Consider the following 60948-nt stretch of genomic DNA (forward strand, 5'->3'; position numbering starts at 1 on the left):
TTCAATCACCATGCCTAAACTGTTGGCCAATTTGTTGACTATAGAATTATTATTACCATGCATGGATGCCTAGCCCAATGTCATTTCTTTGAACTTTGTGCAGCTATACTGACCTATCTTTTATCTGCATTGTCTTACGACCACTATTTGGCAATTTGTAGACCTTTGCTCTATGCCTCTATTATGAATAGGAAATTCTGTTTCCAGCTTATAGCTGGGACATGGATAAATAATTTGATATTTAATGCCATTCTGGCCAGATGACGCCTGCCAGAAAGAGAAATGATGGCCATTGTGACATCATCATGAGGCTGCCTATCTGAACAAGGGAAACTGACCCTTGTGCCCTGATGATGCCTGCCTTACAGTGGGTGACTCTGTCAATTACTGGCTCATGATTCTTGCCTGCAGGTGAGAAATTGTCTATTATGATTTTATAGTGATTTTGCCTGCCTAAAATGAAAACAATTTATCTTGATTAACAGTTTGGGAGTTTAGCATAGGGGACTCTTAATCTAATTTATTCTACTCAGTTAGGCCCTGTTCAGGATAACCTGGTCCCTGTTGAGTAGGAAAGGCCCCTTGGACCATCTGCTGGGTTCCTGTGAGGATTATTCAAGCTATCTGGTGGATAAGGTTGCTGAGATTAACTCTAGGTGGCAGTTGTGGCCAGGAAGGCCTTTGCACAAATTCATCTGGTGCACCAGTTGCACCCTTTCCTAGATTGGAGGGGTGGGGGCTGTAGACAGTCACTCATGCTCTTCACCTCACAGCTTGACTATTACAATGTGTCTTATGTGGGGCTGCCCTTGAAGACCACCTGGAAGCTTCAACTGGTCCAGAATGCATGAGCGCAGGGAGTTATGGGCATTGTTTCTGCTGGTTTGCTTCTGATGTGATTCAAGGTACTGGCTGTTATCTGTAAATCCCTACATGGCATAGGGCCTGATTGCTTGAGGTGCACCTCTCTCCCACAGTACCTGCCTGGTCGATTTGATCTTACAGGGTTGGTGCACTCCACGTTCCTTCAGCTAAACAATATCACCTATCAGGACCCTGGAAGTGTGCCTTCTGGAATGCGGTTCCCCTCAAGATTCAGATGGCTTCCACCTTGCTATTGTTTCAAAGGGCCTCACCCAGGTTTTAAGTGAGGAAGAGTGAAGCCCCTTTGTTCCTGTCTGGTCTGCTGTTCTCGCCATCTTCTTCTCCGCTCCCCCCCCCCCCGGTTATTATTGTATTTCCCTTGTTTTAATTGCTGTGAGCTGCTGAGAGTTGTTGGGACTCAGGTGGTATACAAATTTGGTAAATAAATAAGAAATAAATGCATGAATGAATAAACAGGTGTAGTGCCATCCAGAAATATTTGGGTATTTTCTATTATTCCTCATTTTTTAAATACTTAGGGTAACTATATAATATCTAACTAGTTCAAGAGACATCTTTCCTTGGAAATGGACATGTGTGACCAATGCAATAAAAGAATAATGATTACAATTGTATGGAGGAGATTCCAACAATAGCGCTAACCAAACACTGGGGTGTAACTATTATGAATTGAAAGACACCCCCACTATATCAGCAGATGGTACAATCATTGGTTATCATTAATGCATAAACATGATGCTGAGGACTCTCAAGATGTATTTCCTGAGAAATATATCACATGGATAAGGTAGTTTTCTAAACTAATAGGCTCCAAATAAGACAGAAATCCCTAGGAGAAATAATCAATATTAAATTGTCTTTTGGGATTAAGTTAAGGGTGACAACATTGAAATGCTTCAGAAAACTAGAAGATCAGCAGCAAATCTCCCTGGATCACTTATTTTAAGAGCTTAGGGATAACCTTTTACAGAAAATTATTTGTATAGTGGGTTATGTACACAGAGTGCCCTCATTTCCTGCAAGAATTTGGAGAAACAGGCAAGCTGATTCCTAGGACGTCTATGAAATTGAGAGTAACTTGTGGCAAGTAAGATCCACCCTGAGAAACTGCTACACATATGGAGAGTCTTTTTAAAGATCATTATATATTTTTTAGATCAATAGAATATAAGATGGGCTCCAATTAATCCATTATGGTATAATCTGGCTCTCTATGATTTGTGAATTTATTCCATGTGTGATTTATGAGTTAGTGCTGTGATCTAAAAGAAGGGGTATAGGACACTGTGATTTGCTATAACAAAAATTGGTTTTTATTTATTTGTTACATACATACATACATACATACATACATACATACATACATACATAGACATACAGAGAGAGACGGAGTCAGAGGAAAAGAGTGTTTCAATGTTTTGGATTTAAACATGTCTTTTTTAAAAATGTATTCTAGAGACTTTCATGGATGAAGGAAATGTCAGATGCGGAAAAAGGAAACCAGACAGCCATTAGAGAATTCATCCTTCTGGGTTTGGAGACTTTCCCAGAGCTGCAGCTTCTTCTGTTCTGGTTCTTCCTGGTGATTTATCTGATGACGATAACTGGAAACCTTCTAATCCTTCTGCTAGTTGTGGTAAACCAGCATCTTCATATCCCAATGTATTTTTTCTTGGCAAATTTGTCTTGGCTGGACGCTTGCTATAGCTCTACCATCTTGCCAAAACTGTTGGCCAATTTGTTGACTGGTGATAGAACTATTACTATATGTGGATGCCTAGCCCAATGTCATTTATTTGGACTTTGTGCAGCTATAGAGACCTATCTTTTATCTGCAATGTCTTATGACCGCTATTTGGCAATTTGCAGACCTTTGCTCTATGCTTCTATTATGAACACAAAATTCTGTTTCCAGCTTATGGCTGCTACATGGATAAATAGTTTGATATTTAATGCCATTCTGATGGCTCTCATGGATCCATTACCTTTCTGTGGCTCTAATGTCATAGACCATTATTTTTGTGACTTTCTTCCACTGGAGAAATTGTCCTGTAGTGACAGAAATCTTCTTGAACCCATTGCTTTCTTCATGACTGTTATTTTCACAATTGCCCCATTTCTACTGACCCTCATCTCTTATATGTGCATTATTGGTACCATCATCAAAATCAAATCCACCTTTGGGAGGCAAAAAGCCTTTTCAACCTGCTCTTCTCATCTCATGGTCGTTTGCCTCTATTATGGCACATTAATCATTGTCTATGTGTTGCCAGACACACCTACTCTGAGACATCTCAGTAAAACCTTCTCCATTTTCTATACAGTGATGCCACCTTTGGTCAATCCCCTCATCTATACTTTAAGAAACAAAGAAGTTCATAAAGCCCTAAGACAACTTTACAGCAAAGTGATAATTCTGGGTTAAAGGAATCCAAAACCATCAGCTGGTCTTTAATTGATTAGCCGGTCACTAGGTGTCAAAGTTGTGTCTCAATAATAGATTTCTCTTCTATTTAGTTGTTAGAGAAGAGGATTCTGAATAGGATCATGGTGGGAATACCTCTAGGTAGCACTCCATACCAGGACTGAAATGTGCTGACCTCCAGCTTTTTCTGCCCATTCTTTGTTTGTACTGCATGAATTTGCATGATGAATATTTTGATTATGGCTACTAGGAAGTAGAAAGTTGTATGCAATCTCATATGTCTTTATTTATATCTGTGTTTTTCAATGTGTTTTCATACAATGATGTACTCTGGATATTTTATATAAGTGTAAGAACTGGTTCAGTATGATTGTTGTGATTTTTAAAAAAATATTCTGTCCAATCATAACATGTTTTTTATCATAATTTTTCTTTTCTTTTTTCTTACATCTGTCATATACATTCTGAAGATAAAGTCGAAGGTGCAAACTTCATATATATTTGGTCCTGAAGAGAATTTCAAACTTAGAACTGTAATAATTTTGAAGCATAATTCACAACCACTTTATCTCAGAAATACAGGCGTATTAATGTGGCTCATAGAGCATTTTAATATAACTGTTAGACAGAAAGATCTTTTTTTTTAAAGTTCAAGTGAACCTCTCCTTCTAGATTTGGTATGAAAGGCCAAGGAGAAAGGGTCGTTCATGCTGAACACAATAACAGAAAAAATAATTTCTCACTTTGTATAACATAACAGATCATGGGCCACATTTACTATAGGATCCTTCTTAGCTTTTCATTTTTTACATCAACATGAGATTGATTTAATTCTTGTTGATTTTTTCCTTAATGTATTTTCAGATAGATAAATAATGCTTTAAAACATCATTGCTAGCACTCAAAATGGGTAATCTTGGAATAATTTGGTCTTATATTGCATTATTCACTCTTTAAAAACAACAGCAGGTACTAACATTATACCTTTGTCTCAGAAAATAAGTTATTATGAATAATATAAACTTTATGTAAAAGAACAAAGCTTAGGGTATAACTGCTTTCAGTTTAAAGATGTATATCATGAAGACTCCTCTTCCATGCTTTATGACAGAATAACTGAATTTATGGGATCCCATTTGATCCTTCCATCCAGTTTGATATAGAATCTTTTGATTTTGGAAACCAAAGATTACCATGCTTATTATGTTTCCATTTCTTCCCGTACTACATGTAGATAGAGTGTTAATCAGAATATTATGGGGTTCCTTGCATGGGTATTCATGGAGATGGAAGAGGGGTCATGATCAAACATGCACAATGAAGTTGTGACTTAGTACTTGCGTCAGACATTGGAATGCAAGTATATACTGAAGGTTATTTGCATGACAAAGTCACAGTGCTCATGTCGTTTTGACATCACAGTTTGTTATACTGCTAGTTCTTTGTTAAAATTTTCTCTGAAATAAAATGCTATTTTAGTACCTCCTTTTTTAGGAATGAAGGCCTTCATAGGTTCCTTTTCATATTGGATTATCCTGTCACCAATCTTATCAATCTTTAATGCAAATTTATTAAATCCATGTTCTAAAATTCAATATTCCATATTAGACTCTGCTCAGTTTCAGTTTTCCTTAATATCAAGAACTGCAGCATTTCATGGTCAATTTTCACCAATGTTCCTGCTAACTCCTCTTCATCAGCTAGATTTTCCCTCCTGATTGATCAAAGATAGTTGATTCTCTTTTCAGCATGTCAGAATTTTCAGAAACTATAAATTTCCTGGATAAGTTGTATTTGTCAGAGTTTATCTCCAATTATACAGACCAGTCAATGGTGTTTTTAACTGCAGAATCTTCTGTATTCATCTTAAATTCTGTTTTGTGAAGGCCCATCAGTACATAGTCTTCCTTTCCCCCCACTTTCCCCTGTTCTTAGGCATTCAAGTTAGGAACACACCTGCTCTCAAATTAGAGACATGTTTTAAGGCCTACTTCTTATGCTCTCCCACTGAACACCATGGTAAAACTTCAGTTGGCTCTCCCTGTTCATTTGCTCAGTTGGCTTACTCCGTGGCTTCTTACTACCTTATATACATTCCTCATGCTCTGCAGTAGTCTCTGCTTACCCTGTAGAAGCAGGCAGTGACTCACAATGGATAATCATCAGCAAGCATGTGTTAGAGTTGTGAGAGATAATCACATACTTACAGCTGCAGCACCGGGGATATCCATGAAAAAAGGACAAAGTCCACTGGATTATTTGGAGAGTAAACCACCATTGGAACAAGCTGAGGACTGCATTTGATGTTAGAATTTACAAACTGTTAAAAACTTGAGGATAAAAGAAAGACTAAAGCAGAAAATAAGAAATAAGTGAAGAGGAATTTGCTTGGTAGAAAAAAAAAATTGTGCAAGCCTTTCCAGGTGAGGCATGGAGAGATTGCCATTAACAACATGCACTGGCACAATTGGAAACTCTCTCTTGGGGAAAATGGTGAGAGTGAAATCTGGGAGTGAGGATGATAGGAAGTAGGGGGTGTGATTGTATGAGATGCTGAGAGAGTGCAATTGCATGAGTGATTGAAGAAGCTTTGTTAGAGCAGTCTAAGAAGTTACAGTAGTTACGAATGATATATTGAAAGGATTTTATTATTTATATTTCAATTCTTTCCCCTATTCTGCTACATTGTCATCCTTGATAGATTGAGAAGAAAGTGGAATCTCAGAGGAAGGGGAGGAATGTTGGAAAGAAAGAACCCATCAAAGTATTAAGGGAGATATTGTGGCAGACAGGATGGAGCACAGTTTGGTAAGGATATGGATATCCTTCTTTCAGTTCTTACTTACACCTATTTTGTCTTTACTGGATATGAGGAATGAACCTTCAGAATACTCTAGATTTCAGCTGATGCTAATAAACATGTAACCTGTCTGTAATAATGCCACCCTCATTTGTGATTTAATCATGGATGATACAGCAGATCTGACATGCCTTACTGAAACCCAGTTGAGTAAAGAGGATTTTGCTTTATGTGTCCATCTGGATATCAGGTGCTTCATCAGCTATAACTCCAGAGTAGAGGTGAGAAAAGTGGTAACTATCATATAGAAGAACTGCTGTTGGATTGGTGAGATGAATTTGCTCAGCAGTTGGAGGATAACATTGCTTGAACGCATGCAGAAATGGGTGCTACCTGAACAGGTCCAGTTGATGTGATGGACGCATCACCTTGCTTAGATATGTGGGATCAGTTTTTGCTTGTGAGTCCTGGGGAAGTGGACAGAGTACTTTGTGCTATAAGCCCACCATCCTGTTGACTGCATCATTGTCCTTCCTGGCTAGATAAATTAACCAAGGTAGTGAGGGGAAACCAGGTGTGTGAGATGGTAAATGTAACTATGGGAAAAGGGTGCTTCTCATTAGGCTTGAGAGATGCTGCTGCACCACTTTAAGAAATCAGCACTCAACCCTCAACCCAGATATTCTGGGTGACTAACACCCAATGCTCAATTTCACCATTTTTTTGGCAAGGTAATAAAGAAGATTGTGGTCAAGAGTCCTGGAGTAAACAAATTATCTGGACCCTTATCAGTCAGAATTCAGTTTGGCTTATGATATCAAAACTGTATTGGTTGCAACTCCTGGTCTTGTTTGACTTGTCAGCAGACTTCACTATTATTGACCATAGTGCCCTTGTGGACAAGCTGCAAAGACAGGAAATCAGGGGCACTTTGCTTCAGTGGTTCTTCTCCTTCCAGAGTAGCCAGTTTCAGTTGGTAGTGTGGGTTGGGAGAAATTGAATCCCTGGTTACTCAATTATGGATTAAAGCAGGGCTCAGTTGTTTCCTTCCTACTATTTAATATCTGCATGGAACCACTGAGTGAGGACACATGTGGATGTTTAACAGTTACATGAAGCCACTGGGTGGGGTCATCAGTATGCTGATGATTCTTAGTTATACTGTACATCTCTGCCCTGAGTGAATCAAATCATGCTGTTGAGGTGGTTTCTCAGTGTCTGGAAGCTGTAGGGGCCTGGATGGGCAAAAAATGGGTTCAATTCAACTTTGGCAACACTGAGTGACTCTGGGTTTTAGAGTCTCCTGTAATCTTGTACAATTAGTGTACAAACTGTAGATGTGCTAAAGCCCTCCTAGCCACGGCTGCCACCTGTTCCTCAGTAACTGAATGTCCAGAAGAATTTCCAAATCATGCAACAGTTCTGTTTGGGAACAGGTGTCAGCCATGGCTAAGACGGCTTTAGCACACCTACAATTTGTGTACCAGTTGTACCTGTTCCTGGACTGGGATGCACTGCTCATTATTATGTATGCCTTGGTCACCACCAAGTAGATTATTGCAATGAGTTCTACATGAGGCTGACCCAGAAGAGCATCTGGAAGTTGCAGATGGTCCCAAATGTTATGGTGTGAGCAGTTATGGACACATCTCAGTTCACACATGTTATGTCTCTATTCCACAAGGTGTCCTGGCTCCCAGTGAATTTCCAGGTGCAATTCAAATGCTGGTTATCACCTATAAAACCTTTCATGGAATAGAGCGTGCTATTTGCAAGACTGCCTTTCTCTGATTGAAATTTATCTGCTTGAAATTGGGCTCTGGGAAGGCTGCATGTAGCCTTGGGAAGGCCTCATGAGGATTTGGGAAAGCCACACATGGCCAGCAACTGCTTCATGAAGGTCAGGCCCGGCATGCCTCATGAGCAGTGGGAGGAAGAAGACGGAAAAGGTCAGCTGGGGGTGGCAGGGGCAGCAGGGGTGGTGGAGTGCAGGGTGGTGGGGGTGGCAGGGGCAGCAGAGGCCAGGGTGGCCAAAAGGGCAGAGATGGGGGAGATAGGTGGTTGGGGGAGTTGAAGTGGACCCTGAAGCTTAAATGCAGATGGACTGCCAAGCACCCGAATGTTGATCACATGACTGTGGGGGGCACTGCAATGGCCATAACTTTGAGGACTGGTTATAAATACCATTTGTTCAGCACTATCATAACTGTGGTCACTGAACGAATGGTTGTTAAGTGAGGACTACCTGTACAGTGGTACCTCTACATACGAATGCCCCTACTTACAAAATTTTTGAGATACGACCAGCTCCCGCCCCAAAAATTTACCTCGATGTGCGAACTCCACCTTGAGGTACGGCCATTTTTCCACCCTGACACGTGGTCCGCAGCCATTTTTCCGTCCTGACATGTGGTCTGCGGCCATTTTTCTGCCCCTGACATGTGGTCCGTGGGCGTTTTTCTGCCCTCCCACGCGGCGCGTGGGCGTTTTGCCGCCCCACTGCGCCCCTGGCATGCAACGCGTGGGTGCTTTTTTGCCCCTGACGCGTGGCGCGCGGGCATTTTGCTGCCCTGCCGTGCGGTGCGCGGGTGCTTTTCCACCCCTGATGCGCGGTGCGCGGGCGTTTTGCCGCCCTGCCATGTGGTGTGCGGGCGTTCTGCCGCCCCGCCGTGCGGCACGCAGGCGCTTTTCCGCCCCGCCGTGCGGTGCGCGGGCGTTTTGCTGCCCTGCCGTGCGCGGGCATTTTGCCGCCCCGCCGCATGGCGTGCGGGCGCTTTTCCGCCCCTGATGCGTGGTCCGCGGATGCCAGAACGGATTAGCGGTAATTACATTGAACCTTATGGGAAAATTTGCTTCGGGGTGCGACCAAATTCGGCGGGCGAAACGGATTAACCGTATTTACATTGAACCTTATGGGAAAATTTACCTCGACTTGCGACCAACTTGACTTGCGATCAGAGTCACAGAACGGATTAAGTTCGTAAGTAGAGGTACCACTGTATTTCCACTCTCTCCAAAATGAACACAGCTTTGGTAGAGCTAAAGAAAACCCCATGAAAAATTATCAGAAGGTGACCTTGGATGCATGGAGAATGGCTGATTTACACTAAGGAGAAGATAAGATAAACGGACTTGAAGAATGTAGTAAAGAATTAGACTTCATAATTTAATTTAATTCCATTCAATTTAATATGGGCACCCACTCTGGAAGACTCTGAGTGGCTTACAAAATCCACTAAAAAAAACAGTTAAAGCCCACAAAAAAAGGCAGCCTGGACTAAAATGACTAAAACAACAAACAATACAAACAATACAAAAAACAATACGTCAGGAGCTCGACCAATAAATCACTCCCATGTTAACCCCAGGCCTGGGAACAGAGCCAGGTTTTAAGGACTTTTGGGATCCCAGGAGAGTACGTACCATCCGAATCTCTGGGGAGGTGCTGTTGCAGAGGGTGGGGGGTCCACTACAGAGAAGGCACTCTTGCTGGGTCCTGCAGAATGGCAGCATTTGAAAATAGTTAAAGACTATTTGGATAGATAAATAATAAAATAGAAAACAAGATATTTAATATTTAATAGGCATAGGCAAGGCTGGGGATGGGGAATTAAGAGTTCAGTACTGCATTCACACATCCCATTTTAGATTGAAAAGAGGACTATTAAATCCTTTGTGAGCACTGGTCACTTTCACTTTAAGAGGGTCTGGGAGGATGATATTGGGGTGGGGAGTAGATGGGAATTAGGGGGATGGGATGAAGAAGGGACAGTGCAGATAAAAGGTAGGATTAAGTTAAACGATTTCTCTATAATTTACTCCAATTTATTGAACCATCTGCTTGCTCAAAAGATGGATACATGTTTTGTAGTGTTGTTGGAATGTTTTATTTATGGAAGTGAATGTACATTGGAGAAATATAAAGTTAAAATGATTGAACCATGCAAAATAGTAACTTTAAATGTTAGGGAAATGGGAGATTTAAATATTGATGTAGGAATACTAATGCAAATACAGGGACTTACTGATATTGGGGAAACTTTTCTTTGTTTTTCAAGGAAAGGGGAAGGGGAAGGGGAAGGGGAAGGGGAAGGGGAAGGGGAAGGGGAAGGGGAAGGAAAGGAAAGGAAAGGAAAGGAAAGGAGGCACTAAGTTTTAGATTGGGGCTTAGATTACAATGTAAAAGGGTGACTTTTCAATCATATCTTATTGTTGCTGATTGATGACACAACATTTCAGTGAAGATTCCAAGGAGAAATAAGGAAGTTTCTCATTTGTAGAAAATTCTGAATGATAAATAAGAAAATTCCAAGAGAATGATAAGAAATTTTTTTTAAAACGTATTACCTAGCTCTCATGGCCTGGTAGCACAAAATATTTTTCTTTTCTGGGCAGGCATACTTATTTAGGTAAATTAACGGTTGCAGTTCTTGTCTTTTCCCTGGGAGAGGGGTGACTAATGAACAAATGAAGACTGTCTGCAAAGAGGTTGGAAAAAGTCAAGATGCTGGCTGTAACGGTTCAATTGGTTGAGCCTTCTCCCCCCAGAGGTTAGATTGGCTCCATCCCTCTTGATGTTCCGGAAGTTTCTCAAGACCCTATTATGTCACTAGGCCTGGGGGTCCCAAGAATTGGTGATATGCTTAGATGGCTCCAGTACTAAGGTGGATGTACTCATTCTCTCCATGCCTGGGGTTTATATATTCTAATTTGAATAATATTTAATTTTAATACTGATTTTTTATATTTTTATATGATTGTTTTATATATGCATTGTTTTAGATGATTATTGTACACTCTCCCAGAGTCACTTCCAGTGAGATGGATGGCCATATAAATTTGATAGATAGATAGATAGATAGATAGATAGATAGATAGATAGATAGATAGATAGATAAATAGACAGACAGACAGACAGACAGACAGACAGATAGACAGACAGACAGACAGACAGACAGACAGACAGACAGACAGACAGATAGATAGATAGATAGATAGATAGATAGATAGATAGATAGATAGATAGATAAATAGAAGCCCTGTACAATTTTTTAGTCTGTCATGTAACACAAAAAGAAGCAGGGCTACTGTCTTGAATTTTTTCACCTATCATAGATAACCTAGAACAAACAGCCTTCATCTTCATCTTCACCATCCAATATCCAGAATTATGTCAGAAGATACAATAGTTTATTGTTATTATCCCTGCATGAGTGACCCAATAGACTCTTGTGATGAATTCCTTGAAAAAGATTTCAAATGGCTTGACAAGTTAGTGAGCTCTACACAAGGAGCCATCCAAGGAGCCAATATTAATATGGGATCTCCTCTGGGATTCATAATCCTGTTGCAAGAGAATACTAGAAAATCACTAGCAAATCTCCCAAGATTAATTATTTTAAATGTTTATGGAAGGTATTTTAGAACCTGTCTCATAGCAGAAAATGTTTAAAATTTGTCCAGAGTACAATTTCTTCAGCAACCATTTTGAGAAATAGTGGTACTATTAGAACATCTATAACCATGACAGTTATTTCTTGCAGGTAAATTCTAATTTCAGGTACTATTATATAGTTTGGAAGGATTCTTTCATGGCATTCTTTTGCATAAAACATTGATGATTTCACAGATTGTACTAAGCTGTAACGTGTTTTCATTTTGGTTCAACATAATCTGGGAGGGGCCATTTTGTGGTGAGTAAATCATGATTTATGTATGAGCCCAGCCATTCTGATTTATTCAACAATCCATTTTAAAATAAAGCATGCATTTGAGTCATTCATAAATCCAGACCAGATATTAATTTAAAGAGTTTGGGACAGAAACTAAATTTTTCTCTTTAGCTCATTTTTGAAAGCCTATACATATTATGGTCTTGTCCTTTGGGAAAAGTAACCTTCTTGAAACTTGCAAAGGGAGATCTCTCACAGATGATCCTGGAATGCTATGTATTATGAACCCTTGGTTCTCTTGAATTAATACAATAATGTAATTTGCAGAACGAGTTGATTAAAGAGTGAATAAAGTAAATCATTTCTTCTTCATACAAGATTAGAGTCTCATCTTGTTTGATTCCTGCAAAAAGTTGGACCATTGCTTATGGTGATTATCACACATAGACAAGACAGTTAACATAAGACTGAGTACTTGTCAACTTTTTAGTTAAATATATAAAACAATACCTATTAATTACTATCATTATTACTTTTTAGTCCCTACAGGCAAGATTTTTGGAAGTGGTTTGCCATTGCCTACTTCTTAGAGCTGAGGGAGAGTGACTGGCACAAGGTCACCCAGATGGCTTTGTATCTAAGGTGGGACTAGAAGTCACAATCTCCTGGTTTCTAGGCTGGTGCCTTAACCACTACAACAAACATGCCTTAGACTTCTCTGAGGAGCTTCCAAAATGTTTTCTTTTATGTCATTTTTAGGATAAGTCACAGCCAATTTGTTGCTATCCTGTTTCATGAGTTACAAGTACAGGAGGTCAGACTTAGGTAAGAGGTCATTATGGAATGCAAGAGTTCTAGAAGAACAGGCAAGCTTACTTCAGAAGCTGAAGTTCCATGCAGACAAATCCAACATCCAGGAATTAGCCTTAACCACTGCACCAAACTGAATCTCATTAATTTGTATGGTAAATCTTAAATTTGTCTTGGTTAGGAAGAATTGCTGCAGGAAAAAACAACATTTTATCAAGATTAAACTTTATTTCCAATGATTCAAGTTGTTAATGAAAATAAGATAGTAAATGACTGGCATAGACAAGTTACGTCATATGTGGTCTAACAAATGACCAAGCAATAAATACAAGGATTTGCAAAGTTCAAAAGAATAAAGTGGCCTAAAGACTTCAAATTTCAATTTTACTATTATACCAACTGCTTAACATGGACTTCAGAATGGATTATATCTTTATAGTCCTATTACCTTTAGAGAATGGGTGGATCTTCCACAGGGGCTGCATAGATACATTTGGGTTGATATACACAGAGATAAACCATTTTTAAGAGATTATCTGATATTAAACAATTTATTGAATATCTGGGATAAATATAGGAAAGAATGTTGAGACTTCTCCCCTCTTGTTTCCTTGCTGAATGTCTACTTTTATGATGAAGAAAGAACTAAGTAATTTGCTAAAGAGAGACGATAATTTGTTTAGATTACAAGAGTTTATTATTAACAGGAGAAAATTAAGATCTTTTGAGTCTTTTGGTACACAGTGCTTTCTCACACTCATTTGGTTACAATATTCTCAGATATACAGCACAGCAACAAGAGAACTGAGGAAACGAGGGAATATTGATAAATTTGTCTGAATTTGAAAATCTTATAATTTACTGTATAATACCAAACATCTACTGGGTACAATTTATAAACTATTAGTGAAATATGATTCAGAAATCTGAACAGGTCAGATGGATGCAAAACCTGAATAGAGTTTTAGAGATGGAACAGCGGAAATTTCAGTGGAAAAAACTTAAGTTCACCCTGAACATTATATTTAGAGAGACTTGGTATAAGATGTTTTATCTCTGGTATGTTACTCCAGTCATGACTACTGAAATGAACAACTGTTCTCCCAAAAGCTGGGAATGCAACCAACAGATTGGGTCTTTCTTCCATATGTGGTGGCAACGTTGCAAAGCTCAGCAGTACTGGAAATGAATTCATCATAGGATGGAACAAATTTTAAAAGTTGTATTTCCATTTCAACCTGAGATATTTTTATTAAACTTCATCAAACCACATATTCCTTTAAAATATACTGAACAGCATCATGTATGATCACAGCTGCAAGAATTTTACATGCTTTTTATTTTCCTCTTAATTGATTTCAATTGTGCTAACCAAATGTTTTTTATAGTTCAATAGAGACATGTCTTGAGTAGAAATTGGATATGAAATGTCTTATAGTATCCTAAGTTGTTAATGGTGTATTAGAATATGTTCGCCATCTAATATTTTAGATCTGCTGGTTTTTAGGGATTAATGAATCATCCATCCATAATTTATTGTTTATATTCTTTTTCTTTTTCCTTTCCTCACTATGTTTTCTATACTCCTTTCAATGTGTATTTGTATCAGCATTATTTCTTCTTCTTTTCTTGAAATCGTAATGATAATAATAAAATAAATAGTTGATGAAAACTGATGATTCTAAAAATAATTTGGATGGTTGACATGCCAGGTTTTTTTTAAGTGTACCAACTGTTACATATTTTAACTGGTGCACTATAAAATATATAAGAAAATGTTATCTCACTCTTGCCACATTTTATAGCATATGTAACTTTGCTGCATTCTTTTTCTATGTATGTATGTAATAAGTAGAATTAAGTAAAATGGGAATGTGTGGTTCAGTGTCTTAGTCAGACTGGTAATGTAGAAGATCTTAGGCATGTTAAGTCCAGGATCTTCTTTCCTTAGGCAGTTTATCGCTCAAGAATTTTATCTTCTGGTTGATTTTAAACCACCTTTAATAAGACTAAATAAATGAGATACATTTTGAAAAAACAGAATGGGATGTGAGGTATGGAAAGACAACCAAATGCACAGACCTTTTCTACCTACTGAAGGCAATAACCATAACCAATATTTAGATGTAAATTTTTAGGAACAGGATCCCAATGTTGTAGAATTAGTTATTTTGCCTTGGAATCATAGCTAAACACATTTTAGAAAACAATAGAGGATTGAAAGAAGATATATTTTGGAGGGGCATGAGAAAGGGTAAAGATTAAGCCCCTGAGCTATCCTGCAAAGGTCTCATGATTTATATATATCATCTCTTCTACAAAACAGGTAAGATAAAAATGGGCCATTCTGTTTTTAGCTATATTATTCTAGCTAAATCTATTCTTCCTGGTATATGATTGGACATTAGTTATCCATGTTCTCCAGATATTTTAGACATACTGTAGTGAGAGAGAGAAAATGAGTGCTTCAGAAATTTGCATTTGAAATTGTCTCCTTTTTCTTATATATTCTAGATTTGATGTGACATTTCATGATGCCAGATACAGAAAAAGGAAATCAGACAGGAATTACAGAATTCATCCTTCTGGGTTTTGGGACTTTCCCTAAGGGGCAGCTTCTTCTTTTCTGGTTTTTCTTGGTGATTTATCTGATGACACTAACTGGAAACCTCCTCATCTTTCTGCTAGTTGTGGCTGATCAGCACCTTCACACCCCAATGTACTTCTTCCTGGGACATTTGTCTTCTCTGGATGCTTGCTATAGCTCTACCATCTTGCCAAAGCTGTTGGCTAGCCTGCTGACTAGTGAGAGAACCATTACCATGCATGGATGCCTAGCCCAATATTATTTCTTTGGGCTTTGTGCAGGTACAGAAACCTATCTTTTGGCTGCCATGTCTTATGACCGCTATTTGGCAATTTGTAAGCCTTTGCTCTATGCTTCTGCTATGAATAGGAAATTCTGTTTCCAGCTTATTGCTGGGACATGTGTAAATAGTTTAACATTTAATATAATGCTAGTGGGTCTCCTGGCTCAGTTATCCTTCTGTGGCCCTAATATCATAGACCATTATTTTTGTGACTTCCATCCGCTGAAGAAACTGTCCTGTAGTGATACGAGTCTCCTTGAAATCTTCATGTTTTTCCTAAGCTTTATTTTTGCAATTCCTCCCTTTCTGTTGACCCTCATCTCTTATATCTGCATCATTGGCACCATCATCAAAATCAAATCTACCACTGGAAGGCAAAAAGCTTTTTCAACCTGCTCCTCTCATCTCATGGTAGTTTGTCTCTATTATGGCACATTAATCATTGTCTATATGTTGCCAGATTCCCCCACTCTGAGACATCTCAATAAAATATTCTCCATTTTCTACACAGTGATGACACCTTTGGTCAATCCCCTCATCTATACTTTGAGAAACAAAGAAATTCATAAAGCCCTAAGACGAATTTTTAATAAAATGGTAATTTTCAAGCAAAGTTATCTGAAACTATTAATCTGACTTTAATTCATTAACTAGTCACTTAGAGTGGAAGTGTGTATCAATAATGGATTTCTCTTTTATTTAGCTGAAATTGCTGAGGATTGGGATTGGGATTGTGAAACTCTTTGCCAGCTCTTTTTGCTCATTTTTTGTTTTGGTTCCAGGAATTTGCATGATGATTTCCTTTAGAAGAGGCACTTGATTTGGAAAGATATTGATTATGGCTACTAGGAAGTAACAGGTTGTCTGTAATCTCTTATCTGTTTTGTAAAATTTATGTCTGTTGTTTTCAATGTGCTTTCATACTACAATGTGGTCTGGATGGCTTTTCAGTTTGATTGACCAATAGGAGATGATTGGTTTGGTATAATACAGTATATAGTATATTATTATATATACTATGACATGTCATCATTTTTTTTCATTTTTCTTTTATCTGTATAGCTATTCTTAAGATAAGAATCAGATATAAATGTGGTGTATATTGGATGATGAAAAGATATTCCATACTTAATTTGTAAGCAGTGAGTAGTCTTGAAGTATAATTAACAGTAGCATTGTGCCAGCAATACAAAAATTATGTGGCTCATATTGCAATACATGGTATAACTGCTGGAGATTTCCTTCCTTCCTTCCTTCCTTCCTTCCTTCCTTCCTTCCTTCCTTCCTTCCTTCCTTCCTTCCTTCCTTCCTTCCTTCCTTCCTTCCTTCCTTCCTTCCTTCCTTCTAAAAAAATGTGAATTACTTCTCTGGTTTTTCCCAAAAGGCCAAGGAGAAGGATGGGTTCATACTGAACATAACACCAGAAAGAGCAATGTCTTACTTTGCATAATATGACTTATTATATGGGGCATATTTGTCATGGGATCATCCTCATCTTTCAATTTTTTAGCATTGCAATGTTAAATCAACACGAGGTAACTTTAATTCTTTTGCAATTTAGTTAGAAGTGCCATAAATGTTCCCTTAATATATTTTTGGCTAGTTAAACAATGCTTTAAAATATCACTGCTAAAACTTCAATTTAGTAATCTTGGAGTTCTTCTGTTTTTTTTTTTTTTTTAATGTTTTTTTTTATTTTTACAACAAACACAAAACAAACATGAACAAACAAAAACATAAAAAGGCATAAAAAAGTATCTTCCATTTTATACCGTGTGTCAACCAGTTAAACTCGTTGGTGCCCCTTTCATAATCTTAAATTCTCATATCATCTATTCAAAATATACTTGTATACTTATCAATTAACAATCATTAATCATTCATAGCTAATCTATAAAATCATATATTACAAAAAATTTTAACTTTCAATAGGATTAGTAATACATTTCCATCTATCTATTATATGTGTATATATATAATAATTAATATCAAATTTCTATTATAAAATTTCTTAATCTATTACATTACTATATTTTCTCATCTAATCATTAATAAAAGCAAATCCCGTGTCATATAAAATTACTTATCTTCTTACTCTAGTTTCAAATCTCAGTTTAACTCATCTCTGCACATTCCATAATTTTCAATAACTTCCTCCTGCATAAGTACTTTTTAATTTTTCCAATTCTTAAGAGTTACAGTTCTAACCAATATCAGTTACAATATCAATTACAGTTCTAACCAAGTTACAGTTCTAACCAGATTCTTCACTACATGTTATACAATTTTTAACTATATATCTCAGATTTATACTTTATTCCAGCGCTTGCATAATTTTGAGTTCACCCTTTTCATTCAATATCCCAAGATATCTAACTGTTCATCCCTTTTTCTATATTATTGGATAAGAGAAAGCAATAATAAATGTCCTTTTGAACATTCTGCTTTTGGAAGCTTCTGTCAGTTCCATCATTGTTGTATTCCCCTGATTTTTTCTTTAAACATCTCCAGTAGTTTCTTTCAATATTGTTTTACTTCTTCTTTTTGTGCATTCTCTTAGTACAATTTTCCATTATGATCTTGTATAATCTTTTTCTCACCCTCAGTGCCAAGAACAAATCTGTCTCTTCATTTATCAGTTGATTAACCCTTTTAATTCTCAGTTTATAGGCCTCACAATAATCCTGTTTAATGTTTCTGGTTTCTTGTACTATTTCTTCCTTTTCCAATGATCCCGGTTTATATTTAATTAAGTCCATTTTAGCTTTAATATCTTTTTTTCTTTTTTTTTCTTTTTTTTTTGAGAATTTCTGCAGCTCTTCTTCCAATTTTTTATAGTCATCCTCAATAGTTTAAAGATCTTTTTCTGCATTGTGTTTCTCGTATAGTCTATTATCTTGATAAACCTTCATTGAGTCAAAGGATTCTTTATCTTTGTTCTTGCCAAAAATAAGAGAAAAAAAGAAGCAAAAGGAGAAAAAAAAAAAAAGGAAAAATAAAAAGAAAAGGAAAAGAAGGGAAAGGCTAAGCCTCTTTAAAAAAAAAAATCCATCTGGGGGGGGTAATAGAGAGCAAAACAGAGCTTCTAGCAGAAAAAAGAGCTACTGCCACTAATCAAGGCTCTTGTGACTAGCTCAAACTTTCCATCTTAATATTTTCATAATCGCTTTCAACTCCACTTTCTTGTTTATAGTTACGGATGGCACCTGTATAAACATGCACATCCCACTATCTTTTTAGAAAGCACAGAGTCCTTGAGCGTGCGTCACAATAAAAAAAGAAAGCACTAAATCGAGCCTCTAGATGGCAGTGCAACTTTCTTTCATTTACTTTCTCTTAACTCCACTTTCCCCATTTCAAAGTCAAAAAAATATAAATTTCTTATAACAATAAAGAAATCTTAGTAAAAAAAAAAAAGGCTTAAAATAAAGAGTTATTGAATATTAAAAAAAGAAAGCCAATCCAGTTAAAAATATATATTTTTTTAAAAGAAAAACATCTTATCAATTCCACTAAAAAGGGAAAGTTGAAAAGAAAAATTTTCTCCCCCTTCTTTTTTTTTAATAGGGTTCAATCTCGCCGCTTAATCCACTTTTCTTCACTTTTAAAAATCTCTTTAAGTTACTTAAGGTGTTCTCTAAGAATAGTTGAATAGTAAAAGTCCATCTCACCCAGTTGACACCCCTCTCTTCCATCTTCCTTTGGAGCTGTCCCGGCTTTCGCAGCCATTTTTGGCTGCCTCTCCTCCGCCGGCTTCAAGAGCTTCTCCTGGGATCGATCTGGGACTTGCGGCGTCCCTGAGATCCGCGGGACGCGCCCTTTGCGTTCGCCATCTCTACGGGACGGCTTAGGTCCATCGGGACCGTCCGGGGGAGGAGATATCAGCTGCGATCCTGGGAGCCCAGGATCGCCCGCCGTATCGCCGCGACGCCAGCTCCGCCCTCCTCGGAGTTCTTCTGTTGTAGTCTGATATTATATTGTGTTACCTTCTCCTTACAGAAAAAGGCAGGTAATTTTATCATATTGTTTTTCTCAGCTATTATGAAGAATTTAAACTTTATGTATGAAAACAAACTCTCATTTCAGTTTAAAGATGTCTATCAAGAAAACTCTTCCTCCATGCTTAACATCAGACTGACTGAACTTATGGGAATTCCACTCTACCTTTCCATCTATTTAATCTTGAACTGGGGATGAACACTTTCCCCACCTCCAAACAAATGATTTCCATACTTAATTGGTATACCTTCCCTTACTTCCTATACTATACTTAAGCAGAATTTTAATCAGAATATTGTGGGGTTCTTTTCATGGACATCCATGGGCAGGACAGGTGATGATGAAACATTGATCATGATGTCATCATTCAAGCACTATGACTTATAGTACATACTTGTATCAGACATTGGAATGTAAATACATACTGTGTCCTCACCTAAGAGCTGAAGAATTTGATAGTCATGCAATAAATATCCCTTCAACTTATAACAAGATCTTCGTTTTGCAACCTTATTTCTTAGGGTTTTGTCTAAGTTTAGAGATCATGCTTCTAAAGTACATATCAGCCCTATAAGGTAAACCAGACTAAGAAACCAGTGCCATACAGGTCCAAAACTACTTTTATTGGAACAACTATAGTAATAGAATCTTGCAAGTCTGAATATGCTCCCCCCCCCATTTTATATTTGTGTAAACTAGGGAGGGGCTTGTCTGAGATGTTTTCTCAAATTAGTTTTTTGGAATGGGCTCAAGCCCCACTTGTCTGATTGTTGCCTTGGTAGTGGCTCTTCTTCCTGTCCTTCAAGGCCATTCCCTATGCCCATTCCAGTATATATACTCTTTGGCTGTTTAAAAAAAGCAAATTTTGTCTAGGTTTTCCAGGAAAATGTTGCTGTATACATTTATCACACAAAGCAGAGTAATCTAGGATACATCCCAGCAAACTATGTGCTAATAGTTTAACAATACACACCAATTTGTGAAAGTATTGAAAGTGAAAGAACATTAACAAAATTTATCTCACAGTGCATTGTTTTCATATAGATGCAACTTGCAGGGCAAGCCCATACCTGCCCATTAGAAGGGCATTTTGCTTACTTTAGTGGGATTTCAACTTGAGTAAGGGTAAGGATTAGTTGCACAGGTAGCCAATCAGCAATCAGAGTGAAATAGTTACTTTAGATGCCAAATGCTGCCCCCCCCAAAAGGGAAATTGTGAGTCACACAACCTGTCCTGAACCCCTTCTCATTTTAAGTGCACTGAAGAATATTTTCCCATTACCATTTATGGGGAAAGATTGAACTGCCAGGTCATTTAGCCTTTTTTACAACAAATCAAAGGAGGAGAGATTTTGTTTTTTTCTTCAGACTAAAAAATATCTTTGCAGGAATACATATTTAAAGGTTCATGGAGATTAACTGCAAGATGATGATGAGGGTAATATTTAATCAATAAATTGACTGCTCCAATGGCTGAAGCAACTCCAGGCAGCATAGAATCATATAATAAAAACATATTAAAAATGAATTCAATTGAAACCACTCCAAAAATAGAAAAAAGAAAAGAAATAAACAGGGTAAACAACTATAAAATTATATTGCATACAAACAAATATTGTAAGCAGTGTTATAAAATACACTGTCTCAGGGCCTGCTGCAAAAGTCAGATCTTTAAGGGTTTCCTAAAGGGAACAGGGCTGAAAGTAGCAATCATGGCCAATAACATACCATGTTTTTGGATTATGGGCAGGCCTTCTCATTTAAGTAACTGGAAGGTTTGCAACTCTTGCCTTTTCCCTGGGAGAATGAACAAGACAGTGGTATCTGCAAAGGGTGTGTATGCTCAAATAGGCAAGATGCTGGCTGTGACCATGCAATCAAAGTGCCACATCCTTTTCACACCTGTCACTCCATACAAAAAAGAGGCAGGTGTTTCATCATTCGCTTGCAGCTACCAGCTCAACTCCTCTCCTTCATTATTCCTGTGGATGCCTTGGAACAAGCAGTCTTCATTTTCATCATCCAGCATTCGATCAGTGAATATCATAAATTAATAAGTCAAGGGTATCCATATATCAAGATACTGGCTCCTGCAACTGAAGTCCCACACTTGTTTTATGATTTCCACAGTACACAATAAAGGGGCAGGGGCACTTTTTAACCTCTGGCCCCTGGGGATGCTTCGGAGCAACAGCCTTCACATTTGGCATTTAGCATCCAGCAACCAGCATTAAATATAAATGAAAAATAAATAAATAAATAAATAAATAAATAAATAGTATACACAACTTTTATTATCTATACATGAATTTGACCCTATGAAGCCTTAGGATGAATTCCCTGAAAATTATTTTTAATGAGGCAACAAATTAATAATCTCTGAACAACACAGGAATCTAGGAAGCAGAGGCCCTCTTTGGGATCCATCATCTGGTTGCATCATAAAATCATCCAGAAATCTCCTAGGATTAATTGTTTTAAATACTTATGGAAAGCTATTTTAGAAATGTTTCTGTCTCATGGCAGAAGATGCTTCAATTTACCCAGGGTGCAATTTCTTCAGTAATGATTTGGAGAAATAGTTGCACAGAATCCTGGCCCACTTAAAATTATGCCAGTTATTTGCTGCAGGTAAATTCCAATTTTAGGAACGATTATATATTTTGGAAGGAAAATGCTGTTTCATGGAATTCTTTTGCATTAAAAGGGGGTGGCTTCCCAGATTGTACTAAGATGTAACATGGTTTCATTTTGGTTCAGGATGATCTGAGAAGTCAATTTTTGTGGTATGGAAAGCATGGTTTATGTATGAGCCGACCCACTGAGATGTATTCAACAAACTATTTAAAAAATGAAGGGAAAAAAACCCATATATACATCATATTTTTATTTAATAGGTAAATCCAGCCCTGGAGTCATTAATCCAAAGAATTTGAGACAGAACCTAAGTTTTTTCTCTAGCTCAGTTTGACATGTTATATATGGTATTGTCTGTTGGGGAAGATGACCTTCTTGATACTTGCAAAGGGGTATATCTCTTTGGGTCACAGATGACCTTGGAATATAGTGTGCCCCCCCTTGGTCTTCTTGAATGATATCATTTGCAGAACAAGTTGATTAATGACTAAGAAAATAATTTCTTTATGCAGTCAGAGAGTAACATCTCAGTTTCATTCCTGCCAAAAGTTGGACCATTGCTTATATTTATCATCGGAAATCATGATTGTACTAATTATATGTTTTCAGACACAGGCAAATGAATAGAAGATATTCCGTGAGTATTTGCTGACTTTTTTACTTCAATATATAAAAATGTACTAATTCGTAGAGTAAAACTAGTGGTTCTAAAAATAATTTGGATGATTTATCAGGCTTTTAAATGGTTGTATATTAATTTGTGGGATATAATATATATAGTGAGAAAAGATGATCTCACCTGCCACAGTTGTAACTATGCTGCACTCACTTTCTACTTATATATTACTTAAGTATAATTTCAATGTGTTCAGTGTTTCAGTCAGATTAGCGATGTAAAAATCCTAAGTATGTTAACATTTACTCCAGAGTCGCCTTCCATTGCTCAAGAATTTTGACTTCTTGTTGATTTGGAGACAACCTTTATTGGATATATTTTTTAAAAATAAAATTGTGTGTGGGGTATGGAGAGACACCAAATGTCCACCACGGACATATCTGTATCATCTCAGCCTAAAGCGATAAGCTAAAAAATGGAGCTCCTTAGATTTTCATTACTTCAACTTTGCACATTTTAGTACGAATGTGCAGTCGTGATGTTGAGGTAGAGAATGAAAGATATGGCTATCCAATTAGATCTGGCATTCCTTCCCAAGGATATACACCTGACCAGTTCCTCCACCTTCTTAAACCTGCCAAACACCTAAATCAAATTGTAAGCCCTAACTAGAGGAGGATATTCTCCTTGACTTGAGTTGATGCACTTCCTACTGCAATCTTAGAAGGGAGATACTAAGGTATCCCGTTTGGCCTAAGGTTTTGCCCATGTAGCACACAGACTATTGGAACCATTAAATGCATTTTATTATATTGTCCTTTTTATACAGGCATATGGTCAGGATGGATAATCCCACCTTTAAGCAAATTTTCTGGTCATTTGACATGTAATTCTTACTTTCAGGTATTCATGCCTCTATTACTCTAAATGTAGCTAAATTCTGCTACGTCAAAATACAGAGACCACTGATTTGTATGCCCAGTTAATTATGTGCTTTGTTCTTTTTATATGTATGTAACGTGTTAAATGGTTGTTTTATTATGTACTGGTCTTTGGCTACAATAAAGATAAAGACATATCTGAAAATATCTAAGACAATAAAATAGGAAATCAAACAATGGGTTATTCTGTTGTATTTAGCCATATTATTCAAGCCATAGCTAAGCTATTGTTCCTGTTATTTGAGTGGAATTGTTGTGAATGTTAATTACTCACAATCTCAGCATGTATATGTATGTACAGTATGTGTATGTATATAGACACACACACACACACACACACAGAGCTATAGAGAAAGAAAGAGAGAGAGAGAGAAAGAGAGAGAGAGAGAGAGAGAGAGAGAGAGAAAGAAAGAAAGAAAGAAAGAAAGAAAGAAAGAAAGAAAGAAAGAAAGAAAGAAAGAAAGAAAGAAAGGCTTCAGAATGCATTTGATTCCATCTTCTTTTTCTTATAAATTCTAGAACTGATGTGCATTTGATGAATGGAGGAAATGACAGATACAGAAAAAGAAAATCAGACAGGCATTAGGGAATTCATCCTTCTGGGTCTGGGGACATTCCCTCACCAGCAGCCTCTCCTTTTCTGTTTCTTTTTGGTTATTTATTTAACGACAGTAACTGGAAACCTTCTCATCTTTCTGCTAGTTGTGGCTGATCAGCATCTTCACACCCCAATGTACTTCTTCCTGGGAAATTTGTCTTGTCTGGACACTTGCTATAGTTCTATTATTCTACCCAAAATGTTGGCCAGCTTGCTGACTGGTGAGAAAATTATTAGTGTTAGTGGATGCATCGCCCAATTTCATTTTTTCTGCCTTTGTTCAGGTATAGAAACCTACCTTTTGGCTGTCATGTCTTATGATCGCTATTTGGCAATTTGTAGACCTTTGCTCTATGCTTCTATTATGAATAGGAAATTCTGTTTTCTGCTAATGGCTGGGACATGGATTAATAGTGTGATAGTTAATGTTATTCTGGTGGGTTTTGTCACTCAATTATCCTTCTGTGGTCCTAATGTCATAGACCATTACTTTTGTGACTTCCACCCACTGGAAAAACTGTCCTGTTCTGACACAAGTCACCTTAAACTCGTCCTTCTTTTCGTAAGCTTTATTTTTGTAATCACTCCCTTTCTGTTGACCCTCATCTCTTATATTTGCATCATTGGCACCATCATCAAAATCAAATCTACCACTGGAAGGCAAAAAGCCTTTTCAACCTGCTCCTCTCATCTCATGGTGGTTTGCCTTTTTTATGGCACATTATTCATTGTCTATGTGTTGCCAGATTCTCCCAACCTGACACATCTCAATAAAATCTTCTCTATTTTCTATACGGTGATGACACCTTTGATCAACCCCCTAATCTATACTTTAAGAAACAAAGAAGTCCACAAAGCCCTCAGACAACTTTATGGGAAAATGATAATTTTCAGCAGAAGTAATTTGAAACTATCAATTTCTTTTCAGTTTTATTAGCTAATTGAATTTAAATGTGAATCTGTGGTGTCAATAATTGGTTCCTATTCTATTTAGCTGTAAAGGCTGAAGATTCTGATTGGGATTATGATGGTTACAAAATTGGATAGCATCATTTCATGCCAAGGTATAAATGCAACTAATCTCCATATCTCTCTGCCTGTTTCTTTTTAGATACCATGAATTTGCATGACTGGTTTTTTTAGAATAAGTCCTTGATTTTAAAAGATGTTGATACTGGCTACTTGGCTATAGAAAATTGTCTGGAATATTTTATGTAAAATATATGTATGTTTTTTCATTGTGTTTTCATAGTATGACTTGCTCTGGATGTTTTAATAATCTTAAAAACAGATTCAATAGTTATTCTCCAATATGTCATTGCTTTGTTTTTTATATTTTATCCACCTATAGACATGATTTGATATCACCAATTTTCCTTTTCTTGTTATTGTTACTGGCTTATACATTCTTCATGAAAAAATGTCCCCCACTTAGAATTTCAAGCAATAAATAGTCTTGGGTCACAATTCACAAGAGCATTGTTGCAACAATACTGGAGGATTTATATGGCTCATACGGCGCTACACTATATAACTGTTAGAAATATGTTGTATAGTTTTTCAAATTCAAGTGAATTTCTCCATATGGATTTGGCATGAGAGGCCAAGGAGAAGGGTGGATTCATGTTGATAATGACACCAGATAGTTATTTCTTACTTTATATGACATTGTAAATAATGGGACACATTTGTTGCGGTATCACTTAAGTTTCTATTTTTAGCACTGTGATGTTAAATCAAAATGACATAGCTTTAATTTTCTAACCATTTGATTAGGAGTGCCATCATTATTTCCTTATTTTGGGATAGATACATAATACTTAGATAGCAGTACAAGCTGATAATCTTGTAATTCTTATGCTATACTTTGATCTTTTATTGTGTTAGCTCCTCCTGAATCAGCTTCTCACTAGGACAGTGTCTTAGGCAGAAAGGGAGGTAGTATTATTATACTCTTTATCTCAGAAGACCAGTTACTGTGAACAATTAATACTTTATGTATAAAAACTTAATTTATAGTATAACTCCTTTCATTTTAAAGAGATATTTCAAGAAGATCCTCCTTCAGTCTTAATGTCAGATTGAGAGTAGAGGAATCCCACTCAACCTTTTCCTTTAGTTTGATGTGAAATTGGAAGAAGATTCTTTTTTGATAATCACAACAATGACTCACATACTTAACTGTCCTGCCTTTCCTTACTTATACTACACTTAAATAGCATAATAATCAGAATATCATGGAGTCATTTCCTATTCAAAGTTAGTTGGTCCTCTTTTCAATATTTCAGAAATCTAACAAGTTAAACATTGGAAGAGAATATGTGTAGCTCAGAGTTGAACCGTGGAGCCCTTGGGGTTCTCTGAGCTTGGTTGTTTTCTTTCAAATGTTTCATTACCCAGCTAGTAGCATATTCAGTGCTAGAATGGAATGGGGTTTGCTCTCTGTTTATATACACTGGCATGCCCTGCCAGTGTTGGTGGAGGTGAGGGTTTTGTTTTGTTTTATTTCCCCCCCCTTTTCTGGTAGTCCCTTGATTAGGGTATTGTTTACTCCTTGATTGTATGTCTGGTGATAAACTTGGTGTTAATCTCTGCTTACCTGGGTGAGGAGATGTTCTGGTCTTTTGTTTTCCTTTCTATTGTCTCTTTTGAATAGTGTGTAGATGTTGTTTATCTCTATATACCTGTTGATAGCTGACTTGTCTGAATACCAAGCTTCCAAAAATTCCCTCGCATTTTTGGTTTTAGCTTGGTCTAAGATGCTGACAGTTTCCCAGTTGAAACTATGGTTAAGTCTGTCCATGTGTTGTGAGATTAAGGAGTTTTCGTTGTATCTTCCAACTGCTAGTTGGTGTTCACAGATGTGCTCTTCTAGCCTTCTCCCTGTCTGTCCAACATAGTGCTTTTTACAGTCCTTACACTGTATGTTGTAGATGACTCCTGTTTTTTCTTCTTGGGCTACTGGGTCTTTTGGTTTGCTTAAGATGTTTTGGAAGGCTTTAGTTGGTTTCTGTGCTACAGAGATGCTATGTGGTTGTAATAGTCTACTGGTAGTTTCTGAGACATTTCTGATGTATGGCAGTGTTATCCTTTTCATACCTGTGTTGGTTGTGTTATAATAGATTGAGTGGTCAGGTACTTTTTGATAAAGTTGCATGGATAGACTTAACCATAGTTTCAACTGGGAAAATGTCAGCATACCCTAATCAAGGAACTACCAGAAGGGGGAAAATAAAACAAAACAAAATCCATACCCCCACCAACACTGGCAGGACATGCCACTGTATATAAACAGAGAGCAAACCCCATTCCATGCTAGCACTGAAGATGTTACCTAGCTGGGTAACGAAACATTTGCAAGAAAACAACCAAGCTCAGAGAACCCCAAGGAGTCCATAGTTAAACATTTTCTGAAAGAATCATCTTTGTCACTGATTAATGTAAATATGTGTGCAAATCATAGGAGATATCGAATGTAGAATCTTGCATATTCATTTTAAGTTCTATCTTTTGTTGGCCCACCAGTACAAAATCTTTTCCCCCCTTCTTGACCCATTCTTAGACACTCAGGTTAGTAACATACAAGCTGTCAAGTTGGAAAGAACATTTAAAAGTCTACTCCTTAAACTTTCCTACTGAACACCATTCTCAAGCTACAGCTGACAATGGAACATCTTCTGGAACATCATCCAAATTGGCCCCAGTGCTGCTGGTCTTTCACAGGGCCTTGAAAACTTGGTTTTGTGCCTGAGCCTGGGGCTCTGGATGTGTTTCAAAGCCTATCTTCTGTCTGTGTTAATGGTTGTTTTATGATTCTGCTTGCTGTGTGTTTTACTTAGTTTTTTATCTATTTTTATTGTAAGCAGCCCAGAGTCACATATGTGAGGTGGGTAGTGATATAAATCAAATAAATAAACAAACAAACAAATACAGTTAGCTCTTTCTGTTCACTCACTCAGGGGCTTATTTCATGAATGTATACTGAATTATATTTGTTCTTCATACCCTGCAGCACCCTCTCTTACTCTGTGAAAAGCATGCAATCAGTGATCCAATCAATAGCACTAAGGAGGCCTGAAGCTGTTAACAGACACTTGATTTTCTCAAGAAGAAGGAACAATTTCAGAAATGTGTAAAGAAAGTGTTGCATTTAGCAGTGGAAAGTACAAGCTTACAGGTAGTCCTCAACCATTCGTTCAATGATTGTTTAAACTTATGATGGTGCTGAACAAATGTGGTTATGACTGGTCCTCAGAGTTATGACTGTCCCAGCACCACTGTGGAAATGTGATTGTAATCTGGGTGCTTGGCAATCCGTTCACACTTACAGCCAGTTGCCAAGCACCCCACGATCACATGATCACCTTTGCAACCTTCTTTGCTGGCTTCCCCAGAAAGTCAATGGGGAAGCTGGCAGGGAAAGTTGCAAGTCACTGGAGTAAGCCTCCCCACCTGAGTATCCTCCCCAGCCCCTCTACACCTGTGCTGTGCAGGCCACTTGTACACCACTGCATACCCTCCCAGACCCACATGGTACCTCTCAGGTACCACTGCACATCTCTGTACATACTCCCCGACCCACACACCTCTTGTGCAACCCTGCACACCCTCCCTGACCCATGTGCCTCTCGCATACTCCTGTGCACCATTGTGCACCCTCCCCGACCCTTCCCTACACCCCCGTGCACTCCCTCACTTCCTCCACCACCCAGCAGCAGCCACTTACCTGCCTGCTGGTCTGGGACTTGCAAGTTCCTTCCAGCTTCCCCACTGACTTTGGTTGTGGGAAACCGGCAGGAAGTTGCCTTGCCTAACAACCATGGGATTCAGTTAACAACGGCAACTGGGACTGCAGGGATTGCTGTTGCTAAGCAATGCAGTCATGCTTTATGTCAGCATCACTTAGCAATGGAAATTCTGGTCCCAACTGTCATCCTAAGTCCAGGACTATCTGTACTCAGAAAGTCTAAATACAGGGTTTTTTCCATTATGACTTCTTTTGAGATTTAATGGAATTGTGGAAAGCAGCCCTTAAAGAACCCAAGTGATTAAAGATAGGCAACAAAGTGTCTGTATTTGCATGCAAAGCTACTCTGCCTCAACCAAAGAAATGATAAGAACCCTGAACATTCCACAGGTATAGGAATAATCTTCTACCACTCCTTCTCCTATATATAGGACCTACTCTTTCCATCCATCACTCTCAAATCTCTGTGTGATCATGCACCAAGTTGCACTTTCCTCATACCCAGGTACAGAGAGAGAGTCTCCCCATCTTTTTCTCTCCCATACCTTTGCTGAATACCGACATGCCATTAGCAGCCTAGCTGACTGCACATTTTTTTGCTTTGCCCCATGCTAATAACATGGGAATTGGAGATGGGTTCATGCTTCTAATTTAACAGGGGAAATGGTTTTGGAGGCTTCTCTATGACTACTTCTATCTGAGTGATAGCCCTTCAAGGTAGATCAGACTAGGAATTCAATGTCATGTAGGTCAGTACTACTTTTACTGTAAAGCTATAATAAGAGAATCTTGCAAGTCTGGATGCGTTCTCACTTTAATTTGGTGAGAACTAGGGAAGGACTTGTCTGAGATGTTTACTCACATTACATTTCTGCCCCAGACTCAGGCCACTTTTATCTGACTCTTACCTTGGTAGCGGTTCTTTCTCCTGTCCTTCAAGGCCTTTCCTCCTTTCCTCTACATTGAAATGTGTTGAGACATAGGTCCTGCTATCTCTTCCTGATTCAATATGACCAAGGCTGATATTTCTCACCTGAAGAAGAAGAAGAGTGACTGACCACTGTGCCCTGAAGCTGCCTGCCAGAAATATTACTGAGGGCCATTGTGACATCACTCTGAGGCTGCCTACCTCAACAGGAGAACCTGGCCATTGTGTTCTGATGCTGCCAGCCTTATAGGGGAGTGATGGTGGTGGTGGTGGTGGGGGAGTGCACTGTCAATTTATGGCTCATGTTTCTTGGTTTCAGGTGAAAAATTGTTCAATATGATTTTATTGTGATATTGCCTGCCTAAAACAGAAACAATTTATCTGGATTAAGATTTCGGGTTTTCATAATAGAAAGCAGAATATTTCTCTCCTATTACGTAAAATATAAGTTTCCTTGGAGTTAAAATTCATCCATGTAGAACTGTCGGGATGATTCTTGTATTGTTTCACATTTTACAATATACGTTCAACTACTTCAGGTAGAGATTGAAATGTGTGACCAATGAAATAAAGTAATGATAATAACAATGGCAGGAACCTGATTTCAAGTAATACTAAGCAAATTGTGGAGAGTGAATATTACGGAGTGAAAGAAATCCAAACTGTATCAGCAGGCAATAGAATCACTATGCATGAATGTGCTCCTACACTCTCAAGATACCATTCCTGAGAAAGATTTCAGTTGAATCAATTAGTCTTCCAAACTAATAAGCACTGAAGAAGACAGAGATCCCTAGGTGAAATAATTAATATAGGAATCTTCTTTGGAGTTAAGAGATGGATTACATCATTCAAACTCCTAATTAAACCTGAAGATGAACAATTAATCCCCCCTAGATCACTTATTTGAAGAGTACAGGGATAGTATTTTAAGGCTCTTATTTTTATAGTAGGGCTCACCACACAGGCCATATACTACTATTTTTATAAATAGTGGTATAAAGAGCACATCATTTCCTGGAGGTTCTCTCAAAATTCTGACTGCTGGGAAATCTATGAATATGAGGCTAACCTGCTGCAAGTAAGTTCTACCCTTCGATACTGTTATATTTGGGGAGACTTGTTTTAACTTTGTCATAAGATGGACATAAGATGAACTCACTTATCTCAATCAATATTTAGAGTTTTACTCTGCTTCAAGAATGATTTGTTCAGCTACATTTCCCTTACCACTTCTTTGGAAAATGATAAGATTTGGGCATATTGTAGTCAGTTTAAACTTCAAATGTTAGATTTCCAGCTTTTCTTTCTGTTGGGGGAAATAAAGTTTAAATTACCCCTATTAACATAAGAATTTTTAAATTTAGATCAGTTTTCCCATTTCCACCTCTTAATTTGCAGTGGGAAATTCAGTGGGAATTATCAGTGTTTTATAAGGGGGTAATTTTGGGTGCCACTTTCAATACATTCCAGTGTAAACTCCAAGAAAGGATTATGCATAAGTTTTTCCAGCCAGTATAAAACAATTTTCTTACTGAACAAGATTACATGCAGATCTTGGATACATAGATGGGATTCTTCAACATCTATCCATATTTTTAATTTATCTTTCAATATAATAGAATAATTATGAAGTATATCATTGTGTTAGGGAATCCCCATCCCCATTTGAAGATTTTAAAATATAGTACTCTTCTAATTACATGTGGCCTTTTTAAACTGACAGAGGGAACAAAGTTATAGTTTCCTTTACAGTAAGTGGGAGAGAATGAGTATAGTATTGCTAGTGCACTAGAATTGCTAAGAGATTCATCGTCAGCAGCGGTGATTTCTTATGGTGAAGATCAGAAATGATCCACCAATGAGGCAAATATTCTCAAACTGGTATTAAGAAAATACATGGGTTATACTCCCACCCATTAACCACAGTGACTGCAATCTTTGGTATATGTCCTTTTCCATAAAATCCAGGATCATTTTTCCTCTGGTTACTTCCTTGATTAATCATTGTAAATTTGATTGTAATATCAAATTCATTTCCTGGGCTGATATACAATTCTGTATTTTACCAAGTGGAAGATTGCATGAGGAATACCAAGTGGAAGTATGGATGAGGAAGTATCCAGACAAACATATGGTAATCTTAAGAATGTTATTTTGCATCCTTACGAATATCACCATTGACACTGACAATAACCCTGGACCTTGGCTATGCTTTGTTTTTGGGATTGTGGGCAGTGTTCAAAATTAGTACCAACTCACTGTTAGTCTATTTCTTGTATTTGCCCATTTTTCAGGTCTTCTGATACTCAGAGGAAACGATGAGTGAACATTGGAGCACAAGTTGTTTCCTGATGTCAATCATTGCTCTGATTTCATTCATCAGTAAAAAAGAAGAATCTGATACAGACGTGGAAAGGTCTATGGCTGATTGTGGACGACGTCCTTTATTTCACCCAAGCTACAAACTGAATGAGATGCAGTGAGCTTAACATAATGCTGGATGCAGAGACAGGAAACCAGTCAGGTATCACAGAATTCATCCTCTTGGGTTTGGGGAATTCTACAGAGCTGAAGCCTCTGCTTTTTTTTTTTGCTTTTCCTGGTAATTTATCTTGTAACAGTAACTGGGAACCTCCTCATCATTATGCTAGTTGTAGCTGACCCGCACCTTCACACCCCCATGTACTTTTTCCTGGGGAATTTGTCCTGCCTGGAGACCTCCTATTCTTCATGTATCTTGCCAAAAATGTTGATGAATTGGTTAACTGGAGACAGAAGTATTACTGTGAGAGAATGCCTCTCCCAGTATTATTTCTTTGGGTTTTTTGCATGTGTAGAGACCTATCTCCTTGCAGCAATGTCTTATGACTGCTATCTGGCTATATGTAGACCTTTTCTTTATTCTTCTATTATGAGTAAGAAACTGTGTTTCCAACTTATGGCTGCAGCATGGCTAAATGGGATAATAGTTAATGGCACCAAAATACTCCTGATCACTCAGCAAACCTTTTGTGGCCCCAATGTCATTAACCATTACTTTTGTTATTTGAGTCCACTAGAAAAGCTCTCCTGTAGTGACACAAGCTCAATCAAACTCATTAGTCTATTCATATCCTTCACTGATATTGCCATACCATTCATTCTAACACTTGCATCTTATATAATTATCATCATCACTATCATAAAAATCAAATCCAGCATTGGAAGGAGAAAAGCTTTTTCAAACTGTTCCTCTCATCTCATGGTGGTTTGTCTCTTTTATGGCACATTAATCATTGTCTATATATTTCCAGATGCCCCCACTCTGAGGCACCTCAATGAAATTTTATCCATGTTTTATACAGTCTTCACTCCTTTGGCCAATCCCATCATCTACCCTTTAAGAAATAAAGATGTTCACAAAGCTTTAAGACGGCTTCATAATAAATTGATAACTTTTGGAAGAAGTTATTTGAAATGATTCTTTTCATCTAAGTAGATAAAGGGACTATCGAAACAGTTCTTTTTTTGCAGCCAGAGCTACTAATTCATGTATGACTTTTTGGTCTCTTCCTTGGGGATTGCAGGGCTGCGATTGGTGATGTAGTGACAGTACTTGATTGATGGAGGTGATGTATACAGTTTGTTTTGTATTTTTTCATTACTCTTTCCAAGGTTTAAAACACAATATAACACCATTAAGCTTAACACTGCAAATTTGCTGCAAATTTAGAATAGAAGATGTGTAATTTTGCAGCCAGGTTTGAGGAACACAAGATGGGAGTTCTGTAGATTCTCCCAAATGGGGATAAATCACTGTTCTCTACTTCATTTTGCCCTCTCTTTTACTACTTCCATCATCATGCAGATATTTCTGTCAGCTGTTTGGCTTTTCAAATTTCTGACAGTTTTTTATCCTCTTGGGATCTTTCCCGTATACACACAAACACACACAAATATGCTGTCAGCTTTGCACTGTAGTCTAGATAGGAAATACAGCCAGATGAACTAATTCTACTTTATTGTAAGGTTACATTAACAGAACCTTGCAAGTCTGAAAGTACATTTCTCCCCTGTTGCCTTTATAGCCCAAGAAACTAGGGAGGGCCCCTTCTGAGATGTTTGCCATGCCCACATTCCTGCTGTGGGCTATGCTGCCTCTTATCTGACTGTTTTCCCAGCTGTGGCTCTTTCTCTTGCTTTCCAAGATCATTCCCACATTTTATTACACACATGTACACATATAAATACATTCATACACTGAGCTCCTTTCCTGTCTTCAAGAGCTTGGACTTTGACCAGCTGGATCTGATCAATTTTGTTACAATCTGGGGTACAATTTGGTGAGTGGGTTAGCTGTTCTTGTACATATACTCTGAGGATTTCTTAATACTGTTATCCATCAGTCATATTTTTATTTTCTTCTGGTCTATGGGCACATAATTATTTCAGTCCACTGTCATGCACTTAGGTTAGACAAAGAGCTCCTTGTGGAGTTTATTAAGCTCAATATTGATCATGATGACAAGAAAAGGATATTTTCTGGGCAAGCCTGCAAAGATGTAACCTTCTGCTCCAACATGGCTTCTCTCTGCTGCAGTCAGCCCTTGGCTTTCATGTAGTATGTCCAAAGCAGCCTTCTAACACTGTTTGTGTGGGTTTATACTGTGGTTTCCAATGTATCCTCATAACATGTGTTCCTTTGGGAGTATTCCTTGAAAATACTTCCAATACTCATGTGGTTGAAAATTTTAATATTCTACTCAATCACCTGTTGTAAAGGAACCTCTAATAGTATGTAAGCATACTGATAATTCTGAATAGAAATTTAAAATGGAATGGAATTTAGTGGAAGTTTGAAATGCAAAAAAAAAAATGGAAAAATATCTTTTAAAAAGTATAATAATAAAAATTGTTCTGATAATAGTGTGGTCTTCTAATTTCTCACTAATGGATGTTTATCATCTGTCCTGGTGTAACATTGTTTATTTGATATTTTCTCAACAGAATGATAAACACTTTAATTGCCATTGAATGTTTAAATTTGGCGGTTGCTTTATTGTATTAGTAATCCATATTCCTGGCAGAGGGTACATTTCACAAGTTGATAGGTCCATAAGTCGGTTCTACTGATGATCCTCATAGCCATAAGTCACCTTATATCACCACCGGGTGGATTTGGACTTACTGCTTAGCCCATCACCTGTTCGAACCATCCAGCTTGTTCAGAATGCAGGAACAGATCATGTAATTCTCCTCCCACTCCTAGCCCATTGCAAATGTACTGCCTGCCATGTTTTCCAGCATTGATTTCAAAAGAACTGTTTTCTGACCTGAGTACCCTGTGATTGGCTGCAGGGCTTGACAAGCCTTTCTCTTCTATCTGCTTGTCACTTCCTTGTGTAGCCATTTCATTCTAGGATACCCTATTCTCGGCTGACCTCCACTTGCTTTTTTTTTTTTTTAAGAGAAAAAAATAGTCTTGCATTTCATTCCTGATGGCCTGTTGGGTTAAATGAAATATCTTCAACCCTAGAATTTCAGAGTCCATTCAGTCCTAAATATCCCAGTGGCAACTGGTTTCTGCTCAGGCTGTTTGAAGTATGCTCTCCTTGCTTTCCAACTTCCCTGCCCAGAAGGAAAAGGGGAAGGGAAGAGAAGAAACCTTTCCCTTTCCCTTTCCCTTTCCCTTTCCCTTTCCCTTTCCCTTTCCCTTTCCCTTTCCCTTTCCTTTATTCTTATTTTTCAATATCCTTACAATGTACATGTGGTGGAATGGGAACCAGGATGAGGAGACAGGGTGGTCGGAGATGAGATTATTTAGACCTGCAGGGTTGAATGTGTGAGAAGAAAGAGGCTCAGAATAACCTGCCCTAATGGGTTTGCTATCAGCTTTCACACTTATGATCTATTTCCCCAACTAGAAATAAAGATTCTTTATGAAATCTAAGAGGTCAGATGAAGGGGCTTTAGAATAAAAACACTGAAACTGTCATTTTATGAAACTGAACTACCAGTACTTTTTTGTTGCGTAGATGCATGAGCCAATAGAAGAATGTAGGATATGGAGGAACAAGCTATTCCTAACTTCTTTCACAATTATGGCATTTGAGTTCCCTAAAAGGAAAAGGCAGACATTGGTGGATCAATCCATATAAGAACAAATTGGCCATGTTTGCCTTTCCTGCATGGATGGGAAAAGCAAGAAGTAGGGGCATGTTGAATCACATCAACATTAAACTAAACAGCAGCCCATCTCTGTTGCCAGCTCATTGGAATCAAGACTGGGAGTTCTGAACTTGGCTTAAGAAACAGCCACATGCAGTGTGGAATCAGCTTAGGCTACAGTACGCAGGGCTGCCACAATCTGGTGTCCAAATTTTGTGTCATACAAGGATGGCACATGGGGGGGGGGGGGAGTTGCAAATAAAAAGAAAGCATGATTCACTTGAAACTATAGGTGTGGGGACCAGTCTTGGAGTGGGGTGAGGCGAGTGCATAGAATGATTGCAACATCGACTAAATTTTTTTTTCTGCAGGGTGCTAAATGGAATTCGGCACAAGGATGCCTTGTATCCTAGCAGTGATCCTGGTCCAATCTAAAGCTGCCCCTGCAGCCTCATGCCAGGCAGCAACAGAGGCCTTAGTCAAAGTGTGTAACAAACTCCAGGGAAAACCCCAAGATCCTTCTGAAACCCAGTAGGGACCATTAGATGTCTGGGGCAGGCCAATCAAATGGATCCTGCCTCCCTGCAAATGGAGGAGAGCACTTTGGTAAAATCCAGGCCTACCAGATAGTGATTTGCCTGTGACAAGGGACAGATGGAAACATACCCCAACTCCAGATCACATAGCTACTACCCTGAAACAGTGTGTGACCCTCTCTGTGGGTCGGGACCAAGATAAGCTGGGTCAGATCCATGATTGTCATGGTGGCCATGAACCCCTGCACTGCCTTTGAGTCTACCCTCAAGGGTGGCAGATTGAAGTCCCCAGAACCAAGTCTGGGGTCTCTACCACCAGCCTGGAGACGGCCTTGAACAGAGTGGGCAGGGAGGCTTCAAAACAGCATGGAGGCTGGTACAGCAGCAGGACTTCCAACTGATTCTTAAGGCCTACCCTCACCAGTAAGGTCTCACACCTGGCTATCTGCAGGACAGCACCCCTGACAACCTTCAGAATCTCCTAATAGGCAAGAGCAACATTACCTCCCCAACAGTGGAGTTGTGGTTGATGTCTAACCTGAAACCCCTCTGGGCACATTTCAGAGAAGGGCACTCCACCTTCTTTGTCCAGACGGGTCTTGGTAATACATGCCAACCTGGATGAGGTGATTCTTATTAGAAGCTGACCTAATATTCAGCAGCACCAGCTGGAGTCCAGAGCCATCTATGATCTTGCTCTTGTCTTCAGACTAGCCTTTCATAGAACTACTGTACATGTTTCAAGTTTCATAGAGATTAACCTGAAGATGGGATAAATCAACTTCGGACAAGGTCATAGAATCTATTGTTAAAGATCCACTCCCCAGTCATTATGTTTCACTAGAAAGGATTGATGATTCCAAATTTCAGTGAAGAATCTGGGGGAAATTAAAAAAAAAAAAAATGATCCGTAGAAAATGTCAAGAGAAAAAATAAGGAAATTCAAAGAGAAATATAAGAAAAGAAAATGATCAATACTTCCTCACATGTTACTACCTAATATTCATAGCCTGGTTTCTGAGGGTAGCCTACCCACCCACCAAGGGAAGTAAATGGAAGACCTGTGGTTTTTAATTGTCTATCGGTGAAGGTGACTAATGTACAAGCCAATTTTTCAACATGTAAAACTTTCAAGAAGAAAGTGTAGATGAGCTTTATTATCTGTGCATGAACGTGACTTTGCAGGATGCATTCTCTGAAAAATATTTCAAATGAGTTTACCAGTCCTCAGAATCAGTGAACTCTAAATAAAACAGCAATCCCAAGGAAGAAGAATGAATGTGGGAATTTCCTTTTATGTGTCTAATTGAGTTGCATGAGAAAACAAGAAAATCAGCAACAAATCTCCCAAGATTAATTAACTTTAAATACTTTAAAGCACTTACAGTAGAAAAAGCTCTAGCTTGCCCAGAGAACAGGTTCTCCAGTAGTGATGTGGAGAAAAAACAATACTGAATCCTTGGACAATCTGCCAATAAAATATTGCTGAAAAAAAATTCTATTTCAGCCACAATTATATGTTGAAAAAGGATAATGCCCTCTTTCATGGCCGTCTTTTCCATTTGAAGATTGGATGGCTTTACATTTGGTACTAATCCATAATGTGGATTCCTTTTATTTCAGCTGGGAAATTTTCTGGTCTGTAAACCAAGGCACTGTGATTTTTGGTATCTGTGATTGTTGGCAATGTGATTTTTGGTACAAGTTGCCTTACATTCATGCAATGTATAAACCCAGCCCAGGGAAGATGAATTCAAAGGTTTGGACTCTTTTTCTCTTGGGTCGATTTTGTGAAACTACATGGTGGTGTCATTCAAGGAAGATAACCTCCTGGATGCTTGCCAAGGAATACTTTTTTCTGTCACTGATGGCTTTGTAATAAGATTTACTCTGCAGTTTCCTCTTCCTGGTTAATATCTTAGGTAGAAGTTGATTCCGGAATGCCCCAAGAAAAACATTTCTTTTTTTACACAACAGAGAAGCACTAGACCAATTAATAAAACATAGTTCTGTGAATACTTACAAACCTACTGGACTGTTTAGAAAATTATGTATTAGCCTTTGGTAACGTAAAAGTCACTTGGCTGATTTATTTGCAAGCTTTCCTAATTTGTTATAAAGAGTAACTATGTAACTCTGTTCTCATTTTCAAACAGGTATAATGACAATGTGTTAAACATTCCACGTCACTTGCAGAATGTCCTAGTTCCATGTTAATTTTAGTTCCAGTGTCATCTTTCCTCAGGTGCTTCCCTCGGTAAATAAATGTTATCTTTTTGGGGATTCCAAGACCAATGTATTCCAAAAATTAGAAAGGGTTCTGGGGTGTGTAACTCGATGTACTGCAGCCAGTTTGTACATATCTAACATATTTTCTAACTGATGTTATTGAGAGCTTCACGCTGGTTTCCAGGAAAGTGATCCAACATTTTGGAATTACTTATGTCACATTGACCACAGTTTACAAATCTGCAGAGGACAGATAGAATGTAAGTTTGGTAGGGGGAAAGGAAATGGAAATGCTTGATGCCCTGAACTATACCGCTTTCCAAAGTAGGCACAAACAAAATGGTTTTGCTACTTTTAAACATAAAATCCCAGCTATCCTGCTATCTCAGTGAACTAATGGTCAGTAAGAGCTACCAAAGTTCTCAGGATATTTTTAAATTTTCAAGAAACTGATAGGAAAAGAGGTATTTCATTTATTGGCCTTTGAACCTGTCTGCTTCTTGGTCTGTATTCTAGATATGATTGATATTTGATGAATGGAAGAAATTTTGGATTCAGAAAAAGGAAACCAAACGAGGATCAGAGAATTCATCCTTCTGGGTTTTGGGAATCTCCCTCAGCTACAGCCTCTCCTTTTCTGGTTCTTCTTGGTGATATATCTGATGACAATAACTGGAAACCTCCTCATCTTTATCATAGTTGTAGCTGATCGATACCTTCACACCCCAATGTACTTATTCCTGGCAAATATGTCTTGCCTGGACACTTGCTATAGCTCTGTCTTGCTGCCTGAAATGTTGGCCAAATTGCTGACTGGTGAGAAAACTATCACTGTGATTAGGTGCCTAGCCCAATATCATTTTTTATGTCTTTGCGGGACTACAGAAACATATATTTTGACTGCAATGTCTTATGTCCGCTTTTTGGCAATTTGTAGACCTTTGTACTATGCTTCTATTATGAATAGGAAATTCTGTTTCCAACTTATGGTAGGGGCATGGGTAAGCAGTTTAACATTTAATGCCATTTTTGTAGCTCTCATGACTCAATTATCCTTTTGTGGGCCTAATGTCATAGACCACTACTTTTGTGACTTTCGTCCACTACAGGAACTGTCCTGTTCTGATACCAGGCTCCCCGAACTTTTCGCTTTCTGCATATCCATTATTTTTGTAGTTGTTCCGTTTCTTTTGAGCCTCATTTCTTATATTTCCATCATTGGTACCATCATCAAAATCCAGTCCACAATTGGAAAGCAAAAAGCCTTCTCAACCTGCTCCTCTCATCTCATGGTGGTTTGCCTCTTTTATGGCACATTAATCATTGTCTATACTTTGCCAGATATCCCTTCCTTGAGACAATTCAATAAAATCTTCTCCATTTTCTATACAATGATGACACCTTTGTTCAACCCTCTTATCTATACTTTGAGAAACAAAGAGGTTCACAAATCCCTAGCACGACTTTTTAATAAAAATATAATTCTTGGCATTTCTCTTCACTTATTTAGATAGCCAAAATTTAATTGGGGAAATAAAAAATTGGTGTCAATAATAGGCTGATATTCTGTTTAACAGTATTCACTGAGAAATCAGAGTGGATCATGGTGGGGACAGGATTTGATAATTTTGCTTCATCCAGAGTCCTCTTCTCCCCGAATATCTGAGGTGATTCTGCCCCATTTCCTGCTGCAGTTCCATCTATTTGAAAAAAAATCTTTATCACCCCCGCCCACCCACCCACCCACCTACCCACCCACATACATACATAGATACATATAATTGAAGATTTTAATTACAGTAATAACAACCAATACAAGCTAAAATCAAAGAGAGAAAGTAAAAGAAAGTAAAAAGAAAAAGAAAAAGTAAAAAAGGAAGAAAGAAAAGAAACAGGAAAGAGTGAAATAAAGAAACAGAAAAGAAATATGAGAAATATTGAAGTTGTAAATAACCCAGATATACCAACAGATCTTAAAAAAAGAAGGAAAAAAATCTGCATTTAATCTTCAACCAAGACTAAAAACTACTCCAATTCACACCATCATCAGTAAGGAAGGATCTCAAATTTCATAGTACCATGAACTTTATGAACCAGTAAAATTTCAAAGAGATTTGGACTTTCTCACCAATTGAATATTAAAATTTCAGGGATCAGTTCTATATAATATAGTTTCATTTAAAAAAAAATTGAAAATTTTGAGTCCTGCAGTAGTTTTGTAATAAAACTGATCAATATTCTATTTAACAAATGCCTTTCTGTATTAATGGCATTTCTTGATAGTAAAAAGCAAAAATAAATGAATAAAAAAAGCTGTCCTGTTTGGTTTACTTACAGAATTGAAGACTAAGAACAGTACCTTTACATGCCTCTTTTTCTGTGAATATTGAAAATATAAATGTTTAAACTTTCTTTTCTCCTTTAGTTAACTCCTGCCTCCCATTCATACTGCTGATATCATACAATATTAAAGAATTTAAAGAATTAACTGGCTATTACCAATTAAGAGGGATAAGTCACAATTCTAATGTGCTTGGTCCCATTTCTACTTAGAATGAAGTTGCCATATTTGAATGCTGATAGCTGTAATTTCAAAATTTAGGAGAACTTGCATCCATAAGCCACAGGTATGCACATCAGATTGTACCAAAAAGAAATTAATAGAAGCTAAATTGTTCATTAGGTCCTTAGGTCCCAGTATTTCCATGGAATGAGAGCTATTGTGTAAACATACATTTTTCCTGCAGTCTGCCTGAGAAACTGTCCAAAAAGCTCAGAGCACAGACTTAGCTGTAACAAGTGTGAGAATTAACAACCCATTGTCACAAGCCAGACTGAAGTGGCTAGATTATACCAGAAATTACCAGAAATGAATATTTGTCTCCCTCGCAATGCATTTATTTTAAATAGATGCCATTTGTAGTATAACCCCATGTCTATCCATTAAAATGAAGTCTCTCCAATGGAATTTACTCTCAGCAAAGGAGGTTTTATAAGAATAGGGCTGTGCCATGTCAAACTAACGATCCCTTTCAGTGTCCCCATTGTGAATGAGTAGGAACTACTTGCCACTCAGTCTTCCCTATGCCTTAAGGAGACATCCTGACCTCCAGAATGCTGAAAAACATTGTCTTATTACAAGTTATCAAGAAACATTGAACTGTCAATTTATTTCGCGTTCTTCCAACAAGTGAAAGAGGGAGAGATTTGGCTTTTTTTTTTTCCCCAGGCTGAAAAATACCTTTGGGCTTTCCGAAAACTACATATTGAAAGATTCACAGAGATTAACCTAAAGATGAGATAAATGTGATAATTTAGGGCAGGATGAGATGATAACGCTTAGACAAGAATATGGTTCCATTGCTAAGAGTCCAATCATTATGCACTATAGCAGATGAATGATTCCGAGTTTCAGTGAAGATTCCAAGGAGAAATTAATCAGCTCAGGGAAGATGAATTCAGTTGGTTAGGTTCCTTATTCTCTTAGGATAATCTGGTGAAAATATATGGTGGTTTCCTCTGGACGGTGAGGTAATACAACACAGATTTTTCTAGAGCTCAATAGAAAAATTAATAGAAGATAGTTCTATGAGTACTAGTTTTTTTTTTTTTTTGGTGCCTTCAAGTCAGTCCTGACTCCTGGTGACTGCCAGGATGAATCCCTCCTCTAAACTCTTTATTGAAATAGGTAGAAAATTATGTATTAGAGTCTAGTGTTTGTCAACGTGATTTGTAGTAAATGGAACTGGTGGCAAGACAAGATTATTTTATTAATACCACATGATATACTGTAAGTATGTTGTACACTCTTCTCATTTTTCAAAGAAATGTAATTACAGTGTGTTTGTTGTTCCATGTCTCTTCTGCAATGTCCTAGGGATGTCATTATTAAGTCCAGTCTCACCTTCCTTTAGGTGCTTCTCTTGGTCAATAATGCTATCTTCTTGTTGAATCCAAGACCTATTTCCTACAAAAGTAGAATGGGTTGTGAGTTGTGTGGGGACAACCATATGCACAACCCCAGTTATCTTGGGTATACAGTATGTATCACAAGAAAACCTCTAGAAAAGTTCATGTGGCTTTCAAGGAAAGGAATCTCGATGTTGTAGAATTACTTATTTCACCCTGAGCACATTTTAGAGTTCCAGAGAGATTTATTTGGGAAAGGGAAGAGAAATGGAAATGTTTGAATCCCTGAATCATATTGCTCTCCAGGATAGGGATGAGGCAAAAGTGTAATTGTGCTAATTTTAGCTGTAAAATCCCAGCCACGTTGCTATTTGAATGAAATAATGGTGAATATCAGCTAACAACATTCTCAAAATATTATTAACAAATGTCAAGAAACTTTGAGGAACAGAGTATTACATAACCCTACCTTTGAATGTGCCTGCTTCTTGTTGTATATTCTAGATCTGATTGATATTTGATACATGGAAGAAATTCTGGATACAGAAAATCGAAACCAGACAAACATCAGAGAATTTATCCTTCTTGGTTTTGGGAATTCTCCTCAGCTGCAGCCTCTCCTTTTCTGCTTTTTCTTGGTGATTTATCTGATGACAATAACTGGAAACATCTTCATCTTTCTGCTAGTTGTGGCTGATCAGCAACTTCACACACCAATGTACTTCTTCCTGGCAAATTTGTCTTTCCTGGACGCTTGCTATAGCTGTATCTTGCTACCTAAAATGTTGGTCAACTTGCTGACTGGTAAAAGAACCATTACTGTGACTGGATGCCTAGTCCAATATCATTTTGTGTGCCTTTGTGGAACTACAGAAACATATATTTTGGCTGCAATGTCTTATGATCGCTATTTGGCAATTTGTAGACCCTTGCACTATGCTTCTATTATGAATAGGAAATTCTGTTTCCAGCTTATGGCTGGGGCATGGGTGAGTAGTTTCATAATTGATATCATTCTGGTGGGTTTTATCACTCAGTTATCCTTCTGTGGGCCTAATGTAATAGATGATTACTTTTGTGACTTTCGTCCACTGGAGAAATTGTCCTGTACTGACACAAGTCTCACTGAACTCATTGCTTTTTGTGAAGCTATTATTTTCATAATAGTTCCATTTCTGTTGACCATCACCTCTTACATTTGCATCATTGGCACTATCGTTAAAATCAAATCCACCACTGGAAGGCAAAAAGCCTTTTCAACCTGCTCGTCTCATCTCCTGGTGGTTTGCCTCTTTTATAGCATGTTAATTATTGTCTATGTGTTGCCAGATACTCCCTCCCTCAGACACCTGAATAAAATCTTCTCCATTTTCTATATAGTCATGACATCTTTGTTCAACCCCCTCATCTATACTTTGAGGAACAAAGAAGTTCACAAAGCCCTAAGACGACTTTTTAATAAAATGAGAATTCTTCGCATGAGTCATCTGAAATTTTCAATTTCTGTTCACTTTGTTAGGTAGCCAAAGTTTCATTATAAATCTTAAAATTTGATGTACGAGGCTGCTTACTTTAAAAGTTGCTTTAAACGTTTCATCTTTTGTTACCAGGATGTAGAAATTTGTCTGCAGTCTCTTATCCATTGCATATTATTTATTTCACTATTTTCAGCGTGTTTCCATAGTTCAACATACCTTAAAGGTGTTATATAATTCTAAGAAGAAATAATTCACTGGCTTGAATTTATTCACCACTAGATATCCCAAATTCAGAAATCTCTTCTAAATATTAGAGTTTTAATAAAGTAAATTTGAAACCATGGTTTTGTTCAATGTCATGGCAAATAGCCTTCCAACATTCCTTGTATGGATTTACTATTGTTTCCAATGTATCCTCATAATGTGTGTTAACCTGGGAGTTTTCCTTGAAAATACTTCCAATAGTCATGTTGTTGAACATTTTAATCTTCTACTTTACCAGCTTTATAAAAGAACCTATAATATAACATAAGCACACTGGTAATTCTTAATATTTAAAATGGGATGGAATTTAGTGGGAATGTAAAATGTGAAAAGAAATGTAAAAAGATCTTTTAATAAACATAATAATAAAAATTGTTCTGATAATAATGTTGTCTTCTAATTTCTTACTGATAATGGATGTTTATTACCAGTTTTCTTGAAACATCTTTTATTTGATACTTTCTCTAACCATAATTTCATCTTCTATTTTTAGGTCTTTGATTTTCTGGAGGCACTGTAGTGGGGAGTTGATTCACTTCCCTCTGTGAGATGTCTCAGCTTTTTTGTAAGTTCTTTGGCTATGTTGTAGAAGAAGATGAAATTATGGTTTCATTCGACATCACAGTGCTCTTTATGGTCATAAATCCAGAACTAGCAAAAGAATCCATGGCAGCAGTACTACACACACACTCAACCTGACCAAATACACAAAGATCAAAATACCCAGAATCATGGATCTCATCAACTTTAAACTAGACTTTAAAGGTACTAGCCACTGAATGTGGTAAGTACTTTAAAGGTACTTGCCAAGATGGCGACCAGGAACGAATGCCAATCACCATGCTAGACGTTGCTAGACTTTGAACAGGGTATGGGTATTATATACCCCATTTCTACCCCATTGGTTTACCTGAATGACCTGGCAGCTGCCCGATGGCAGATTATCAGCTCTGGGGGTGTCCCGGAGCCTCTCACCTGGCGGAGCTTGGCGGAGGCCGTTGTGGCTAGGCGGAGTCTGCAGTTGTGTTGGGCAGCATGGCATGGTGCAGCACAGCAGGCAGTGAACAGTGGGAGCCGGACTGCTTTTGGGGGTGCTTTGGAGCCCTAGGACCAGTGGCCTTGGCGTGCTTGTATGTAGTTCTTGCATGTCTATGGGACAAGCTGACTAATGAACAAGCCAATTTTTCAACATGTTAGCAGTAGAAAGTACAGACATCTATCGTTATCTGTGCATGAATGTGATTCCCTGGACTCTCAGAATTCATTGCCTGAAAAATATTTCAAATGAGTCAACCAATCTTCAGAATCAGTAAGCTCTAAACAACATAGGAATCCCAAGGAAGAAGAATTAACACGAGAATCTCCTTTTGGGTTTTACAATCAAATTGCATCAAAACTTTATCAGCAACAAATCTCCCAGGATTAATTAATTGTATATACACAGAAACACTTCTTTCATATAGAAGAAAAAGCTCCAGCTTGCCCAGAGGACAGATCCTCAGCAGTGATTTGGAGATGAATAATATTGGATCCTTGGAGAATTTTTTTTAAATATTAAAACATTAAAACATTAAAATACTGCGAGAAATCCCAATTTTAGACACAATCATATGTTGAGGAAGAATGATGCCCTCTTTCATGGCCTTCTTTTCCATTCAAAGATTGGATAGCTTTACAGTTGGTACTAAGCCATAATATGGATTCCTTTTATTTCAGCTTCATCTAGGAAGAGAGTTTTTCTGGTCTGTAAACCAAGGCACTGCGATTTCTTCAACAAGTTACCATACATTCATGCAATGTGCAAAGCCAACCCCAGGAAGACAAATTCAAAGGTTTGGACTCTTTTTTTCTTGGGCTGATTTTGTGAAAACACATGGTGGTGTCATTCAGGGAAGATAACCTCCTGGATGCTTGCTAAGGAACACTTTCTATCATTGATGGCTTTGTAATAAGATTTACTATGCAGTTTCATTGTCCTGGTTGATATCTCAGGCAGAAGCTGGTTCAGAAATGCCTCAAGAAAATGTTTCTTTTCTTTTCTTTTTTACACAGCAATAAATTGGCTTCTCCATTTTTCCCTATCCAAAGTTGGAATACTGCTTACAATAACTATGAGAAATTGTGAGTATACAATATAGATAAGCTTCAGAGATGTATTAGAAAAATTATTGTAAGATAGTTCTGTGAGTACTTATCAACTTTTTACTGAAATGTCCAGAAAATTATGTATTAGCCTCTGGTGACTGTAAAAGTGATTTAGATGACTTACTTGCTAGGGATTTAAATACTTCAGTATTGATACACTGTATAATTTGTGGGATATTAAACTGGGGACAGAAGAAGATTATTTCATTAGTACCATGTTTTCCTGATTTGATATAAAATGTAACTATGCTGAACTCTATTCTTATTTTTTAAGTAAGTATAATAACAATATGTTCAATGTTCCATACTGGAACACATTACTTTGTGTAATGCCATAGGAATGTCATTATTAAGTCCAGTATCCCTTCCCTCAGGTCCTTCCTTGGTCAATAATTTTATTTTTTTGTTGATTCCAAGACCAATTTATTACAAAATGTAGAATGGATTATGGTGTGAACAAAGACAAGCAGATGAACAACCATAGTCATATTGTATGTATACACATTCAACATAAGTTCAGCATATATCAGTAGTAATTTCACATTGTTTTCAAGGAAAGTTTTGCTACTTTTAGCCATAAAATCCCAGCCATCCTGCTATCTAAGTGGAATAATGGTGAATAAAAGCTACCAATATTCTCAGGATATTGTTAAGTTTTCAAGAAATAAATCAGAAAAAAATTTCATAGGCTTCCTTGAACATGCCTGCTTCTTGGTACATATTGTAGATACGAATGATATTTGATGAATGGAAGAAATTCTGGATGCAGAAAATGGAAACCAGACGAGCATCAGAGAATTTATCCTTCTGGGTTTTGGAAATCTTCCTAACCTGAAACCTCTCCTTTTTGGGTTCCTTTTGGTGGCCTATCTGATGACAACAACTGGAAACTTTCTCATCTTTCTGCTAGTTGTGGCTGATCAACACCTTCACACCCCAATGTACTTCTTCCTGGCAAATTTATCTTTCTTGGACACTTGCTATAGCTTTGTCTTGCTGCCTGAAATGTTGGCCAACTTGCTGGCTAGAGAGAAAACTATTACTGTGATTGGATGCCTAGCCCAGTTTCATTTTGTTAGCATTTGTGGAACTACAGAAACATATATTTTGACTGCAATGTCTTATGACCGCTATTTGGCAATTTGTAGACCCTTGTACTATGCTTCTATTATGAATAGGAAATTCTGTTTCCAGCTTATGGTAGGGACATGGGTAAGCAGTTTAACATTAAATGTCATTTTTGTAGCTGTTATGACTCAATTATCTTTTTGTGGGCCTAATGTCATAGACCATTTCTTTTGTGACTTTCGCCCACTGAAGAGACTGTCCTGTACTGACCCCAGTGTCCCTGAACTCTTCTCTTTTTGCCTAGCTATTACTTTTATAATTGTTCCATTTCTTCTGAGCCTAATCTCTTATATTTGGATCATTGGCATCATCATCAAAATCAAATCTACCATTGGAAGGCAAAAAGCCTTTTCAACCTGCTCCTCTCATCTCATGGTGGTTTGCCTTTTTTATGGCACATTATTCATTTCCTACACATTGCCAGACATCCCTTCACTGAGGCAATTGAGTAAAATCTTCTCCATTTTCTATACAGTCATGACACCTTTGGCCAACCCTCTTATCTATACTTTGAGAAACAAGGAAGTTCACAAAGCCCTAAGACGACTTTTTAATAAAGTGATAATTTTTGACAGGAGTCATCTGAAATTGACAATTTCTTTTCACTTCATTAGGTAGAATATGAAAATTTGGTGTCATAAATAGGCTGCTATTCTGTTTAGCAGTATTGGCTGAAGTTCGGAATGGGATCATGGCAGGCACAAGAGTTAAGAGCTTTGTTTTATGCCAAAGTCCCAATCTGATTGATTCCTCCTCTTCTCTCTGTATTTTATTGGTGGTTCTGCCCCATTCTTGTTGCATTTTCACCTCTATGAAGTATTTCTTTTTGTACAGACACTTGATTTGAAAAGTTGTTTATACTCATAATCTTCCTTTATTACCAGGATATAGAAATGTCTCTGCTTTCACTCATTTATTATATAATATTTATATCTGCTGGTTTCAATGAGCTAGTAGTTGAATGTAATAGTTGAAAATGAATCAGTAAAAATGTGTTTGATAATTTTCCAAAACATAGAGACTTTGTTTTTACATTCTCTCCCATTGACATGTTTTGTTATGATTAAATATTTATTTATTTAGTTTTATTGTTGTATTGTATCTGCTTGAAACCGTTCTGGATGTAATTGTGGCATACCATTCATGATTAAAAATCTGTTCCTTCCTTAGCATTGTAAGAAGGGAATAATGTTGGGAACTCACAAAAGTGTTGCTCGAGAAGAGAGAAAAAGTCACATTCAAATGGCTATGGAAGGATTGGGGAGTGTAAACAAAGTGAAATGGAAATCCCATACTCATAGAAGGAGACACCTTTTCCATCCAGTGGCCTCTAATATACCTATACAATCCTACACTTATTCCCATGACTAAGGAGACAGACACATTTAGCAGGAGATGCAGGAGGGTTAAATTAGGCAACTCTCGGTTTTAACCATATTTCTTCACATTGGCCTTCAAAAATGAGAAAGATTAGTGATAAATAAACAGGATATACCCAAAAATCAGGATATACCAAGAAATATTCATTACTTCAACCAAGATTAAAATTCACACCATCAACAGTAAGGAAAGATCTCAAACATCATAGTGCCATGAACTTTATGAACCAGAAACCACCTTTCAAAAAGGCTTGAATTTTCTCACCATTTTGATATCAACTTTCGGGGATCTGTCCTAAATTATATAGTTTCCTTAAAATAAACTTGAAACCTTTGAGAAAGGGAGTGGTTTTGTAATAAAAGCTTAACACAAAACACCGAGAGTCTCTAGTGGACTTCAGGGGCATTGCTTCACAAATTTCTGGCTGGGCGCCCACGAACAGTTGGAAGTGCTGCTACTGTACCAACCTCCCTGCTGCATGGCAGCCTGCCTGCCTGAGCTGCTGGAGGCTGTCTTGGGGCTGGCAGTGGAGTTCCCCAGGCTTATGGTTCTGGGGGACTTCAACCTGCCATCCCTGGGACAGTCCTCGGAGGCAGCTCGGGAGTTCATGACTACCATGGCAGCCATAGGCCTGTCTCAAATTGTGCGGGACCCAACCCGAGATAGTGGCCACATGCTGGATTTAATTTTCTTGTCTGAGCAATGGCAAAGTGATCTGAGGGGAGATGTACAGCTTTCCCCGCTGTCACGGTCAGATCACGTCCTGGTGACCCTGAGTTTCTCTTATGCCACCCCCCTCCGCAGGGAGGCAGGACCCATGCGATTGGTCTGCCCCCGGCGCCTGATGGACCCATCAGGGTTTCAGAGGGAGCTGGGGGATATTCCCGTGGACCTGCTGCACGGTCCAGCGGAGGCCCTGGCTGCTGCCTGGAATAGAGAAGCAGCTGGGGCCTTGGACAGGATTGCGCCTTTGCAGCTTCTCTTGCCACGTCGGCCCCGACACTCCCCTTGGTTTACAGAGGAGTTGAGGGTACTGAAGAGGGGTAAGAGACATCTAGAGCGCCGTTGGAGGAAGACACAGACTGAATCTGACTGAACACATGTTAGAGCTGCTATTAAGGCCTACATTGTGGCGATAAGGGCAGCAAAGCATCAATACTTCTCTGCCCTTATTGCGTCTGCAGAGTGCCGCCCGGCAGTCCTGTTTGGGATCACTAGGTCCCTCCTTGGTAAGGGGGAAGCAGTGGTTCATTTGCAGGGCTGCACAGAGGAATTTGCAGAGCACCTGCAGGATAAAATCGCTCGGATTCATTCCAAGTTGGACTCCAAGCATGGTGCAGGGTCTGGGGAGATATCAGGGGATCGTTCTTGCCTAGTTATCTGGGAACGGTTTGATCCTGTGGTTCCTGAGGAAGTGTACAGGATCCTCCAGACTGTGAAGGCCATCACTTGTCAGCTGGACCCATGCCCCTCCTGGCTGGTGAAAGCAGCTCGGGAGGTGACATGTGGTTGGATCCAGGCGATGGTTAATGCATCCTTGCAGGAGGGAGTGTTTCCAGCACCCTTTAAAGAGGCATTGGTGCACTCCCTCCTCAAGAAGCCCTCCCTGGATCCTACTGTACTGGACAACTTTTGTCCAGTCTCCCACCTCCCCTTCTTGGTTGAGAAAGTGGTGGCTTCGCAGCTCCAAAGGGTCCTGGAGGAAATGGATTATCTGGACCCTTATCAGCCAGGTTTCAGGCCCGGCTATGGAACGGAAACAGCATTGGTCGCACTTACGGATGATTTCTGGTGGGAGAGGAATGTTGGTAGTGCAACCATCCTTGCTCTCCTTGATCTCTCAGCGGCGTTCGATACCATCGACCACGGTATCCTATTGGGACGGCTCAGGGATATGGGGGTGGGCGGCACAGTTTTGTGCTGGTTCACCTCCTTTCTCCAGGGCCGATCCCAATCGGTGGTGATAGGGAGCGAGAGGTCCCATCCTCGGCCCCTCCTTTGTGGGGTGCCACAGGGTTCGGTTCTCTCTCTGCTCCTTTTCAACATCTATATGAAACCACTGGGTGAGATCATCCACCATCATGGGATGAAGTATCATCAATATACTGATGATACTCAGCTATATATCTCCATCCCTGGTGAGGTAAGTGATGCCGTGACCACCCTCTCGCAGTGCCTGGAGGCTGTGAGGGTCTGGATGGGGAACAACAGGCTCCAGCTGAACCCTGGCAAGATGGAGTGGCTGTGGGTTAATGGCTCCTCTGTATCCGGGACGTTGTCATTGTTGGTCCTGGATGGGGTAGCACTGCCCCAGACAGACCCAGTGCATAATTTGGGGGTCCTCCTGGACTCATGGCTCATGCTTGAAGAGCAGGTGGCAGCCATGGCCAGGAGGGCTTTTGCACAGCTTCGGGTTGTGCACCAGTTACGCCCTTTCCTGGATCGGGGTGCCCTGCGAACAGTCACTCATGCCCTTGTTATCTCCCAGATAGACTACTGCAATGCACTCTACATGGGGCTACCCTTGAAGAGTATCCGGAAGCTTCAGCTGGTCCAGAATGCAGCCGCGTGAGCAATTTTTTGGGCTCGAAGAAGGACCCATATAACACCTCTGCTCCGTGAGCTGCATTGGGTACCGGTTTGCTTCCAGGTCCAATTCAAGGTGTTGGTTATCATCTTTAAAGTCCTACATGGCATGGGGCCAGGTTACCTGAAGGACCGCCTCGCCCCCACGATTTCAACCCGTCCCACCCGATCTCACAGAGAGGGCATGCTCCGGATCCCCGTAGTAAAAGAACTTCGATTAGCGGGGTCCAGAAGGCGGGCCTTCTCTGCTCTAGCCCCCGGCCTTTGGAACATCTCGCCCTCGGAGGTGAGACAGGCCCCCTCACTCCAGGCCTTTCAGAGGGATTTGAAGACCTGGCTCTGCCATCTGGCCTGGGGTGGGGAGGGAGGATATCAGAAATGGGGTTGGCTGGCCCCTTAGTGGCCTGGTGTGGCCCCTATCGGCCTCTTGGATTTTTTAGCCTTTTTATCTTTGTAATGTCTGGTTTTTATAACTTTTAATTATGTATTTTTGATTTTAGTTGTTGTAAGCCGCCCAGAGTCCCCCATTGTGGGGAGATGGGTGGGGACAAGTCTATTAAATAAATAAAATAAAATAAATAAAATATTCTAATTAACAAATGCCTTTGGGGATTAATGGCATTTCTTGATAAGAAAAAGTAAAAATAATGGGGCTAGTTGCTTTACTTAGAGAAGTAAAGACTAAGGAAAAACAACTTTGATTCCCTCTTTTTAGTGTGAATAATCAAAGTACAATTGTTTAGACATTTTTCCCCTTTATTTCATCTCCCCACCCCTAACTAATATGGAACTTAATTCAATTGATTATAAACCATCATGTCTGTTTCGACTCTTGGTGACAGAAGACACCACCTGCAGAGTGACTGCATGAGCCATACCATTCAACCATAGACCTCAGCATATTGCCAGCTACTTCTTCTGACAATAAACAAGGAGGCTGTATCTGGTTATTGACATGGAATATAGCCAGATGGAATGTCAGATGGAGATGGTTGAGTTCCTCTCGAAGTTCAACATTATTGCACTCCGAGAGACATGTTTGACCACTGGTGATAAAGAAGCTTATTGACCAGGCTCTAGGTCCTGGTCTACACCAGCATGGAAATTCAAGAAAAAAGGGCAGGCCTCAGAAGGATTGTGTGTGCTAAGGCAAGGCTGGGCTGGCAGGGGCAGGAAGTGGTCCTCAGAGAAGACCCTTCTATCTTCCAGTTATCCAATTTAAATATAAATCATCTGAAGTTGTGCTGCTGAATGTATACCTACCCCCATTTTCCTGCTTCTCCCCCGATGTCTGGGTGCAGTTAGAAAATACTGGGGGACTTCAACACTCGGGTGAGTGCTTCTTTGTATGATTATGTCAAGTTGGGCACCATACCTGAGGAATATTTATCAAATGACTCACCTGGCACTCCACAGACTCTAAAAGGAACATGGCAGACTCCAGACTGATCTTCTTGACATATACATGCAATGTTCAAATCCTGGGAGGTAAAGACAGTCACTTCATATATCCCTTCACTTTCCACATTAGGAATGCTAGTAGTGTTCTTGATTAGAAATGTGTCTCAGCAGACAAAACTGAGTTATTCTAAGACTTTCAAATCTACGTGAGTGAAGACAGTGATCACCAACCAATCACAGTCAACTTTTATGGTCATTCCAATTTAAGACTACCCATAACACATAGTAAGATACTACTGGCTAACCTTGAAGTGAGGAAAGCCAGGAGACTCTGATAGTCTAAGGTGCACACCAAGGCAATTTTTACTTTTATGAACTCTGAGAGGGCCCAATCCTGGATTAAAGTGGTTGTCACATCTACCCAAGACCCAAATGGAATTTTCACCAGGTATGCTAAATCTGTGTTCTATGTTAAAAAAACTTTTTAATAGATAAATTGCCAGCTAGGAACCAACAGTCCACCACATCTAACTGGTTTGACCTTGACTGCTCTCCTTCATGAAAGATTCTAACAGCAGCCATGCATTTGGTTCAAAGAAACCCTGCACCAAGCAATCACACTAAGATGCTAAAGCTTAGATGTAACTACAAGAAGCAGCCACCAAGAAGTCCCAACACACAGCTAGAGTTTGGTCTGAGCTAGAAAAGTCAGTGAAAGGGTCAAACTCAGTCATATTTTGGAACATGATATCTGGTATGCTGAAAGAGCATAACCTTCTACTTGATATCCCCATCTCAACTTCAGTTTGGGAGAATTTTAATACTAATTTATTTGCCAGCTCCAACCAGGTTCACCCAGAAAAGAGGACTACTGAGTTTCTGACCCTTGATAACCTCCCTCCTTGGCCACCAGTGTTGGTGGCAGAAATTAAACATATGATTAAGTCACTGAAACTCAATAAGGCACCTGGTGAAGACTTCCTACCCCCCAGAACTTTTCAGGACACACATTGACAGGTGGGTTCCATTGCTGGTAGAGCTCTTTACTTAAATAGACAACAGTGACTCTATTCCAGTAGGATGGGAACTCTCTGTTATAGTTCTCATACACAAAAAAAGAGACAAGGAAGATCCTAATTTTTTTTTTTTTCTGCGCTCAGTCGTTCCCGACTCTGCAGTGACTGCTTGGACGAGTCCTTGCAGTTTTCAAGGCAAGTGTTTCAGAATTGGTTTGCCAGAGCCTCCTTCCTAGAGCAGAGCCCAGCTGGTGAGCGCAGGAGGCGGAGTTTCCGTTGCTTTGCGCCCTTTTCGGGTGAGCACGGTTTCGCGCTTACCAGCAACTGCTCCTGACTCCTTTTTGCAAGGCGCCACCAGCATTTTTCCTCCCACCGGAGTGAGAGTACCCATTTATCTACTCACGTGAGTTTTCGAACTGTTGGGTTGACAGGAACTGGGGAGGAAACAGGAGCTCACCCTGTTAACGTGAAGGCTGGACTCGAACCGCTGAAGCGTCGACCATTTCTGGCCGGCAACTTTCAGCGTCAACTGTAAGTCTTATTGATATAACAGCTAAGAAGGCTCTGAACCTGTCTGCTTCTTCGTATATATTCTAGATCTGACTGACATTTGATGAATGGAAGAAATTTTGGATGTAAAAAAAGAAAATCAGACAAGGATTAGAGCATTTATCCTTCAGGGTTTTGGAAATCTCCATGAGCTGCAGCTTCTCCCTTTCGGGTTCTTGGTGATTTACCTGATGACAATAACTGGAAACCTTCTCATCTCCGTGCTTGTGGCTGATCAGCTCCTTCATACACCAATGTACTTTTTCATGGAAAATTTGTCTTTTTTTTTTTCTTGCTGCCTAAAATGTTGGCCAGCTTGCTGAGTGTTGAGAAAACAATTACTGTGAGTGGATGCTTAGCCCAGTGTCATTTTTTCTGCCTTTGTGCAGGTACAGAAGCATATATTTTGGCTGCAATGTCTTATGACACTATTTGGCACTATTCGGTAGACCTCTGTTCTGTCCTTCTATTATGAATAAGAAATTGTGTTTCCAGCTTGTAGCTGGTACCTGGATAAGTTGTTTGATATTTAATGCTGTTCTGGTGGCTCTCATGGCTCAGTTATCCTTCTGTGGGCCAAATGTCACAGACCATTACTTTTATGACTTATATCCACTGGCAAAAAAATCTTGTAGTGACACAAGTCTCTTTGAACTCTGCTTTTTGCATGGCCATCATTTTCAAAACTCCTCCATTTCTGTTGACCCTCACCTCTTATATTTGTATCACTGCCACCATCACCAAAATCAAATCCACAATTGGAAGGCAAAAAGCCTTCTCAACCTGCTGCTCTCATTTCTTGGTTGTTTGGCTCTTTTATGGCACATTAATCATTGTCAGACACCCCCTCCCTAAGACACCTCAACAAGATCTCTGTTTTCTATAGCACTGTAACTCCTTTGCTCAACCCCCTTATCTATACTTTAAGAAACAAAGAGGTTCACAGAGCACTTAGATGACTTCTGAGAAAAGGACAATTTGGGGTATGAGACACCTGAAATTGTCAATTTCTTTTCAGTTCATTAGGTAGTCATATTTTGAATGTCAGTGTAGAACTCTGGTATTAATAATAGTTAATTTGTTTAGTGGTATCGCCTGAGGATTCAGAGTGACATCATAATCAATACAAGGTTTAATAGCTTTTCTTCATGCCAAAGTCCATATCCTACTGAGCCTTCCTCTTCTCTGTATTTCTGAGCTCATTCTGCCTTTCTTTGTTGGGTTTCAGTTGTGTTTTCTTTTAGCATAGATGCTTGATGTGAAAAGCTGTTCATACTTTTCATCTTCCTTTGCTATTAGGATGTAGACATTTCTCTGTAATCTATCATCTCAAGTATAATCTTTGCATGTTGTTATTTCGATGTGTTTGACTTGCTCTGGATTTTTCATGTAATCCTAAAATAAATGATTCACTAAAATTATTTTGAATAAGTCTTGGAGGCTGACATTCACTACTACGTCAACTGACCATTATCAATCTCTAACAAGCTATAAGTATCACAGAGCATTTGCCCAGGTACAGAGAGAGAGTCTCCCCATCTTTTTCTCTCCCATACCTTTGCTGAATACCGACATGCCATTAGCAGCCTAGCTGACTGCACGTTTTTTTGCTTTGCCCCATGCTAATAACATGGGAATTGGAGATGGGTTCATGCTTCTAATTTAACAGGGGAAATGGTTTTGGAGGTTTCTGTTTGACCACTTCCATCAGTGATGGAATGGACTTATGAAGGCCATGCTCAGGGAGATAAGTGTGTTCTTAGCCCCCAACAGGAGCGTGGGAAGTTCAAGAAGATGAGGCTGGCACCTCCCTAAGGAATTCACGGTGTTGTGGCTGGCTGGCTTGGGAACTTGGGTTCAGTCTGGTGAGATTTCTGTCTTGAGGTGGAAGCTAATAAACGCAACAGAACTGTATTTGCACTGTCTCTTGGAGTTCTTTGGGCTGAACCTGACATCAATCTCACCAGACTCAAATACTACCTTCAAGAAGAGGGAGTGAATACTGAAATACCATTCCGTGGCCATTAGCAGCCTAGCTGACTGCATGTTTCTTTGCTTTGCCTCATGCTAAGTTCATGCTTCTAATTTAATAGGGAAAAAGGTTTTGGAGGCTTCTCTATGACTACTTCTATCTGAGTGATAGCCCTTCAAGGTAGATCAGACTAGGAATTCAATGTCATGTAGGTCAGTACTACTTTTACTGTAAAGCTATAATAAGAGAATCTTGCAAGTCTGGATGCATTCTCACTTTAATTTGGTGAGAACTAGGGAAGGACTTGTCTGAGATGTTTACTCACATTACTTTTCTGCCCCAGACTCAGGCCACTTTTATCTGACTCTTACCTTGGTAGCGGTTCTTTCTCCTGTCCTTCAAGGCCTTTCCTCCTTTCCTCTACATTGAAATGTGTTGAGACATAGGTCCTGCTATCTCTTCCTGATTCAATATGACCAAGGCTGATATTTCTCACCTGAAGAAGAGTGACTGACCACTGTGCCCTGAGGCTGCCTGCCAGAAATATTACTGAGGGCCATTGTGACATAACTCTGAGGCTGCCTACCTCAACAGGAGAAACTGGCCATTGTGTTCTGATGCTGCCAGCCTTACAGGGGAGTGATGGTGGTGGTGGTGGGGAGCACACTGTCAATTTATGGCTCATGTTTCTTGGTTTCAGGTGAAAAACTGTTCACTATTTTATTGTGATATTGCCTGCCTAAAACAGAAACAATTTATCTTGATTAAGATCTCAGGCTTTCATAATAGAAAGCAGAATATTTCTCTCCTATTACGTAAAATATAAGTTTCCTTGGAGTTAAAATTCATCCATGTAGAACTGTCGGGATGATTCTTGTATTGTTTCACATTTTACAATATACGTTCAACTACTTCAGGTAGAGATTGAAATGTGTGACCAATGAAATAAAGTAATGATAATAACAATGGCAGGAACCTGATTTCAAGTAATACTAAGCAAATTGTGGAGAGTGAATATTACGGAGTGAAAGAAATCCAAACTGTATCAGCAGGCAATAGAATCACTATGCATGAATGTGCTCCTACACTCTCAAGATACCATTCCTGAGAAAGATTTCAGTTGAATCAATTAGTCTTCCAAACTAATAAGCACTGAAGAAGACAGAGATCCTTAGGTGAAATAATTAATATAGGAATCTTCTTTGGAGTTAAGAGATGGATTACATCATTCAAACTCCTAATTAAACCTGAAGATGAACAATTAATCCCCCCTAGATCACTTATTTGAAGAGTACAGGGATAGTATTTTAAGGCTCTTATTTTTATAGTAGGGCTCACCACACAGGCCATATACTACTATTTTTATAAATAGTGGTATAAAGAGCACATCATTTCCTGGAGGTTCTCTCAAAATTCTGACTGCTGGGAAATCTATGAATATGAGGCTAACCTGCTGCAAGTAAGTTCTACCCTTAGATACTGCTATATTTGGGGAGACTTGTTTTAACTTTATCATATGATGGATACGATGGGCTCACATAACTCAATCTATATTTAGAGTTTTACTCTGCTTCAAGGATGATTTGTTCAGCTACATTTCCCTTACCACTTCTTTGAAAAATGATAGGATTTGGTCATATTGTAATCAATTTACACTTCAAATGTTAGATTTCCAGCTTTTCTTCCTGTTGGGAGAAATAACGTTTAAATTACCCCTATTAGCATAAGAATTTTAAAATTTACGTCAGTTTTCCCATTTCTACCTGTTAATTTGTAGTGGGAAATTCAGTGGGAAATACCAGTGTTTTATAAACGAATAACTTTGGATGCCAAATGCACCACATTCCAGTGTAAACTCTAAGAAGGGATTATGCATAATTTCTTCCAGCCAGTATAACACAGTTTTCTTACTGAACAAGATTACATGCAGATCTTGGATACATAGATGGGATTCTTCAACATCTATCCATATTTTAAATGTATATCTCAGTATAATAGAAAAATTATTAAGTATTCTATTGTGTTAGAGAATCCCCATACCCCTTTGAAGATTTTAAGGTATAGTAATTTTCTAATTATGTGTGGCCTTTTTAAACTGACAGAGGGAACAAAGTTATAGTTTCCTTTACAGTAAGTGGGAGAGAATGAGTATAGTACTGCTAGTGCACTAGAATTGCTAAGAGATTCATTGTCAGCAGCAGTGATTTCTTATGGTGAAGATCAGAAATGATCCACCAATGAAGCTGACATTCTCAAACTGGTATTAAGAAAATACATGGGTTATACTCCCACCCATTAACCACAGTGACTGCAATCTTTGGTATATGTCCTTTTCATAAAATCCAGGATCATTCTTCTTCTGGTTACTTCTTTGATTAATCACTGTATATTGGTTCTAATACTAACTTCATTGCCTGAGTTGATATACAATTTTATATTTAACGAAGTGGAAGTATGGGGTGTGGGGAAGTATGTAGAGAAGCATAGAGCATGATAATCTTAAAAATGTTATTTTGCATCCTTATGAATATCACCATTGACATTGACAATTACCCCAGAGTTTTGCTATGTTTTGTTTTTGGGATTGTGGGCTGTGTTGAAAATTATTTCTTGTATTTGCCAATTTTTCAGGTCTTCCAATACAGAAAAAGATGGGTGAATACTGGAGCACAGGGTGCTTCCTGATGTCAGTCATAACTCTGATTTCATTCATCAGCTAAGAAGAAGAACCTGATAGGGACGTGGAGAGCTCTATGGCTGATTGTGGATGACGTCCTTTATTTCACCCAAGCTACAAGCTGAATGAGATGCAGTGAGCTAAACATAATGCTGGATGCAGAGACAGGAAACCAGTCAGGTATCACAGAATTCATCCTCTTGGGTTTGGGGAATGCTACGGAGCTGCAGCCTCTGCTTTTTTTGCTTTTCCTGGTAATTTATCTTGCAACAGTAACTGGAAACCTCCTTATCATTATGCTAGTTGTAGCTGACCCACACCTTCACACCCCCATGTACTTCTTCCTTGGGAATTTGTCCTGCCTGGAGACCTGCTATACCTCAAGTATCTTGCCAAAAATGTTGATGAATTGGTTAACTGGAGACAGAACTATTACTGTGAGTCAGTGTCTAGCCCAATACTATTTCTTTGGCTCTTTTGCAGCTGTAGAAACTTGTCTCCTTGCAGCAATGTCTTATGATCGCTATCTGGCCATATGCAGACCTTTTCTTTATACTTCCATTATGAGTAAGAAACTGTGTTTCCAGCTTATGGCTGGAGCATGGCTGAATGGGCTAATAGCTAATGGCACCATAGTACTCTTGATCACTCAGCAAACCTTTTGTGGACCGAATGTCATTGACCATTACTTTTGTGACTTCATTCCACTGAAAAAGCTCTCCTGTAGTGACACAAGCTCACTCAAACTTGTTAGTATCTTCACATCCATCACTGATATTGCCATACCATTTATTCTAACATTCACGTCTTATATATTAATCATCATTGCCATCATAAAAATCAAATCCAGCATTGGAAGGAGAAAAGCTTTTTCAAACTGTTCCTCTCATCTCATGGTGGTTTGTCTTTTTTATGGCACATTAATCATTGTCTACATGTTTCCAGACACCCCCACTCTGAGGCACTTTAACAAAATTTTATCCATGTTTTATACAGTCTTGACTCCTTTAGCCAATCCCATCATCTACACTTTAAGAAATAAAGATGTTCACAAAGCCTTAAGACAGCTTCATAATAAATTGATAACTTTTGGAAGAAGTTATTTGAAGTGATTCTTTTCATCTAAGTAGATAAAGGGAGTGTCGAAACAGTTCCTTTTTTGCACTCAGAGCTACTAATTCATGTATGACTTTTTGCCCTCTTCCTTGGGGATTGCAGGGCTGCGATTGGTGATGTAGTAACAGTACTTGATTGATGGAGGTGATGTATACAGTTTGTTTTGTATGTTTTCATTACTCTTTTTAACGTTTAGAAAACAATATAACACCATTAAGCTTAACAGTGCAAATTTGCTGCAAATTTAGAGTGGAAGATCTTTAATTTTGAAGGAACACAAGATGGGAGTTCTGTAGACTCTCCCAAATGGGGATAAACTAATGTTCTGTACTTCAGTTTGTCCTCTCTTTGATGACCTTCCATCATCATGCAGATATATCAGTTAGCTGTTTTGCTTGTCACATTTCTGATAGTTGTAATCATTGTAGTACGTTACTTTCTAAAAAATCCTCTTCTATCCCTTATCCTTTTCCCACTCTTGGAA

General features: G+C 38.6%; 7 protein-coding genes across 7 annotated transcripts; all 7 read left to right on the plus strand.

The window, feature by feature from the left end:
- The first annotated feature begins 2362 nt into the window (after positions 1–2362).
- LOC148215478 (olfactory receptor 5G3-like) lies at positions 2363–3310 on the plus strand. The gene has a single exon (XM_088143296.1). It carries the CDS (start codon positions 2363–2365, stop codon positions 3308–3310), a length of 948 nt encoding a protein of 315 aa, XP_087999422.1.
- An 11816-nt stretch (positions 3311–15126) lies between these two features.
- LOC112543087 (olfactory receptor 5G3-like) lies at positions 15127–16098 on the plus strand. Its single transcript, XM_088143297.1, has one exon. It carries the CDS (start codon positions 15127–15129, stop codon positions 16096–16098), a length of 972 nt encoding a protein of 323 aa, XP_087999423.1.
- Positions 16099–24203: 8105 nt separating this feature from the next.
- Positions 24204–25300, plus strand: LOC148215479 (olfactory receptor 1f45-like). Its single transcript, XM_088143298.1, has 2 exons — positions 24204–25152; positions 25248–25300. Exons 1-2 carry the CDS (start codon positions 24204–24206, stop codon positions 25298–25300), a joined length of 1002 nt encoding a protein of 333 aa, XP_087999424.1.
- Positions 25301–39379: 14079 nt separating this feature from the next.
- LOC148215480 (olfactory receptor 10A3-like) lies at positions 39380–40357 on the plus strand. The gene has a single exon (XM_088143299.1). The coding sequence runs from the start codon at positions 39380–39382 to the stop codon at positions 40355–40357; it is 978 nt and encodes a 325-aa protein (XP_087999425.1).
- A 2919-nt stretch (positions 40358–43276) lies between these two features.
- Positions 43277–44275, plus strand: LOC148215481 (olfactory receptor 6B1-like). Its single transcript, XM_088143300.1, has one exon. It carries the CDS (start codon positions 43277–43279, stop codon positions 44273–44275), a length of 999 nt encoding a protein of 332 aa, XP_087999426.1.
- Positions 44276–47386: 3111 nt separating this feature from the next.
- Positions 47387–48385, plus strand: LOC148215482 (olfactory receptor 2G3-like). The gene has a single exon (XM_088143301.1). It carries the CDS (start codon positions 47387–47389, stop codon positions 48383–48385), a length of 999 nt encoding a protein of 332 aa, XP_087999427.1.
- An 11112-nt stretch (positions 48386–59497) lies between these two features.
- On the plus strand, positions 59498–60460 carry LOC148215483 (olfactory receptor 11A1-like). Its single transcript, XM_088143302.1, has one exon. It carries the CDS (start codon positions 59498–59500, stop codon positions 60458–60460), a length of 963 nt encoding a protein of 320 aa, XP_087999428.1.
- Positions 60461–60948: the final 488 nt, after the last annotated feature.

The sequence above is a fragment of the Python bivittatus genome, unplaced genomic scaffold (genome assembly GCF_059951505.1).
Source record: "Python bivittatus isolate LINGU-HERP-01145 unplaced genomic scaffold, Pbiv_v1 ctg000410_np1212, whole genome shotgun sequence".
Classification (NCBI taxonomy): Eukaryota; Metazoa; Chordata; class Lepidosauria; order Squamata; family Pythonidae; genus Python; species Python bivittatus.

Excerpts from the sequence above, each read along its gene's own strand:
- LOC148215478 (XM_088143296.1), top strand. The coding sequence starts at position 2,363 with ATGTCAGATGCGGAAAAAGGAAACCAGACAGCCATTAGAGAATTCATC.
- LOC112543087 (XM_088143297.1), top strand. The coding sequence starts at position 15,127 with ATGCCAGATACAGAAAAAGGAAATCAGACAGGAATTACAGAATTCATC.
- LOC148215479 (XM_088143298.1), top strand. The coding sequence starts at position 24,204 with ATGACAGATACAGAAAAAGAAAATCAGACAGGCATTAGGGAATTCATC. Across the intron at positions 25,153-25,247 it reads AATGATAATTTTCAGCAGAA|CTGTAAAGGCTGAAGATTCT; the intron begins GTAATTTGAAAC and ends TATTCTATTTAG.
- LOC148215480 (XM_088143299.1), top strand. The coding sequence starts at position 39,380 with ATGGAAGAAATTTTGGATTCAGAAAAAGGAAACCAAACGAGGATCAGA.
- LOC148215481 (XM_088143300.1), top strand. The coding sequence starts at position 43,277 with ATGGAAGAAATTCTGGATACAGAAAATCGAAACCAGACAAACATCAGA.
- LOC148215482 (XM_088143301.1), top strand. The coding sequence starts at position 47,387 with ATGGAAGAAATTCTGGATGCAGAAAATGGAAACCAGACGAGCATCAGA.
- LOC148215483 (XM_088143302.1), top strand. The coding sequence starts at position 59,498 with ATGCTGGATGCAGAGACAGGAAACCAGTCAGGTATCACAGAATTCATC.